We start from the raw sequence: 70,830 nt of genomic DNA, 5'->3' as shown, positions 1-70,830 counted from the left end.
AGATGCGGCCTCACCAGGGCAGAGTAGAGGGGGAGGATAACCTCCCTCGACCTGCTGGCCATACTCTTCTTGATGTACCCCAGGATGCCATTGGCCTTCTTGGCCACCAGGGCACATTGCTGGCTCATGGTCATCCTGTGGTCCACCAGGACTCTCAGGTCCCTTTCCACAGAGCTGCTCTCCAGGAGATCAGCCCCCAACCTGTACTGCTGCATGGGGTTATTCCTCCTCAGGTGCAGTACCCTACACTTGCCCTTGTTGAACTTCATAAGTTTTCTCTCCACCCAATTCTCCAGCCTGTCCAGGTTATCTAATCCACACTTCCAAAGCTTGCCTCTGAGGATGATGTGGGAGACGGTGTTGAAAGCCTTGCTGAAGTCAAGGTAGACAAACATCCACTGCCGTCCCCTCACCCACCCATCCAGACACGCCATCGTAGAAGGCTATCAGATTAGTCAGACATGACTTCCCCTTGGTGAATCCATGTTAACTACTTCTGATTACCTTCTTTTCCTCCGGATGCTTCCATTATCTTTCCAGGGATGGAGGTGAGGCTGACAGGCCTGTAGTTTCCTGGGTCACTCTTCTTGCCCTTTTTGAAGACTGGAGTGACATTGGCATTCCTCCAGTCCTCAGGCATCTCACCTGTTCTCCAGGACCTTTCAAAGATGATGGAGAGTGGCCCAGCAATGACTTCCTCCAGCTCCCTCAGCACTCATGGATGCATCCCATCGGGACCCATGGACTTACGGATATCCAGTTTACTTAACTGATCTCTAACTTGTTCCTCTTCAACCAAGGGAAAATCTTGCTTCCTCCAGACTTTCTCTGTTACCCGCAAAGTCTGGGACTCCCGAGGGCTGGCCCGAGCAGTGAAGACAGAAGCAAAGAAGGCATTCAGCAGCTCCGCCTTCTCTGCATCATCTGCACCACAGTGGGCCCACATTTTCCCTAGCTACACTGAAATAAGAAATCTCATCTGGAAGATGCAATTTGAAAGGTCACATTCTGGTTAATAAACACTGTTTTGTCCAGCCTGCTGACAAACATTTGTACAGAGGCTGTGTTCAAATGTAGACCCAAACTTCCTGCCTTAGTTTACCTTTCTTTTCATTTTAGTCTGAAGAAATAAGAAATTTTGCCTGCCCTGGATCTTTGCAAGTATAGAGACTATAATGATGAAGCCCCATCTTACGGCTTTTGTTATTCCTGTTCTTGCAGCAGGATTTGTTTTAAAAGGTGACTAGAATAAAAAAATGATATAATTAACAGACTGCTGATTGAATTCAGAGCTACCAAAATAATACAAGAAAGTTATTTTACCTCCTGTCTCCTCTGCAGCAGTAAAATCAGGTGGAGAAATGTTTCCCCAAAGGCAATTCATTACATGCTTGAGAAGCTGCTGCTAAGACTGAAGAGGTTACTGTCATGAAAACTTGCAATGAAATTCAGTATCACAGACACACTTGATTCCCAGTTATCTGCAAAAAAGCCCTTTTCACACTAAGGTGCCAACATACAGTCTTCAGGCCCCATAGATAAGTATTTTGGGACCATATTTAGCGTGAGGTTTTTATGAGGATGTTGTGGATACATCATGAGCACACAGTGCCTGCTACTCCTTTTGTGCCTCTCTGTGTAACAAAACTGACTGTAAGAACCCATTACTCCCAACTTTTCCATCAGGCCTTCTCTTTGCATACAGGTAAGATATAATGCAAGAAATACATGCAGTCAGAGATATTTCTGCTCTGAAAACATCTATTATCTGCACAGCAAGGCAGGAAGACTAGACCAGTCATTACAGCGTATTTCCAGTCTGTTGATATTATTTTGCAAATGGGACACTCTGAACTTTACACACAAGAGCAGGAAGAGCTACCACAGGAATTCCTCTCTCACACAATTTCCTTCTGACTCACCCTGTCACCATGACGTAACTCATCATGTCTAGGGCAAGTGCTCTTTTAAGCAGAGCTGGTTACTGAAGATATTTAAGAACTACAGCTCAGCACTGGAGCAAGGCACTGCAGAGAGCTAGAGACGGGAGTGAGGATGGATAAGCCACTTCTGCACAGTGACTTCTGCGTACAGTGCAACAGCAGAGAGGTCCTCAGTGTAGTCTGGTCTTTCTCTGACACAGGCTAAGTGGTTGCTTGGCTTGAATCGTGCCAACCTCCTGGCCTTACCATCCTTTCAGCTCAGCTTTTCCCCTTCTCGCATTTATTTCAGTGAATTTTTGTAAAATAATTTCATTTTTCATTCATTTCATAACAGTGTACAGAAATGCAACCTATTGCTTTCTGTGCAGCTGTTGTGTTGTATTTGTGCCCTGATACATGAACAGATATCTTTCGTACCTTAACTCAAAATAGCAAGTATTTCTAGAGCATCTCAATTTAAGGAGTAGAAAATCCTGACGTTTGCTGTTTTTACAGGCTCCGATCAGGTGGATAGTTAAATAAAACAGTCTTAGGTTCTAACCGGGAGCTCAGACTCCCAATCTTCGCATTCAGGAAGAAAACACCCGTCCTTGACAGTGCCACTTTAACTCCTTAACTTGCTTTCAATATGTTATGCTTTTACTACGACACAGTAATCAGAACAGAGCCAGCTTCCTCCGTGGTTTCACTGGAAATGATGAAACGTGAACCATTCCTGTCGCCCCAGCATTGGTCTCACTGTAGCATGCCCCTACTCCCAAAGTACTCCTACTGCAGGAAAGAAGTGTGATGAGCTGGAGATGGAGGATGAGGAAGGCTACACCGCCTTAAATTTACGACCCACGGCTTCAGTTATTACTTCTGGATATTCGAGCAGCCACAAATGTTCTACATTTAAGGCTCCGTCCAGTTGTGTCAGAGTAGACAGTAAGTACAGATGGAAATTAGCTTTTCTATCTAAATCAGGGCATAACTTGAATTTGCATGGTCATGTTGATTGCTTTATAATCCTTCCAAACTTTACAGTATATTCTTAGATAAATGTTCATAGAAACAACAGAGAATAATCATAATAGTCTTGTGTACTAGTTTATGATCACAGATGATATTTTTTCCGAAGTTTATCTTTACTCCAATTATTTTTTCCATTTACTTCAACGCAGAAGACAAATTCCACCTTTCTATAGATATTTTTTTTATTTTGTAAGGACTCATTTATTACAGGAGGGCACTACAAGAGATGAAGGTATTATATGAGATAACGAAGGCCTTAGAAAAAGAAACAGTTTCCTCAGGTATGGGGAGTAGAAAGGTGCCCTGTTTATCAGTCATAATAGTGAATGTAAGCTCTGATAGGAGTATGTGGTTTTATTTGTTTATACTCAAAGTTTTTCTATAAACAAGCTGAGTATTAACTAAGGTAGTGGATTGTGCCTGTGGAATGCCTGACACTATAAAATGATGACTTGAGTACTGTTGCTGAGGCTAAGAAATTCACCAGGGGGCTTTTGTGTGAAATAAATATCATTGCTGCTGTTTTCAGGTTGGGCAGAGTAGACAAAGACTAAATTAACATCACTGTGGTGCTGTCTGGAAAAGATCTAGGGCTATCTATTGAGAATGACCGCTTGACAAGAAGGATGGAGGAGAAGCTGTTGAGAAGCAATAGCCAGAAAACCAAGGATAAAATATGAGTGAGTGTGATCTAGGGGCAGAGCTTCCTGGAAAGAAACAGGTTGGCAAGCTCAGAGAACTCTTAAAATGGCCTTTTGATATGCTCAGAGAACAGGTAAAGTAGATAGACTTATGACCAAATCTGGTAGGGAGGGACCTCTGTAGTTCATCTTTTCCAATCTTTTGCTCAAAAGGGGCTAGACTCTCTGCAGTTAGATGACACCTCTGGTGAACTGGGAAGCTCAACACTGGACACAGTACCCCAGATGTGGCTTCATGACTGTCAAGTAGAGTGGAATAATCACTTCTCTCAAACTGCTGGCAGCAGTCTGGCCAATGCAGCCCAGTGCTGGTCAGCTTTCACTGCCACAAGGGCACACTTGAGGACTCATGTTCAACTTGTCCACCAAGACCCCGAAGCATAGCTGCTTTCTAGTCAGTCAGTCCCCTACCTATGCTGGTGCATGTAGTTGTTCTGTTACAGGTGCCAGACTTCACACTTGACTTTGTTCAGCTGTTGCACTTACAGCTCATTCCTACGATTTTTAGGTCCCTTTAAAAGGAAGCCTTACCCTCTGGCATATCAGTCACCACCCAAAAGTGGTGCCACCTGCAGTCTATTCAAATTACCTTAACTGGTGAGGGTTGGGTCATCTCCCTTAATTTTGGCTATGTAAGTTTTAGTTGTCAAGTCTATCTGGACTTCTGGAGGGTGTTCGTTCCCACCTAACAAAAGGTTAGTTCCCTGGAGGTGCTTGCTCTGATGTACTGGACTTCAGTAAAATACTTGATATGCGTAATACTTTTCAATTAACTTGAACACTCTAAAATAGATATGAAAGAGTATTGCAGAAAATTGCAGAGCACTGCTTCCCAAAAGAGAAAAATGCACATAGATATAAGAAAAGATTTAAATCAGGGGATAGTCAGCTGTAAAATTCTGGAGAACTATATTCCTGATTAGACATTGAACCACCATGGAAATTAAGAGAAAGAATCTGAAGAAAGATGCACAGACTAATGTTCAAACATTGCAATCATTTAGAAATCCCGGTCACAGGTTCTAGAAGCAATTATCCAAAACTAGATGGCAATTTTTCCTTTTCAAGGTGGAGAAGTCTTAGAGATTGCTTTATTATTTCCAGGACTGTGGGAACTGCAAAATCTAATCTGTTTACCTGTCTCATGAGAAGAAGTTTTATTTTAAAACACTAGAGCCACAGTTAATACATATTCTCAGCAGAGAAATAGATATTTCCTCAAAATTACTCAAGGAAATTCAGAACAGTCACAACAAATATTGCAGTAAGAAAAAAAAAGGCTCTGCAAAAGATATAAAGGTGAACTGGTGTTGTCAGAGAGGAGGTAATACCACTGTGTGGTGAGGAAAGCTGTTTCTTTTTGTTGCTGAATGGGTTTTTTGTTTGTCACAGGAGCCTCTCCGTCATCCTCCGTATGGCAGCCAGTGGCTTTTGCTTTCCTCGTATTGTGCCTGGTGCTGCTGACGGGGCTGGTAGCCCTGCTGGCCCTGTGTAAGTACTGTAGTGTCCGGACCTACAGCTGTGCGAGTGAATTCCAGCTGTACGACTACTTCTCATCCCAGAAAATTGTCCCTGGTATCCCTATTCCCCCAGTGGAAATAATACAGCAAGAAGCGCAACAGTACAGCTCTCCCACAGAAGTCCCCCCGCAAATGAGTGCCAGCCCAGGTCACTCGGGATCACCAAGTTTATTTATAGTAACCTTAACTCTAAGGGTTACACTAACCTTAATGTAAGACCTAAACCTAACCAACCCTAGCTCTAACCCTAAAACCTAACCCCTAGCCTTAATGACCCTAATCCTAAAACTAAAGCTAATCCCTAGCCCTATCCCAATCCCTAACCCTAAGAATAAACCTAACCCCAACCCTAATCCTAAACCATAACCCTAACACTTAATGCCTAACCCTAATCATAGTGACCCTAACCCTAATCCTAACCCTAACCCCAACCTTAACCCTAACTGCAACCCTAACTTATGTCTCTAAGCCTAACCCTAACCCTTACCCTAAAACCTAACCCTAAACCTAACCGCTGACTAACCTTAACCCTAACTCTAATCCCTAACCCTAACTCTAACCTATTTCTGAAACGTTTAGTTTTCACAGGTAGAAACTCATCTCGTCAGCCGCACTATCTGGGTAATGGTGCCCCCCTGTGACTGTTCCGGGAATACTTCACGGTTACAATTCCCTCTTTTTCTTGGATTGCAAGCTTTTTGCAGGGAGGGCAGTCCTGGCATCAGGGCATTGTCACTGGTGCATTTGCTCAACGATTACAGCGGGTTTCCCATAGAAACATTTCAATTAACGTCAAAAGACGATGACACATTACATTTGGAAGCAGAGACAGAGGGTACCCGGCTTCTTCTAGGAAGGAGGGAAGCAGCTGCAAGTGCCCAGGATGAACACTCAGGGTGGTCCATGGCATCACAGAAATGTTAGCGCAGAGGCATTTCTTCACGTTTCTAGTCTGACTCCCACCCTTTCCTCCCCACCGTTCAAAGCTGGACTACCACCAACCCCAACTAATCTGTAGTCTTGTCCAGATGACTTTTGAAAATCTTCAAGGGTGGAGATGTCCCCACCTTCTCAGGTGAACTTTTCCAGTGCTGCACAACTCTCCTGGTGAAGGAAATGCGGATGATGTGCACCCAATGGTGGACATACAAATGAAATAAACAAAAATTAAAAGAATGCCACAAGCTACAAATCAAAGCTACATTTAAAGCTAAAAATTTTTAAAAACAATCTTTCATAAGCACTTTCTTTCATGCCCTTCAGTTTTTCAGGTTTCCAAGGATCCTGAGGAAGGAAAGAAGCTGCAAGAAATGAGGGAAGCATTGTGTTTGGAAGGGAAGGAGAAAAATGGTAAATGTGGTTGTTACGTAAAGAAACAGAAATCACCCCCTTTTCAGAGCTCATTGACTAAGAGACTATAAAATCACAGGGAAAAGATCCGGTCAGTTAGTGTCTGTTTTAAACTGTGGCAGTATTTGAGTTGTGTATATCTGTACACTAACATGCAAAACAACTTGTCTCTCCCCCCTCAAGAGCTCAGCTGATTCATGGCTGCCCTTAATCTTTTCTCAATCAAGCCAGTAGCTAAAGCCCCCCCCCCATTCCTCGCAGGTCCGCATAATACTCTTTCTGATTTCTAGGAACAAAATGTGCTGTCTGTCCTGCAAGTTGGCTAAACAGTGGAGCTGACAACTGCTTCTACATTTCAAAGGAGAAGAAAACATGGAAGCAAAGCCAGGAGTTCTGTTCCTCAAGAAACTCCACTCTTGCTGTGCTAAAAGACAAAGCAAAGATGGTATAGTCTTAACCTCATGCATTCCTTTATGTCATGTTTTTTTACTTCCAGCAGTCTCGCAGGCAGAAAATAGTTTGGTCGTTTACAGCGCATGCAGTTAATTTTGTCTGGGTCAAGTAGCCTTCCTGCAAGTCACAAGATTGTCACAACTTGCATCACTTTCTAAATTGTATGCTGTGAGAAATAGTGAAATTATGTATTATGAGAAATAGAATAAGTCATTATATAAAACACCTTAATTAGCTAATGCTGGGGTTTTCACAGAGAAAATAAATTGCATATTATACCCAGCACATAGAATGCATGTTTCCATTATCCCTCTCCACAAATTTTATTACTGAGGGCTCCCAGCGTCAAACCCACATCAACATGAAAGATAAGATAGAGAGTGGCCAATTCACCATGGTACTGTCATTTGTGCACTGCAGTGCAAAGTGGCTATAAAAGATTGTTTTTTGACCTTGTGTCATACCCTCATAGAGTGGTGTTAATGATGGCACAAAGGCTAGACAGCGGAGGATTATATGACGATGACTGAAAAAAGTTGAGGGGATTAATAATTTTAAGTACTCTTATTAATTTAGGGTTTTTTTCTGAATAATGAAAAATCTGTAATTTGCTGTTAAGACACACGTATCTGGGAACCTCTCTTTCAACAGCTTACACAAAGCCCAAACATCCTTATTTCCTTTTTGCTACATAAACCTTTTCAAAGAGTAGAGTCGAAATAGAAAGTGGATAAATGGTTTATTATTGAGTCTAGTAGCATCCTGAGGTCAGAATCATGGTTCACTGTTGGGCGACACCTGAACACCACAGCTTCAATGCTGAATTCAAGAGACAATTTTGTTATGGCATATAAATCCCGGGATAGTTTGATTTCAGATGTCTGGGTGCTTGCTTTTTCTTCCATGTTTGGTACATGCAGCTGCAGCCAGACTGAGGCCAGACAAGTTTAAGCCAGATGTGGATTTTAGATTTTGGATGAGTCCCTAAACGTGCTACTAAGCAGCAGTAAAGTATCTGAAAGATCTGAACTGGCTAAGATGCTGAGGAACCTCTTAGGTAACACCTAGGGAATGATTCAGGTGCCTAAGCATGGGTTTCCAGGGCAATCTGAGATGACCAAGGGTATACACTTTGACCTCCAAATAATGCCTCAGCGAGGCACAGTTCCCCCATAGGTTCTGGGTCTTGTCTGTCAGCCATATGTGAAGACCTCAGACAGGTTGGAGAATCTTGAAAGGTGCTAGAGGCCTGTATTTAGGCAACAGGCTCTGCCCTCTAGGCTGGGATTCATCTTGCCTAACTTCAGGCATCTACGGTGTAAGCGGTCAGCAACTTCAGAGCTACTTCCTCAGGCTCCGTTACAGTCGGTGGTAGATGTGGCCAACACAGTCACTACTCAGTAGCACTCCCACTGGGTGAGATGAATCACTTCTCAGGCTCCATTGGATCCCTTGGCCAGATCTCCGCTGACGCTCATTGGGGACATATGCTCCCATATCTATATCTAAACTGCAGATATCTAAAGGCAGACCAGATAAAACTGCTTTTTTTTTTTTCCCTTTAAAAAAGCAGTGTTTTTACAGATCCAGGGTACATTTATCTTGTGGCAATTCAATAAACAATGGCATTTGAATGATGCTAGAATCAGAGCGGTCAGCACTGCCTCATGGAAAACAAGCATGGACAACATGTTACTCTCCTAAGAGCGATCTCATTTGGTTACAGAACCTTCGCAGCTGGAAGATACAGGAACTTGGGTCTTATTTTTGAAATATCGTTGTGATTATTGCTCACACCTACAGGTTTCTCTGCCACAGGATTCGCAGCTTTATTGGGTTGGATTATCATACATATCTGAAAGGAGCGGCTGGTACTGGGAGGATGGAACAGCTTTTTCAAAAGAAGTGACAAAATGGTAAGCCTTCATAACTTAGGACCAGTGTGGTTCTATCTGATAGGGCCCAGTAAATTATATGAAACTTGTGCTTAATCCTGTTTTCCCATATCTGTCACGTACAACGATGAAGGAGCAAGGAGATCATAGTATCTGCTATGCAGCTCCAAATTCATGTCCCATATAAGGAACAGTGGGTGACAAACTACAGTTCAATCACATGCACCAGACTCAAAAGGACCACCTAGCACAAATAAAATAACTCCAAGGGGGAAATACATTCCAGCAGCAAATCAGTATGATTACAATGATCCAAATATAGATTACATTATGTCATCGGGACATCATTAAGCCATATCTTCTAATTTCCTAGGGTCGTGTTTTATGACAACGTCTTCTGTGCCTCCTTATATGGACAGATTATTTATGCCAGCCACTCCTGTTCAACAGAGCAATTCTGGATCTGTGAGAAAGTGGCTGTACATTTCACCTGAAGAAGCATTGCAAGAAGGAATGTGGGATCTGCTACTGTGAGACACCACTGGAATTTTTAAATATATTTTTATTTTTGTTTGTTTATCATGCAGTTTTCTCAGAATGGTCATTCAGATGGACAGGTCATTAGAGACTAAATCTTCCTCTTTGCCTGCATTTTCCCTCCCAGGCTCACAAATGAGAGAGGAAAAAAAAAAAAAAAAAAAAACCGAACTACAAAGCTAAAAACGACAGGCCTAGGAAGCAACTTGAAAGAATTAGCTACAGTCAAGCAATGATTCTTGTGTGACTCTTTAGGTTGACAGCCACATATTCTTGCAGATCTCTATGTTTTTTGAGCTTTAGTCAGCATTTTACACTAACACCTGCCAGTCATAAACCAGCCCAACTGCATCCTTGATGATTGTCCTGACTGAATTACTTATTGTACACACTAACTACTCTCCACCCATAATCCTCTTCTAGATCAGTTTGCCTTGGCATGCCTTATTTCCTAAATCTGTTCTTCCAGCTGTTCCCCTGTTTGAGGTATAGGAATATGAAAACAACACAAGGCTCTATTCATCCATAAAATTCTTTTCACATATGCATTAATATTTATAGAAAAAAAAAAAAAAAGGACATGTATTAGAAGACTACGGGGAATGCCTGGAATAAATCTCTGTTAAAAATAGAGTCCAATGTCATGGCTGGATTAAAACATTACCTGAATAACTTCAGTGCTACTGTAACATTAATTGCTATGTGAATAGCAGGGAGGATAGTAATTATGTATTCCATTCAGAGCTACACACAATCAGTACTCAAACTGATGCAGAATCCATTGCCACAAATCTTACTTGAGCTCTTGTATTATATCCACACTGTTTGGGATCTCTGGAGCCCAAGGTGCACGCTATGCATCATGTGTTATTAAAGCACTTGTCATACTTCTTGAAAGAAAATGATGCCTCCACTTTTCTGGGTGGAGTTACATTGCATGAGTTCTTTGAAGTTCTGTATGTCAGCATCTGTTTTGTATTACATATGCACGTATTCCTTGTTATGTATCTATGTGTATATGTCTTAGTATTTGGAGACTTTCCTTAAAATAAATGAAAATATAATCATAAGTTTATAATATTTAGTATTTCCTTTGAGACTTTCCTTAAAATAAATGAAAATGCAATAATAAGTTTATAATATTTAGTATTTCCTTTGAAAAATATGCTCAAAGATTGAAGTAGTTCTTTGGTAAAAAATGAAACCCTTTTCCTAATGTGCCAAAAGGTATTTGTGAACTGAATACATTCACTATGCTCAGTAGAGCTAAGTCCTAATTTATGGGCACAAGTACCGGTTGAACTATCTAGAATTCCTTACTATTGCAGTAGGAAGTGCAAGGTACAATGCAAGGAAGGTACAGTGTTTCATCTGCTTCAACCTATTCAACTTGAAAAAAAATAATTCACAGCAGGCATCTAAGCTGCCACTTTTTTCCCCTTTTTCTTCCCATAAACTAACTCTTGATTTGTTTCTAGCAATCTGCTATACACCTTTGTTTGATGGCTGCACTATGAAAACAAATGTTAGCCTCGGTGTTTCTGGTGCACTGTCTGGTGTGACTTTTTACAGAGCATTCACTATTACTGCAGGAAGATCAGGTCAGTGGTGATAACTTGCAGGGTACATTTCTATGGCTGGATGATCTTTATAAACTATTTCCACATCTTCATATAGTAAACTCCATCTGGTCTCAGCCCAAATCTTGTCCCCAGCAGCTTGGAAAGGGCTTTATCCCTGTTAAGAATGGCATATTTGAGATGGAAGAATGTATAGTATAGTATAGTATTTTAAATTAAAGCAAATCCATTATTTCATCCAGTCTGCCTTCTACCTTAGAGGCTGTCAAAGTTCTCCTGACTACACATGTATGAAGCCCAAGACATAAGTTGCTCGGGGAGGTCCACTATTTTGGGGGATAGGGGAGGTCCACAATCTTTCCATGGCACTGGGAAGTTTGGAGAAGCTGGTTTTTCGAAGCACATTTTGTATGGAAAATAAAACTGGACCCAGTGATTGATGGGAACTGGATTCCAGATCTTCATTCAGGATCGGGATCACAGGCAGATGAACAGACAGAGTCCTTTTTGGACGTCGGCCGTTGAAGAAAGAGAGCTGACCCTTTGATCCCTCAGCTTTTATACTGAGCATGAGGCAGATGGGATGGAATACCCTGTTGGTCAGTTTTGGGTCACCCGTCCTGTCCGCTCCTCCCTGCAGGTGGGACCCCACTATGATTTTCCGCTTCCGACCCTCCAATGGGGCAAATAACAAAGTTGGTTGGCCTTGGGGGTTATAGCAATGAGTATAAGCAAGAGCCTCTCTGCATACCGTGCCTGGGCATCAGCTATAAACAATTGGTCTTATCACTCTGAGAGTGAACATTGTCTGCAAAATATGCTGTTAATTTCAGTAGTTAGAAGAGGCCCAGCTAAGAAGCAAAGTTACTAAACAAAATTGCTTCTGTTTTACCTCAAACAAGGGCACCAGTCTGTTTATCACGTTCTACATTTTACTCTCCAAGTTACAAGAAAGGGGAAAAGATGATGCTGTTTCAGGTGCTCTACTATTGTTCCCTTGGCCATTCTCCCCTAAAAATCACAGTGAGTCTTCCCTTCGTACTCATAGATCACAGAGTCATGGAAAGACTCAATTTGGAAGGGACTTCTGAAGTCCATTTAGTCCAAACTCCTGCTCAGCAGGTCTAATTTCAACGCTAGGTCAGATTAGTCCAGTCCCTGTGCAGTCAAGTTCAGCAAAGGCCGAGATGACACACCTCTCTGGGCACCTCTTCCAATGTTTGAACACCCTACCTGTAACTTATGACTGTTGCTTCTTGTTCTTTCACTGTATACCTCTAAGATTCTGGGTCCATCTTCTCCATAACTCCATAACATAGCTTTCTCTTCTCCAGGCTGAACAAATCCAATTGTCAGTCTGTCCCTGTAAATCAAGTGCTCCAGCTCCTAAGCATCTTGGTGGCTCCCTTTGACCAGTTTTAGCATTTATGTGTTTCATGGGTTTTTTATTTTTTATTTTTCACTGGGGACCCCAAAGCTGGACATAGTACTCCAGCTGCATATTCAGAAGCGATGGAGAGAAGAGAATCATCACCTCCTTCACCCTATTACCTACACTCTTGCTAGGTCTGTCCAGTATGTGGTTAGCATTTGTCACAAGGGCTCACTTCTCTTATTCGTTAAATCCTGTCTGTTCCTTTTTTTCACACACTGATTTCCCACTTCTCCTGCTGAGAAGATTACATTCAACTGTGGACAGCACTTCTGCTTCCTCTGTGCGTTTAAACAGCTTCAGCTGCTATTTGCAGCTGTGAACTTTTCTCTCAATTGAATTGAGACACCTAGATTTTTAGCCCTTAACACTGAATAACGAAAAAGGCACAGAGTTGAAGTTAGTTGGCCCCTGAGATGAATCAAAGGTGTTTGTTTTGTTTTAAAATGTGGAAAGTTCAAAGGAGACGAAAGTCATGAGAAGGTTAAATGGAAAAGAGGGGAGCTACCAGGCCATACATTTCCTGGGACTCATGTCATCCCTATGTGTCTCAGATCCAGGCTGAGATGTGATGGGTGGGAAGAGAGGAGTTCTTCCCCTGAGGGAGGAAAGGGAGGAGTCACACATAATACTTGAATATGAATGTCTTGCCTTAGGGCATTTGAAGTGTGACTCATTCTCCTATCCCCTCCCTCTTTCTGATTTTCTTTCTGCTTTTCCTTCAAAAATCATTCAGTCTGTCTTATACAAGGATCGTTACTGAACCACGAATGAGTTCTCAGGTAGTGCATATGAATACAGAGGAAGAGGATGGATACTCTCATTTAAATCCCTTGCCACAGCATCCAGCCAGACACTACATGTCCTTGAACATCAACCAAGGTACGACTGACATTTGCTCTTTGAACTTTGTGCGTTATGGTCAACAATGACAATAGGAACAGTCTCTCTTGTCCAGCTCAGTAAATAAGAAAAATATGTACCTATAGGTTTAATGTTTATTTCTATGCACTATTTGTATGGTTTTGTCTGACAAAAACCAGCATGCGTAAATGTGAAAATGCATAGAGTACTGCCATTGCTTGCCCTAAATTTCTGTAGGAAAAGACTTCAGGATCAAATTCTGTAACGTAGGAATCAGCTTTAATGTGGTTAGTTTTATTTATTGTTTATTTATTGTTACAGGAAATGGCTATAGAGACAGGACAATCTGACTTTAATAGGAAAAAACTTTCTCTGCCCTCTGGCCCTCTGGCCCTCAATTTTTCAGAAAATGCTTAAGATGCATAGCCTTTATGGCCAGAAGGGATGAAGCAGCACCTGCCCTGAATGCATAGGTCATGTCATTTCCCTTCTTCAAGTCCCATAGCTCTGGTTGGGCTAAACCACGTACTTCAAGAGGGCATCCAGTCTTGAGTTAAATATTCTTCATCTGAAAGGTCCATCATACTGTAACGCCATGACTATTTGGTGATAGTAACTCTCGGGAACTTTTGAATCCAGGGAAACCTCAGTGGATATCTCGGACTCCATAATCTTCCTGAACTGGGTTTCAGCCTTGAGCTGGTTCACAGCCAGAGCACTGTTTGCCCTGAGAGCAGAAAGGATTTGTGCAAAGTGTAAGATGGTATGCAAACACTTCCTTACTCTGTTCCAACAGAGCAGAGCAGTACACAACTGCCAAAGGAGAGCAGGAGCATCACCTACTTCTAAGTCAAAGGATCACTACTTTCATAATTTCATAATTTGTCAAAGACAAGGAATCCCCAAACTGTTCCATTTAAATCATGCCCAGTGATTCATTTCTAACAGACCTCTTTAACAGAGACACCATATCTTTTCAGCTTGCATTTGGGTCGATCTTTAAAATATAGTACAGCCTGGAAGAGGAACTCTTTAGACAGTCGTCTGATGGCAGGGTGGACGGTTGGGAGTGCTGCTGAACAGGGTGCCTGCCCTCAGATAAATTGTTGGTTTTTCCCAGGGCGCTCTCTTCCCTTTGCTGTATGGTGGCCAGCTATCTTCACTTTGTTTGCACTGTGCCTGGTCCTCACCATAGGAATGATAGTCCTAGGTAAGTGTTGAAAAATACTGGGTTCCTTTATTCATATTGACACCTTGGGAATAACTGCTTTGAAGACAGGTGGCAGGCTGACTGCGACAAGGACAGTCGTAACTCATCCTTCCCACAAATACTGTCCTTTCCTCTCCTCCTAATTGCCTGCGATGAACACTCTGCAGCTTGGTGCACGTAAGACTTGGAGGGAAGCAATTCTTTTAAGTCTGGACCTGTGCCCAGAGTTAGGATATAGAAGTCAAGATGATATATTTTGAAAAGAGTGGGAGGAATGGATTCTGCCCTCATTCATCTGTTACCCATTTATTTGCTATTTTAAATTCAATTATAAAATTCTAATGTTGACTTTCACAAATCAGTTTGCTGTTTCCTTTCTCCTCTTGTCTAGTTGTTCAAGTCTCTCCACTCTACTGGAATAGCAGTTCTTGTCTCATTCCTTTGATAAAGCTTTCCTGTTTGTAGACTAACCTGTCATGTTCGTAGACTACTGTCTTAAAGTAGTTCATACTAGTTTGTTAAAAATGGACATACATCTAGCACTCAGACTCAGGAGGAAATCTCACTGTTTCAGTAAGTCATCCCAGTTTGCCTGAGACGAGCAAGAGAACTGAAGACTCTTATATTTATATTATCTTTTGTCGTGTATGACGTGACTGTACCTATACTTTCTAACACAGAGCCTGGACATAGTCATTCTGAGCCGTTGCTACTAAAAGCCTGTATCTAAATAGTGTTGAGGAAGAGATATAAAAAACACCCCCCCCACTTTCTTTAGAGAAGCTTTACCAACCTTTAAGAATAAAAGGATTTTTCAACCTGAAGCACGTTTAGAATTTTAGGGTTTTTTGAGCTTCCTTTTTTCGAAAACTTCCTTTATGATCAACATGATTAGTTCAAGATAGTCCTTCCTAAGCATATTTTTTTTGCTTTATTTTGGTCTTTTATTAGGTTACCAAGTGGCCTGCAATAGCCCAATGATTAAGCGGCATTTAAAATTTGGAAATATCTTTGTCCATCATTTTCTCATCTCCTAACTGCCTCATAATATATGACACGCTAGCATCAGAGTTGCATGTGAGCACACTGTTGCAAAAAGTTAATTTGCAATGTATCATGAAGCGCGTATCGTGCAGTAGCGTCGTCACAGCTTTTTTGTCTCACGAAGAATATCTTTATAAACTCCAGGTCTCAGAGGTTCTAAGCCACCTGGGGAACATAATGAAAACTTGCGGGGACTAAAGGAGAGATTGTGCTTGATGGACAACGCAAACAGTAAGAATGATAGTAAGTAGAAGTACTGCTCATACAGCCTGAAATCTGTGTGTTAGGCCTTATAACAGATTAAACAAGGGTGCTATATGCTACATCAGATTAAATAATGAGTTTTTTTAAAAAAATGAGTGTAGATGTGACCCATAAAGTGCCGTATATATTTCAGCTCTGCATAATTTGACTTTCTGGGCCTATAGGTGTAGAATTTTCTACTCTTCCTTTGGCTGTTTATAAAGGACTGACAGTATCTTTCTCCTCTAGGACCCGCATGTTCACTCTGCCCTGTAAACTGGAAATGGATTGGAGGCGACACCTGTTTCTATTTTTCAGAAAAGGAGGCCACATGGCTGGAAAGTGAAGACTTTTGCTTCTCCCACAATGCCACCCTTCTTACGCTGAAAAGGAAAAGCAAGTTGGTATGGTTCCAATCATACTGCTGCTTCTTTGCACTGGTGTCAACTATTCAAAACTCACCAGTCAGCAAGTACCTCTTCATGTTATGTAGTAATAGAAGTGCTGTCCTCAAAATCTGAAGCAATGCAGACGGCAGAACATTTAACCACAAATGTGTAATGATGAGGTGGCTAGAAACACAGGATATTATTCAGCCAAACAGTGGACATGAGTGTCACGGATCCTGTGAAACTCAGAAGCAGTGAGTCTTTCATTCAGGAAATCTCTTGGAATCGTCTGAAAGATAGGGCTCTAAAAAGAATTGCTGCCCCAATATTACATTTAGTAGAGGTTCCAGACACAAAATGTTCCTGTTTGCATTTCAAATAGAGATGTTGTCTCTTGGAAACTGTCGTGAGGGCCTGATGAGGAGTTCAGAGAGTCATTGTCAAACTACCTGATTTGGTTCTTTCTTGACCACCTCCCCTTTCAACAGGAGTTGTTTAGGTACAGCAAAAAAAAAAAAAAAAAACACCCACAAGTTCCTTGGTGATAAATTTTTTGCATTTTTTCTAGATTAGCATATCTCAAATATCACAAAAACACTCTTATTGGATTGGATTATCATATGGAGTTGATGGCTGGTCTTGGATAGATGATACAAAACTTTCTACAAAAAGAATGGACTGGTAAGTTGTCTGAACTTAAACAGTTGGTGGTTTTTAATCTCTTCTTGCACAATAGCCTTCCTGTGCACTGGAGGAGGAGGAAACCAAAATCCCATTAATGGCAAAGCTACAATGCAGAATAGAGCTGCAGATATATTTGGAGTCAAAATACTGTTTTAGGTGTGGAGTCCCTGAAATAGAGGAAGAGTCTCAGAATACTGGAAGTGTGAGCAGGAGAAGGACTCTACAAACCAGTACAACCAGTGACTGCTCTCACTATTTAAACCCATTCACATTATGAAACATCCCACAACTCTATGGGAAGCAACTCACGCTTCCTTCAAGCCAGTCTACCTCCTGAAAAGCCTGCCTGCACCTGCCTCTTCTATTCAGCCACAACTGTCCCAAATTCACTTCTCTCTTCCATCAACATTTTGAAACCTTTATTATACAAAAATAGTCAACATTAGGTGGAGAGAATCTGTTTGCTTTTTCTGTAAAATCTCATCAGTTTACTTGGTGTATTTCTCCTTTACTAACCATGGGGAAAAAATTGAATTCCTATTCTGTTCTTTGTGAAGTGATCACTGTATGCAGTAATATGAGAGTCCTCTTCAGGGTCTGGAGAACCTTCAAGTAAAGATTCCCCAGAACCTCCTTGGAAACATTTGCCCACTTTGTCTTGCAAACTCTTACACTTACCGCAGTTAGTATACATCAGGCAGAATGATGTGGCTTCTGCTCAAGAGGACCACTGCCTTTCAGTTTCCAGATCTAAATTACCACTATATAAAGCAATGGTTGGAGTGACATAATCACTGGTGAGGAAGTAGTGCTGCTTTCTGTTTTGATGATGCGCCATCCACAGGCTTTCTTTTTTACAGCTTTGAGTTGAAGGCAGGGGGGAGAATGATCCTTTAAACATTAATTATATGAGCTGTTATGTTCTTCAATATTTTGTATAATCCTTTATAAACCTTAAAATGACTAAGCAACTTTTGCAATAATGTATGATTGTCCAAAAAGGCCTTATGTTTGTTTTTTTTTTCTAAACTTGTTCATGAGAGTTTTTAACAAGATGGTGTGGTTTTCTTTCTAGGATTGATTTGTCCTCTGAGAAAAACTGTGCATACCTGTTTTATCGGAAGTCAAGAGTTTACAGTGAGAATTGTAATGAGAAATATCCCTGGATCTGTGAGAAGGCAGCAGTCCAGCTGACCTAAAAAGATTATCAGCAGAAAAGGAACTGGAAGAGTATGAAGAAGATTTTGATGTTAAGATTTTTCAAAGAAGTGGTGTGAAATAATGTTTAATATAAATTCAGAGCAGGGTCCATCCTTTCTTCCTAGTGTATTCACACAAACACAAAAATGGAAAAGAGACGGAAAGCCTTTGCAGATAACAAGAACCACCAGTAACAAATATCACAAATCACAGAAGAGTTATTAGTCTCATTGTTCTAGTTCAGAAACATCTACCTTAACAATGCTGACAATCTTAAGCATCTTACAGCCAAAGAAATCAGAAGTGTAAAGGCCTGTGGGACCAATTCTTGTCACTCTGATTGGAATTTCATGTATATCCATTTCTACCAAGGCACTCTCTTTAGTCCTTTTGACCTTACTCAGATGATGAGTCGTCTCTCACTTCTATTTTTAAAGATATGTTAATCTCTGATAACTCTTAACTATTTCAAGCCCTTTCTTCAGCACACTCACTTTCAGTTACTCTATATTTCTCCAAAACTCCAAGGCAAGCGTTCCTGTCCTTTACTACTCAATGACATGTGACTTCCTTGTTCACTGCTTGGCAGTGGAGCATCACTCAGCATCCTCATCCTCTTCTTCACTGGGTATAGTATATGAATTTATATGAATATATGAACCAGGACATATGTTCAAATTTTACTTCCAGATAATGATGCTTTTCCTTTACATGCAATAATAGGATCTTCCAAGAATGTCCAGAAGTCAGTGTTAAATTAGTTTTAATAAACAGTATGCTATTACCATAATCACTATTGCAGTTATGCAGGGAGAATGGAAATAATGATTGGATTTTTTCAAAGAATGCCATCGGAGGGCCATTAGTCTTCCGCTGACATAGAACATGTCCATGCCTTTACCTAATGCATCTCATCATATGAAAGGATGGATATGTGACACAAATGGCTGCACTGATAGCTGGAATGCTGTGACAGTATTCAGAAAAGTATTAAATGCTGAATGAGGAGCTGAATTTTCCAATGTATCAGAAGCCACATATTTTATGGTATTATATATTAAATGGGGTTTTTTTTGAATGGATGATTTTCTAAATCTAAGTAACTGTATCTGGTGTATCTTGTTCAGGATCCTGAGGGGAGGGAGGCGGGTAAAAAGAAAGCTCACAACCCTGGACTTCAGGAGAGCAGACTTTGGCCTCTTCAAAGATCTGCTCAGAAGAGTCCCATGGGATAAGGCCCTGGAGAGAAGAGGGGCCCAAGAAAGTTGGTTAATATTCAAGTATTAAGTCCTCCAAGCTCAAGAGTGGTCCGTTCCAATGAGTAGGAAGTTAGACAGGAATGCCAGGAGGCTGTCGTGGTTTAGGCCAAATCCACCACTGGGGACCCGAGGGACCCCAGACGGGACCAACAGATGCTCCCCTCTACCCCTCTACAAAGAGAGAGGCAGAGGAGGAAAAAGAGACTTACGAGTTTAGAAGAAACTAAACTACTTTAATGAAATATTAATAATAAAATAAAAAGAAATAATGAAAAATATATACAAAACCGTATCAAGCTCCCGAGATGACAATCACGTCACCGGCTGGCACTGGGGCAGTCCCAGGCTGGACTCAGTGACAGACGGTAACTGGATTCCAGATCTGGATTCAGGATCGGGATCACAGGCAGACAAACAGAGTCCTCCTCAGACGTCGGCCGTTGAAGGAAGAGAGAGCTGACCCTTTGATCCCTCAGCTTTTATACTGAGCATGAGGCAGATGGGATGGAATACCCTGTTGGTCAGTTTTGGGTCACCTGTCCTGTCCGCTCCTCCCCACAGGTGGGACCCCTCTATGCTTTTCTGCTTCCGACCCTCCAACGGGGCAAATAACACAGTTGGTTGGCCTTGGGGGTTATAGCAATGAGTATAAGCAAGAGCCTCTCTGCATACCATGCCTGGGCATCAGCTATAAATAATTGGTCTTATCACTCTGAGAGAGTGAACATTGTCTGCACAATATGCAGTTAATTTCAGTAGTTAGAAGAGGCCCAGCTAAGAAGCGAAGTTACTGAACAAAATTGGTTCTGTTTTACCTCAAACCAGGACAGAGGCCTACGGGGATGAACAATCTGATCTTGGCAAAACGCAAAAACAAATAGGAAGTATACAGAGGGTGAAAGCAGGGACAGGTAACCTGGAAGGAACACAGAGACACTGTCTAAGCATGCAGGGATGAGGTTAGGAAAGCCAAAGCCCCAAAGGAAATTAATCTGGTGAGGGGTGTCAAAGGCAGTAAGTAGGGCTTCTATAATATGTAGGTGACAAAAGGAAAACTAAGGAAAATGTGGGTCCACTGCTTAATGAGACCAGGGACCTGGTGACACAGGACGTGGGAAAGGTTGAGGTACTGAATGCCACCATTACCTCAGTCTTTACTAATAAGACCGGCCTTCAGGAATCCCCAGTCATAGAATCATAGAATCATAGAATTGCTGAGGTTGGAAGGGACCTTTAAGATCATCAAGTCCAACCATTAACCTACCCGGACAAAAACCACTTCTAAACCATGTCCCCAAGTACCACATCTACCCTTTTTTTAAACACTTCCAGGGATGGCGAATCCACCACTTCCCTGGGCAGCCTATTCCAATGTTTAATAACCCTTTCAGTGGAAAAATGTTTCCTAATATACTCTTCTCCAGGCTAAACAACCCCAGTTCCCTCAGTTGTTCCTCATAAGACTTGTCCTCCAGACCCCTCACCAGCTTTGTGGCCCTTCTCTGGACACGCTCCAACACCTCAATGTCCTTCTTGTAGTGAGAGGCCCAAAACTGAACACAGTACTCGAGGTGGGGCCTCACCACTGCCGAGTACAGAGAGATGATCACTTCCCTAGTCCTGCTCACCACACTATTCCTGATACAGGCCAGGATGCTGTTGGCCTTCTTGGTCACCTGGGCACACTGCCGGCTCATATTCAGCTGGCCGTCCACCAACACCCCCAGGTCCTTTTCTGCCGGGCAGCTTTCAGGCCACTCTGCCCCAATCCTGTAGCGCTGCATGGGGTTGTTGTGACCCAGGTGCAGGACCCGGCACTTGGCCTTGTTGAACCTCATACCATTGGCCCCTGCCTATCGGTCCCTCTGCAGAGCCATCCTACCTTCAAGCAGATCAACACGCCTGCCTAGCTTAGTGTCATCTGCAAACGTACTGAGGGTGCATTCGATCCCCTCATCCAGATTGGATTTAACTCCAATTGGACACCAATTGGATTTAACTCCATTCACCACCACTCTCTGGGCACGGCCATCCAGCCAGTTTTTTACCCATCGAAGAGTCTCAGAGATCAGGGAAAAGTCTGGAACAAGCAAGTGGAAGAGGATCAGGTCAGGGAATACTTAAGCAAGTTGAACATGCCTAAGTCCACGGGTCCTCATGGGATGCACCCACTAGTGCTGAGGGAGCTTGCAAATGTCATTACAAGGCAACTCTCGATACTCTTCGATTGATCGTAGCAACTGGGAGAAGTGCCCAAGGACTGTAAGAAAGCAAATGTCACTCCTATATCTTCAATAAGGGCAGGAAGGAGGACCCAAGGAACTTCAAGCTGCTCAGCCTCACCTTGATCCCTAGGAAGCTGATGGAGCAACTAATTCTGGAAACCATTTCCAGGCACATGAAGGACAAGAAGGTGATTGGGAGTAGCCAGCATGGATTCACCAAGGGGAAGTGATACTTGACCAACCTGATAACCTTTTATGAGTATGGTAGACAGGGAGAGAACAGTGAATATTGTCTTCCTAGACTTCAGCAAAGCTTTCAACACTTTCTTCCATAAAGTACTCATAGAGGAGCTGTTGATATACAGGCTGGATGAGCAGACAGTGATACAGATTGAAAACTGGCTACATAGATGGACCCAGAGGGTGGTGATTGGTGGCATGAAGTCTACAGCTGGAGGCCAGTCACTAGTGGTGCACCCCGGGGGGTCAACACTTTCATTAATGATCTGGATGATAGGGCAGAGTTTGTTAATGACACAAAACTGGGAAGAGTGGCAGATACACCAGAGGATTTTGCTGCCATCCAGAGGGACCTCAACAGGCTGGAGAAATGGGCTGACAGGAATCTCATTACGTTCAGTAAGGAGAAGTGTAAAGTCCTACAACTGGAGAGGAACAACCCCATACACAAGTACATACTGAGGATTGATCAGCTGGAAGGCAGCTTTGCAGAAAAGGACCTGGGGTTCTGGTGGACACCAAACTGATCAAGAGCCAACAGTATGCCCTTGTGGCAAAGAAGGCTTATGGTATCCTGGGTTGTATTAGGAGTGTTGCCAGCAGATCAAGGGATGTAATCCTTCCCCTCTGCTCAGCACTGGTGCAGTCACACCTGGAGTGCTGGGTCCAGTGCTGGGTTCCCCTGTACAAAACAGCCATGGACACACTGGAGAGGGTCCAGTGAAGGGCCATGAAGATGATGAAGGGACTGAAGCGTCTCTCCTATGAGGAAAGGCTGAGACAGCTGGGGTGGTTTAGCCTGGAGGGTACAAATAGGATGAAGCCGGGCTCTTTTCAGTGGTGCCCAGTGACAGAACCAGAGGCAAAGAGCACAAACTGAAACAGATGAGCTTCCCTCTGAACATCAGGAAACACTTTTTTACTGTGAGGGTGACCAAACACAGTCACTGGTTGCCCAGAGATGTTATGGAGTGTCCCTCCACGGATATATTCAAAAGAAATCTGGATATAGACCTGGACAATTGGTTCTATGGGGCCCTACTTGAGCAGGAGGATTGTAGCAGATGACCTCCAGAGGCCATAGAATCACAGAATGGTTGGGTTGGAATGGACTTTTAAAGATCATCTAGTCCAAATCCCCTGCCATGGGCAGGGACATTTTTCACTAGACCAGGTTGCTCAAAGTCCCATTCAACCTGGCCTGGAACACTTCCAGGGATGACGCATCCACAACTTCTCTGGGCAACCTGTTCCAGAGTCTCACCATCACCATCACAAAAAAAATTCTTTCTTATGTCTAATTTAAATCTACTCTCTTTTAGTTTAAAACCATTGCCTCTTGTCCTGTCACTACAGACCTTGGTAAAAAGTCTCCCTCTCTCTTTCTTATAAGCTCCCTTTATATATTGAAAGGCCTCGATAAAGTCTCTCCAGAGCCTTCTCTTCTCCAGGCTGAATAACCCCAACTCTCTCAGCCTTTCTACACAGGAGAGCTGTTCCAGCCCTCTCATCTGAGGTCCCTTCCAACCTCAACCACTTGGTGATTCTGTGTTTTTTCAAGACCTCGAATTTTAGACACTAGTGAATAAAATCTGTGTGTGATATCAATGTGGCCATGGGGTGCTCAATTTAATAGTGCTTGCCATTTTTTAGTGGTGACACTGATTAAAAAAATCCCATTGTTATTGTTCCAAGTTTGAAAGTGACTCTGAGATCTTTACTTCATGTTGGAAAATTTAGTTGAGTGGAAAAATTGGAAAAGGTATTTTGATATATTCTTGTGATGCTTAATACATTATCTCCACTAGAAATTTGATGCATATTTCTATACACATTTTGTATTGGAATGCAACTGGAACCACCACATTCAACAATGACACATCTTGGTCTATGAATGTGTGATATTTGTGATGCAATTTTATTTATACAGCAGAATAAACTGCTCCCTTTTCTTAAGTTGTAATACTATGCTTCAAAATGCATATTTTTTAAGTGTGTAAGACCTTTGCCATCATAACACGGGCAAGTTGATGTCAGTTATTTATTTACTTTCCCCCTATAAAATAGTGCCTTCCAGCTACACAGTTCTTATTAAATACCTGCACCACAATTTGTGCTATGACAGGCCTTCAACTTAATTTGGCACTATAAATAGCAGCAAATATGACTTCAGCATAGTCATTTGACTGTCCATCTCCAGGAAATGTTTTACTCACAAAGGCCACCTGTGCATCTTGCGCATTTAAGTGTGTTCCGAGTGCTCCAATTCCATATGTCACTTGAATCTGTTTGTTTCAGATGCCCACTGTTAGTAGCTATATTCATCTGAAAAAAAGGCCAATGAATCTAAAGAATGAGAGAGTAATAAAATATAGGAAACGCTCAATAGGGAGGAAATACTGGCTTTGCTGTTGATGATTTAATCAGACTTGTGTGGTCCTTCTCTGCCAGGGAATATTTCACAACACTGAATATTTTTGCTTCAAATCAGAACAAAAGGGCAACCCTTCTGCAGAAGGACTGAGCATTTCTTCCTGCTCGGTTTCCTGGTGGGGCCCCAGAATGGTAAGGAGCAGGGAGGGTAGGTCAGTTTTCAGGATAACAGGTATATGCGTGATTGCAAAATACTGACTGAATTTCTGAAATAGAAATAGGCTTTTCTGGAAGCATTTAGACAAGCTCTGCATTTTAGTTTTCAAATCTAAGATCACAAATTTCTTTTTGCTCAATTTACAGGGTGGCAATCTTAATTTAGCAAAAGGAGAAATCCCCGCATGACTCTAACCAAAGAACTGGAAGATGAGTAAAGTTTCCTTTTTTACTTCTTTTTTTAACATTAAAACTAGTTCTTTTATCCAAGACGTAAAGGTTAGGGTTGAGATGGTGGTGGAGAGAATCAAAGATTAGAGAGAGGGCAAAAGATCAGACTAAACAAGCTTGAATGCATAGGTTCAAATGCAGGTTCCCAAAATCCTGACTGCAGAATTCCAAAGGTACAAAAAAAGAACTCTTTTGACAATCTGTCATGGCTTTGACTTTGATTTTAGGTCTAAGACATGAACATTCACTTTAAACAAAATTGAAAACCTCAGAAAACTTAAATATTGCACTCAAAGCACCCAATATGCAGCTGCATATACTGTGATATATTCAGTTAATCATTGTGCTTCTCTCCTCGCTTCCTTATTCTCTCAGCAGTCCTTAGCAGAGGTGATTTAGCAGCTTTTTCCGTTTATGATGTGGCTGTGCAATTTGAAAAATTAAAGTAGATTTTGCAAGGCCTGCTCTTTAAAGACAGCAGCTTCTCTCTCCACATGAAATCAGAGACTCATTTATTTTCTCTGCTAATTATGAGTATTGGGATCTTGATGTAAGAACATTTTTCCCCAGTTGGATTTGTTTAAGTTTTTATGATGCAGGTGGTTTACTGACTGTCTGCCACCAAGGGTGAAGAGCATGACAATGCAGAGAGGAAAACTCATTAAAAAGTAAAGCTGTGACACTCCATTCAAGGTTGCATCTCTGAGCTTTGCTGAGAAATGAGCTGCTTGTGTAGCTATATGTCAATATGAAGCATCTTAAAACAATGTAGCAAAACTAAGGGAGAAGAACACATAGGCACTATGAGGAAAAACATTCATGAGTTTGGTAGATTCATTGAGGCGAATACTCATGTTGGGAACAGTAGGGAAATTATTTGCCAAGCAGCACTGAGAGTGGTTTATGAGCTGAAGGCTTGTTTTGTAACAATGTGGCATAGGTACAATGCTTCTACTCTGATTTTAATGGACATTCTTTGCACTGAAAAGGCTAATTACAGACTCAAGATTTTTTTTATCACTGTGAAGAACATAACATTAAAAATACAGAAGTGGTTGTGCTGATAAAACCTTATGGCAACAACAGACAGCAACTAATTTCTAATCTAGTGGTGGCTATCAAAAAAAAATTCACCCTTTGTCTTTTTCAGTGTGCTACAAAACCTAAAGATTTGCCTATGAGCATTGTAGAACTTGAAATGACTCCGTTCGTTCAATTAAAGGTATGATTGCATGCTGCTTTTTGAACTTTGTCAATGTAAATGCTTTCTGCAGCCGAATGACAGCAGAGGTGACATCGCTCTTAAGACAAATTAATATTGAAGTTGCAGTAATTTTGAAGGACCAGACTTGACAGGTAGCTGTGCAAAATGCAATGGTTAGCACGACTTGCAAAGCTGAGTGGAAAGAATGTTTCTCTAACTCATTACTTACTGAGAACGTTCCCTTTGCTTAGCAGCACGGAACAGATTCCTGTGAACCAACTAGTTTAATGGACCCTGGGCAATCTGAGAAAAGATTTTTGAAGAGGACATTTCAAAGGGAGTTATAAAGAATTGCAGCAAGAACACACAGAGTGACTGAGAAGATGGACCAATGTATAGATGGCTACGGGAAAGGGGAAAGTATAGAAGATAAGTGCATGAAATTGCATAGTTCTGAATTGCTTTAAAGTACTGTATGTTTTAAACTCGTATAGCAAAAGATATGACATCTGTTAACGTAATTATTGTATTGTGACTTAGCGATCATCTTATGTATAAGGGTAAATTTTTCTCTCCTGGTTTACACCAAAAATCAAGAACTGATTTATGCTACATATCAAGGAAATTCAGGGTTAGGTATTAAACAAACACAGTAACAGGTTGTACACTGCACACCTCAGGGCAATTACTGGATGCCAGGTATGCACTCTGCTATACTGTGTAACTTGGCTCATCATGTAGCGGTTCTAATTACAAGTCACTGAGTTATGAAGGTGTGGTATAAAATGAAAAAATCCAGACAGCAATAAGGTCCAGGAATTTCTCCCTTGTTTTATAAGTTCCTGAGCTTGTAAGTATTCAGCAGCCAGGCACGGGGCCAGTGTTTCATGCCCCAGACGGGGGGACAAGACAGGCTAATGGATTCCCCTCCCAAACACAATACAGAACAGCAGACTCTCATTCGGTGTTTTCTTCCTTCATTTTCTTGGGTTTTGGGCTCCCCAGTTCAAGAGGGACAGGGAACTGCTGGAGCGAGTCCAGCGAAGGGCAACTAAGATGATTAAGGGCTTGGAGCATCTGCCTTATGAGGAAAGGCTGCGAGAGCTGGGACTCTTTAGCCTGGAGAAGAGAAGGCTGAGGGGAGACCTTATTATGGCATACAAGTGTCTAAAGGGTGGGTTGAAGGAGGATGGACCCAGGCTCTTTTCAATGGTTCCCAGTGACAGGACGAGGGGCAATGGGCACAAGTTAGAACACAGGAAGTTCCATTCAAATACATGGAAAAACTTCTTTACGGTGAGGGTGACAGAGCACTGGAACAGTCTGCCCAGGGAGGTTGTGGAGTCCCCTTCTCTGGAAATTTTCAAGACCTGCCTGGATGCAGTCCTGAGTAATGTGCTCTAGGCAATCCTGCTTTAGCAGGGGAGTTGGACTGGATGATCTCTAGAGGTCCCTTCCAACTCTGAAAATTCTGTGATTCTGTGATTTCTGCAGCATTTCACTCCTAGCAATAGTCCATAATACCAGTGCTTTTCACATGCAATGCTTTTCCCTCAGCCAGGCCCCTACAATCGAGCATTGCTCCCCTCACTGGTCCACTGACCCAATGCCCATCACACCAGTTCACTCCCATCAGTTTCGCTCACTGCTTCAGCTCTTCACCAGCTCCTCCTCATAGCGGGCCCCTCAGTGAGGGCTCTCCTGCTTCCTCGTGGTGTGATCCTTAAGAACCTCTTGCATTATCAAGGGTTGTAAGAAGGGACCTCTCACCATGCCCTGCATGTGCTAGAACAACAGCCCTGCATGGGTTACCCCTCCCAACATCCATGTTGTACCTGCATCCCCTGTAGACCAGTCAGTGCTGGGATCCCAGGTAGTATCCATGGCTGCTAAGACACCGTGCTTAGACTTAGAAGAGGCAGCATTTCCAGACTATGAGATAGCTGTGTGGCAAGACACTCTGTTATCCCTGCTCCTCTAAATTACTTCTTCATATCCATAATTAATTTAATTGTCATATTGCCAAACGCTCATTTAGTGAGGGATGCAGCACGCTTGGCTGTTGCTACTGCAGAGTTCTGATGCACAGCTTTGTGTCTGAAATAAACATAATTAGAGGCTTGCCTAAATACCTCCACCTTCCCTGACTTACACTTCAATTTTCATTGAATGGCTCAAATTAGTACCAAATACACACAGGAACAGAAATCCCAACCATAGACTTGACTGTTCTGGAGAGATTTCAAAGATCTCTATTGTTTGCTAGTGCCACAGAAGAAAGATCCTCTCTCTGATGCGGTCTTCTCTTTGAGCAGTCTCCTACACAGCAGTGAAGCAGCAGGAGGCTTTGCGTCCTTACAGGCCCTGTATTTGATGGTTGTTGAGCCTACTGTGCACAGTGACTTACTAAAAAGAGACGCTACAGAAAAGGTCAGCAGCAGCAATATTTATTTCAGTTGTGAAATTGTGCAACAGGATGGAAAATGGATTTGAGAAATCAAAGAACTGGATCATACAAAGAACATGGATAATTATCAAGACAGATGTCTTCGAGGAATGCACCTTCCCCGCTAATGCCCGTTACAGCAGAACAACCCACTACCAGCTACACTGGAGTTCCTGGGCTTTAAATTTTGCTGACTTTCCTCAATAAAGATGTGCTGTGTATTTGCCTTCTGTTTTTTGAGCCCATAGGGCATGCAATCCCATTTGAAAGCTTTTCTCTTTAACCAGGAGAACTAGAAATATTTTTATTTGTCTTTTAATTCAGGCTCTGATTCTGTCGCACTGCCTAGTTATCAGCAGATGGGGAGTGAAATTAAATCAAATACTTAGAAATTTATTGTAAATTGGGAGCTTACATCCTGTGTACGCACAATTTTGAAAACGTGACGTGTTGCTCTTACAAACGGTCATTGACTCCGGTTTCTGAGGGATAGGTATGAAACTTTAAAATAGAGTTCTGGAATCATATACTTAATTTTGTTTCATTTAGAAAGGAATTTATGAGAAATGGATAGAAGTGATTACACAAGAATGCAAGGGCTGAAAGAAAAAAGAGGGACTTAAGTTGCTGAAGAAAAAGCCCAAGAATGAGTCTGGCTGATGAGCCAGAGGGCAAAATAAGCTTATATTATCCCTGATGTTACATTACCCTGAGCTCAGACTTGTTTTCTGTATTGCAAACCCTGGGGCAGAACTTGTCCTCACAACAGCGCATGCCAAGACAGGGGTCTCTGCAGAGGTCTGCACGCTAGTGCCTGTCCAAGCAGCTCACTTCCTCGACCACCGCGGGATCCACCACTTTCTCACAAATGTAAAATTTGTACTCGCCACACCGTGCAGTGTCTATGTTTGCACCTTGAAGCCACACACAGTCCGGGAAAGGACTTGAGCTAGCTCGTTGGATCTGAAACCTGTGAAAAAATAGCAGAGATATTCATCACCCCATGGAAAAAGTCACAGGCTGATATAATAATTCTCAACTGCTGCTACCCATTTGACCCCCAATAGCATACAAGCGCGCTGATGGGGGCTCACCTAGGTCGATAAACAAGTGAGTGATGGGTAACCCATCTGCTGGCAAATAGGCAGGGGGACAGGAGATTACTGAGTGGTGGTTAAAGGCTGCTGTTTCTGGCTCATAGCAAATACGCACGGACATGGTCTGCTCCTATCTGTGCGGCAACTTACAGATCAGGGAAGAAAGCTGATCCATCCTCCCACAGCCAGGGCCCCTCAGTTCCATTGCGAGACAGCCCAATCCAGAAAGAGTAAGAACTGTAAGACTGTGCTGATCGCATTACGAAGCCCTGTACAGAAATAAGTGCAAAGCCTGTGAATCACATCCCTGCTTCACTCATAACGGCCTATGATTTGGAAAAGGAGAGAGGCTGCTCACGCCTGTGCGTAACAGACTTTATTTGGCAAGTGAATCTGGGCAGTGCCTCCTGACTCCTGGCAGTCAGTGCTGTTTTGGAGATAATGAAAATGAACCTGCTGAGAGCTTTCAGTAGCTCTCAGTAGAACCGAGATAACTGAAGTTAGCTGCATAATGGGTATAGGATAATGACTTTCTTTCAACACCCTGGTTGCATAAGTCAGGCAGGAAAAGGCCTTTGCATCATTTGCTATCATTGTACACAGGAAATTCAAAATAGAGACAATAAAACCACAGAGTGCAAGCCATAATCCCATTGTCATTAAGGGTCTGGGTAGAAATTCCTTCACAGCGAAGAGCTCTTCTGGCTGTGCTTTATCTGCTGCTTCATCTACAACATAGGAGTCAGAAAAAGATATGATCACCATGTGGGAGAAGAGGCCAGGGAACAGGCCAGGCTGGCGAGCTTTCCAGTTGTGGACAGTAAGAAACTGAAGGCCAGGCTTCTGATGATTGTTAAATAGCTTGCTCTGGCAAGACAACAAAAGAGTTGCCAACCAGTACTAGCATAGTTACATTTGCTCTGAGGTGGGATAAGGATCTAGATGTAGACCCAAGTTGGTGTGTTCCAGTTAACTCCCCCAAAGTCAATAGAGATGCCCCAGGGAGGGTGCAGCCACAGTACAGGCAGATGGGCTCCAAAGGGGCACGGACAGTTTTTGCCCCTTGGTCCAGCCCACACATGCCATAGCATACCATAGTACCAGTGAAAGGATGGAGTGGCTCTTCAGGCCACAGCAAAATGCAGAGTGTATCATTAGAGAGAGAGAAAAAAATAATCTTTACCAGCTCTTCCTTACTCTCTATCTTTAGAAGTCTGGACTCCAGAGCAGAGCATTGAGCCTTGCTTTCTTGCCAAGTTTTCCAGTCCTTTGAAAAGTAGTAGCAGTCCTCCCCATACTGTAGCCAGTTCTCAGGACAAGGAATACATTTATGTCCTTGAAAACAAAAGAGCACCTGATCAGGTTTGTCAATGACGGCAGTCTCTAGTGGTCTAGTAAATCCCTGCAGGATCACTAGAGCAGTGCACGGCCTCCCTATCACAGAGGAGCAACAATTCCTCCTTCATTGTGGACCTACATTCATGTCTTCATTGGAGACTTAATAAACCCAGTTGTCAGAAGACCAGAAAAACATTTCCAAATGAAAATAAACAAAACAAACAAACAACAACAACAACAACAAAAAAACAAATAATAAAGATGTTTTGAATCTAACCAGCAAATCTGGAGGGTGCTAGTAAAAGAAACAGAGAACATTTTGGAAGGTTGACCTACTTTCAGAGAGATGTGGATCTAGGTTGATGTAAAAGGAAGCCTAGACTTTCAGTCATATGGGTACATCTCTATTCACGTGAACTTAATTTTAACGTCTGTTAACATTAGGGCCAGCTCTTCCCTGCTATGTGCTTTACAACACAATTGTAACTGACCTGCCAATCAAAATATGTTGAGATCTCTAGGAACTGGGTCCCAACTATAGGGTGAATCATGTTCATTGCTCTATAGTTTGCAGGACCGTTTTATACTTTAACAAACCAGTGCCAGCTGGGAATGCTAGGACTTGATGCTGGGTGGCAATAGATAGCACAGCATAGTGTACTGGACTCTTACAAGTAGCTTCTGGTTTGCGCTAAATTCAAATGCAGACAATTTTCATAGATAATAACCTTGCTACCCTCTCACAAGATGCTAATTTATTATAATTCTCTTCCCTCTGCTATATGATAATCTAACATATTCAGCTCACCCATCATTAAAGTTTCACACCATTATTTTGCACAAGAAAAAAAAAAATACCCTCAGCATATAGTCAGTAAACTGCTAAAGCCAGTGATTACAATCCCATTTGATAGAGAGCAGCAGTATTTACACTGCTGCATCCACTACTGCATGACAGAATGAAGTTGTCTTGAGGAGTCAAAGCATTCCAGACAATCAAAGCCAGTAGGAATTTACTGTCAAAATTTTTTTATGATAATTCACTGAAACTGATTGTGAAAGAAGGAATGGTAGCATCAGTGAATTTACCTATTAAAACCACTTTTTTTTTTTTTTTTTAAAGTGTCATCATTATGGTATTTTCTGAATTAAAATATTTCGTTTAGGGTATAATCCAGCTCCATTACAAAAATTCAAAAACATACTTCAGAAAGAATGCTACTTAAAAAATTATCAAAATGGAATTTTTTATTTCCATTTCCTTTTGATTGACTCAGTTGAAAATTGTTTTTAAATGAAATAACTCAGGGCAATTTTAGAGATTTTGAATTTTCCTTCCAATATGGTTGATAGAAAAAAAATCAATCCGTGGTTACCACAATGCGATGGAACCGCCATCTTCCCACCACTATGTACCTCTGGAGGTGGCAAGTTGCTTTACAGTCTCTGTCAAGTTCAAATTCTGAGCTTGGAGGAGCTCCAGCTGCTGGTTGAGTCTTTCCACAATTGCCTTTTGCAGGGTGAAGTTTTCATCCCTTTCACGCACAAGGTGGCAGACCAGGTTGACTTGAATCACAGAGAAACAAGAATGAAATTGTTCCATAAATATTAAAGCTAAACTGCTCAATGCAACCTGAATAAACTTACCAAAGACACACATACCTCCCCATGACTGAATATACTTGATCTACATACAGTTTGTGCACAGCTATGAGCAAGACGTAATACATCCCAATTTCAAAGACTGGGAGATCTCTTGAGTGGCAAAACTCTTCCAGCAAGGGACAATTTTTTGCATCATTAATCCCCTAGGCTAATTCTTTTCCTTAACTAATTCCTTAGACTTTTAGTTGTTCATACGGGACTCTGAGCACCCCTTCTGTGCCCATACTTACACCTGGCAGCCAAGACTCCTGCAGCTACCACTGAACTTAGGCAGAAGACCCCAAGCACCACTGTAGCCAGTCGCCAACAGGAAGATGGACTGGGGGAATCTGAGACAAAAAGAAGGAAAAGCAGCAAGAACAGGAACCTCTCATCTTTGTATCTGCAGCTCCTACGTTGCACAAGACAACATGACTGGTAGTCTGCCCAGTGAATTGCCAAGTTTCAAACTGGTATGTGGTATTACATCATGAAAATTGTCCCATTGTTTGGCCGTGGCAAGTCCTCCTTGGTAGTTGGGGGCTGGGAAGTGAGCAAGCCATGAAGACTACCTTAGCCAGGAGCTTTTAAGGGAAAATGAATTGGACAAAAAAAGCTGAACAGCAGAGAACTTCACGTGTGGGGAAAGAATATCAAGGAAGAATTTATCAGCATGGCTGAAATTTTCATATGCAGCCAGGTGTTTTTACTTTGGGGTATTTTTACTTCTGAGTGCCTAATCTGCCAAATCAGGAATAAATTCCCCTTTTCAGAAAATAACCCCAGGAACAGTCATCAATGAAAGCCAGATCCCTGTAAAATAATCTGAAATTAGGGCACACAGATGTGAATGAGACCAGATACCTGCAGTTACACAGTCTCACACTTGGAAATGCACATACCTGTTTTTGCAATGTGGGCAGATGCAAACACCCACGTGAATTCACACAGAGCCCCAAAACACAGAGGAAAGGATTGCTTCCAATTTAAGACTTTTGTGTTCTTTTATTAGACTCCAGTATGAAATTTCCATGGGAATACTTATGTGGAAGTCACCAACAGAAATAACTGGCATACCAAACTGTGGTATTCCTGCCTTTTATCCCCTGTGATCCCTTACCCCAACCAAACGGTTGAGAATAACTCTGCTACATTACTGGTAGTTCAGCTTCAGGCTTCAAGTATGAAACTTAAGGACCCCTCAAAAAGTGAGAATGAGATAATCACTGGCTAACCAATACGGGGAAATTTCCTTCAGAAAAAGCTCTTTAATCTATTAGATTATTACCAAATTTATGAAATTCATCTCAACATTTAGCCAGGCTAGAAAATAGCATCTCTTTGCTTAGCTACTAACTTCATACAGAGCAATTCTAAAGCACTAAGGCACAGCACAAAGAATATAGTTTTGGGATCAGCCACATTCCTCCCTTCCTCTGTGAAGCTATGTAGCAAATTTTTATAATTTTTAAGTACAAAATGGTATTTGTCCATCTATTCCTTCCCTTGAGAAAAAATATATTTTTTCCCTAGCATTTACTTCATTCAGCTAGTCAGATTTAAATAAGTAAAGCTGAAAGACTTTTACAAGGCCCCTTAGGCTGATTACTTCACTAACTTCCAGGAGCTGACACTTAATGCCTAACTGGAACATGTTTATTTTTACTTAACTGCATCCCACAACCTTAATTGTATGTCTCCTCTCAAATCTAAACAGTTTTTCCACATTCTCCACCTTTCCATTCTTTTTAATCTCCTGCCTTTTTTCTTTTGTCCCTCAAATTTCATAGAAGATTTGAGTCCAAAGGGCTCCCAGAAGCCGAGTTGCTTCTTGGTAGGTGACATCCTCCTCTGAGTGTCACATAAAAAATATTCTCCAAGGTGAGAGTTTGCCTTGGAGTGAACTGCCCCCCAACACCAGCACTACCTTTCGCTCTGGCAGTCTGGAACTCCCGGTCCTGGGATTTTTCCAATGTCGTGAACTTCAGGTCTGCGTATGTCACTTCTTCACTTGCCATTTCTGGCAAGGTTACAGGAGAATTCAAAAATTTGGTTGCTCCCACAGGAGAAACAGGGACAAGTTTCTGGCTGGGATCAAACAAACGGTCAGTGTCATGGGGAGCTAACAGAGTGATTCATGTGGCAGTCAGAAGGGGGTTTTGACTCATAGCAAAGGATTTCATGACAAAGCGATGCTTGGGGTTGTTTACGTGAAGCAGAGTCCCAGAACAGTATTTAAATCTCCCGTGTGTGCAAAAATGCAATGGAACGTGGATATCTCACAGTTCTCACTTCCTGGAACAGATGCATAGAGTTACCCAATTTGGGGGTACATCATTTCTGCAGAAAGAAAAAGAAGGAAGGGGAGAGGTGAAGAGGAAATTACATTAACTTTGGATTAAGTCTAAACAATTCCTTGAAGTTTTTCAGTAGCAGGGGAGTTTGTTTCCTGGCTTTATTATACAGTGATTAATATTCAGTAAATTCAGCCAGAAGGGCTCCTTGAACTCTCAAGGAGCACAGAAGGATTGGAGGTAAAATAAAGTGAGAAACATACCGATCGCCTTTGCTTATTGCTTGTAAGAACTTCACACTTGTCCTGATTGGGTAGCACATGGACTTGTCGCACTCATTGCCCATTCCTAGGACACAAAGAAATGAGTCCAGGTTTCCCAGTCGCTGTTCCAGGTATGTCTGCACTGTAAAAGAGAATGAGCTGAAGAAATCTGTGGAACTAAAGGGGAGCCTGGGTAGAAAATTCATGCACCGGAGTATGATGCTGTGCTCCTGGACTAGCTCTGGCCTGGAAGCAGTCTAGGCAAAGTCACACGTGATAATCCCCGCCTTTTAGCAACAGAGCACAGCAGCATGCCATTGCACTGGGGCTGCCGCTGCATCCCAGGAGGGGTCACCTGTCAGCTTGAGAACCTGCACAACGCTCTCTCGAATTCTGAGCACAAGGAATAACATGGAGAAACTTATCTGGTCCTACGCTTCCTGGTATTTCTAGGTCTGCTGGTGAAATGACAGGAACGAGACCTGAACTGTCAGTTTTATTTCATATGGCTCTACCGCACACGGCCCAAGAACTGCTGGTCTCACCAGCTGTTAACTTGGGAACAAGGATGACACCAGGTAGCACAGAATGTAATCCCCCAGCACCACGTCTCACATGTTAATTTACAGGAGTGTCTTACCCTGTCTCCAATGTGTTGCTGCTTTTGAACCCCCTGTCACATTTTCTGTCCAGGGGAGGTAACTACCCTTATGTCCTCAGTGGAAAGAGCATGAAATGTGGGAGAGAAGTATTCTGCTTCTTTATGCGCAGTTTATTCAATAACGATCTCGTTCTGTTTTACAAGAAATGGAGCCCTTTTGGATTATCTTCATCCAGTATAAAATACATGAAAGCTTTGATAATGTCTTACTATACCTGCAAAAGTATCAGGGATCCTTGTGAGCCTCAAATGTGTTCCCACAGTTTACATTTCTAAACACCCATGGGGAAGTATTGGGTATGATTAATCAAGTTGGCTCTAGTGGAATACTCCTTTGAAGAGTAACAGGGAACAAGCAACAATTTCTCAACAGCTACTAAGAGCAGTACAACAGCAATTTTTTTAGCTTTTTAAGAAGCTTTACTCCCAGTTAAGATCATGCTACCTAGGAAATAAAAGCTAGAACAGGCTTGACACACATCCCTTGGTACAACCAGAACTGGGAAGCAGAGAGGACAGAAGTATTTTCTGTCCATACGATGATCTGCTTTCTCTGGCATCCAAGGAAGGTTATGTTCAAATCACATAGCTCACTGTGGAATAGACCCTTAGATTTTAAACAATCACAAAGACCGGTGAAAAGTCAATGATGAGATATCTTTGTTTGGTTTAGCAGTTCTGTAAGAGTCTGATCACATTTTTAAAACCTTTTGAAAGGCGGTGAGGGGAAAATATGAAAGAGAAAAGTCACTTCAATATAACATAAAACAAAGAAAAATAAAATATTGAGATAATAGAGGTGAAATACCAGGGGAATGTGGAGAAATTTAAACCATTGTTGGATGATAGCCTAGCGGGGCCATTACTGGCTTACTGGAAGCACAGTATTAATGGCAATGCCATAGAAATAGGAAAAGAATGATCAATAAGTTTCAGCAAGAATGACTTATGATATGCTTTTGTAGGGGTCACTGTTTCAAGTCACACTGCTGCTTTTTCTTTAGGGAAATTTTTTATCACTTTATCTGATATTTCTCCAGTTTGAGCCTTCTAGAATTTGAAATTGTCATGGGATTGAATTTCAGTTAGAAATCAAATTATAATCTAATGAATTATAGCCCCTGAAAAATATAAACATTGGTAATCTGCACTTCTTTTCCACATTGAATCCCACTGGTTTTAAAAGCCATACATACAAGAAAGGTTATTTTACAGTTCTGCTGGGTCTTTTCTTCTAAAATTCCTATAATACACAAAAGAATTTAAGGACAAAGAGACAAAAAGAATATTGGGCATTTCCCATGTAAATACAAAGCCAATAGCTCATGTTTCTATGTTTCTTATTTGTCCACCAGGACTCAGAAAGCTTCTTCCAGTAGCAGACTAGTTTAGATAGATAGATAGATAAGACATACAGACAGACAGATAAATATATAAAGAAGTGCATGCTTATACTCCATGTTTATACTGCACCACTACTTTTTATAATTAGGGAATGGTAAATGGTTTTTAGCCTGCCTTGGGAGAATACATTATGTTCATGAATCCATTGGTTCTGCTCTGCAGCCCTAATATGCATCACCAAGGCTAATGATTCACCCGTTTAATGTGAATGCATTGTGATTGCAACATGGAGCAACAAGTTTCTCTCGTTGCTATCTTGCCCTTAACATGTATTTATGCACCAGTCCCAGGTGGTTCCCAAACACAAATAGTAACACACTACTGAGTAGCATTTTTTTCTCTCTCAGCTATTCAAAAGAGAAAGAGAAGGTGAACACAATTATATGCATGTAATAATACTCTCAATAGCCATGAGCAGTAACAGAAATATAAAGCAGTTCTACAAGAGAGAGAAAATTAATGGGTCGCTGAATGGAACCTACAAATATAATCAGCTGCAGGACAAATAGTATCCAGGATAGGAGAATCAACATGTATTCCTTGTGATGCAAAGTATTTAGGGGGACTTGGCTGGCCGTGTAGGAAGTTCAGGAGTGGGACCTGTGAGTGAGCAGACTGTCAGTTGCAGGACTGACATAGCCGACTACCAGGTAAGAGGGATGGTGGCAAAGCCTTAAAATGGGAGATACAAGAGGTGTTGCATATGCTGTATATAATTATATATACATTTATACAAAATGCTGTATACAATTATTCTTTTGCAAACTCTTTCACTTCAGCAGGAACCTCTTGCTAGTAACATACACGCTAGATGTTGATCATGTGTCTAAAGTGAATAGATTGGCTCCACAGACATAGGACAACGTGAGCGCAGGGACAGAAAAGGTACTGGAGGAGGGGGAGGAATCTGAACTCCATTTAAACAGGTCAATAACATGACCTTCAACCCACCCCCCTCGGGGTAGGGGCGGGGAGAGGAATAACTGGGAATCAACAAACTCAGAGACCCTTTCTGCTCACAGAAGGGAACGGTCAGGTCTGCAGAGATCTCATGATGCCCTTCACTGAACTAGTTCAACATCTAAAGTAAGAACTTGCAGCCACCGCTTTTCTCCTGATCTGACTGGAAGGCTTTAGAGATCCCTTCAAAAGAGGGAGGGAAGCAGGCCAAGAGAATAACAAAAAGAGACAGGCAGAAACAAACAGGAATTGCCAGTGACAAAAAGTGAAAGAGAGAAAGCAAGAATCTGAAGGGCAAAGAAGACGTATAGACGCAGAGGAGGACAGAAGGGGGTAGAGTAGGAAGAAGAGATTGGATTCAACGCCAACAAGGAATCTGTGCCTTCTCTTGGTCAGTGGACTAGTGAGGATGAACTGAAACTAGAAAGGACAAGAAGACATCGAGCAGCTTGAAACACCAAGAGGCCACAGAACCACCCTGCGGGCATGCATAGCCCAGTCATGATCTGCTTTGTTTTAGGGTGTTTCTTACGGGTAAGTCACATCTCAGATTACTTTTTATGGGGTCTCTGCTCAGTTAGGGAGTTACCTTGGAAAGATGAAAGAGCATTAGCAATTAACAGTAACAATAATTTCCCTGATATTAGAAAGAACTGGACATAACAAAGGCAGACATGCAGAAGAGAAGAATATTTGCTGCTATGCCAGGGATGATAACACAGAGGTCAGGGTACCCAAGGAAAAGGAATGAGAAGGGTAGGAGTGGAGGGACAGAGCAGAATTCAAGTCAGTTTGGGTATAATATGAAGTAGGACATTTGAAGGTTCTTAATACTTGAGCATGGAGAAGGATCTACATCTGTAGCATGACATAGCTTGTGGTGGCAAAGGGAAACCTGAGGTGAGGGTGAAGGTAAGTCAGGGTCTGTGCTGGGAACAGTGCTAAGTAGGATTATAAGGACTACAGGAAGTTAAGATATGAAACAATGCAGTTGCTATCACAGAAACTTCGAATCTACAGCAGAATATATGATGGAAACAACAGAAGATAGATAACAGTAAGTGCTTACTGTAGGAGATTCAGACTGGTAGTAGTCCCGGTGACCAGAGATAAAAGTTGCACATGACAAAGACTTAATTCACTCTAGCTGTGTCTTGTTTGGTTTTCTCCTTGTAGTTCTCCCAAGTGAGAGGTGAGGAAGGCTGTCTTAACACTGAACTGTAAGTATTTGTTGATCTTGCACTCTTTTAAGAAGACAATGAAGAACAAAGGCTGTAGTAGACATCAGTGTTAAGACATGGTGGCTGACATTTTCCGGAAAAGCTTACTTTAATTGAGACTATTGAAAATTCACGTAAAATTTCCACTGCTTTGAATGTGAAGTGTATTATTTACTATCTATTTAACATATTGATCATGTGGTACTGTTCCTGCTACCTATTTGGATAACTGCAATGGTTAAGAGCTTTCTAGTGTAATTTTGATTGATTGACTGAGATTATAAATTTGGAATTGACCTTTCTTTGAAAAATTAACATGGTGCTTTGGTGAATATTCCACTTGGTGATGTCATTTGTAAGGATAACAGAAATCAAGACAAAGCAAATATGAAAAATTGGCTAGGAAGATTCTTTCTTTGACTAAGTCTTTTTTGACTTCTTTGTGTCATTAAAAATGCACAGGCAGGTCTACTAACTAAAACTAAAGGAACATACAACACAGCATGCAAAATGTACCCACAGGGACAGAAAGAAATCAAAGAGAAAGTCAGAAAAAAAAAACAAAGCAAAAGGCAACAGGGTTGGGCAGACTAAATTGTGAAAAAAAAAAATAAAAGACGGGAAGTTCAGAAATTTTAACATCAGGAGCATCAGGGGAGCTGGAAGAGGATACAGTAGGGATCTTCCCATTTATTTGGCATTCTGCGGCTAACTGTATGTTGTACCCTCTTCTCCTCAGCTGTTCAGGTACGGAGTGGGACCGTTTGTGGTATATCTGGTAAGATGGCATATGTTTACTTTAAATATCTGCATCACTGGACAATTCCAGCAACAAAGAGTGGGATTAAATGTGACCCACTCAAGTGTGATGCCATCCCCCGCTTTCCCTTGGGACACTAATGCTCTACAGTAGCAAGACAACCCCTTAGCTGTTGCATCGTCTTTAACAAATGTTGAGTTGCCAGCCTCCTTTTTTATTCCACATATTAATTTAGTCAGGTGAACAATATTAATAAAGCATTCATAGCACAATATGCCTTTTAAAAGGCCCATTTTTAAAGTAATTTCAGTCTGTTTCCTCAGTAATTCTCAACAGGATGAGACTAAAAAGGATGGTAGTTGTTTGATGTCTACAAGGCTGCATTAATAAGAGTATACCCAGCAGACTGAGAGATATGATTTTTCCTCTCTGCTTGTCACTCATGAGGCCACATCTGGAATATATAGTCCAGTCTTAGTCCAGTCGTGGTCCCTCAGTACAAGAAAGATGTTGACAAACTGGAGCAAGTCCACTGGAAAGACAATAAAATGGCCAGGTGTCCAGAGGACATGGTGTATGAGGCAGGGCTGAAAGGACCAGGTTTGTTCAGCCTGGAGGCAGCTAAGGAGGCAACCTAACTGCAGTTTTCCACTATCTAAAGTGGATCTAGAGAGAAAATGGAGCCAGAGTCTTCTCAGAGGTGCCCAGCAGAAGGACCTGAGGCAACTGGCCAAGCTACATCCAGAGAAATTCTGATTAGACAGAAGGAAAAAATGCTTCCCCCGCGGGTGGTGCAGCACCGGAATGGGTGCCCGGAGGGGACGTGGGATATCCATCTCTGGAGACTGTCCAAACTCTGCTGGACAAGGGTCCAAATGACCATGTCTAGCTTTGAGGTTATCCCTACTTCAAGCAGGGAGAGACCTTAAAATGACCCCTGAAAACAAAGGTTTTCTGTCCTAAATCTGTGTCCTCTCCCTTTCCAGGCTGGTGGTGGTGATCGGTGGGCTGTTGCTCCTGTGTGGCCTGGTTTCCCTCTGCGTGAGATGCTGTTTTCATTGCCGTCAGACAGGGGAGGAATCAGGTCCTCAGCCCTACCAGGTCACCGTCATCGCTTTTGATCATGACAGCACCCTCCAGAGCACCATTACCTGTGAGTTGACTTTGACAGAGGCTGTGGACCTCAGCACAGCCTGACGCGAGGGGCTGCACTGTAAAAAGCCCACATTGCAGCACCCCAAGGCTGGCAGAGGGAAGTTCATAGCAGGATGCAGGGAAAGCAAGATCTGTACATAGTACAAATTAATGTGCTCACCAGGCTTCATGTAGCAAATGCAGCTAGATGGTGAATCAGCTTTGAGACATGTTTGGGTAGAATTAAGGCAGCTACGAGCCTCGGTGGCATTTGAGGAAGGAGTAATTGTGGGATGTTGCTGATGGGGTTTAACACACCTCCCATTTAGGGAAGGATGAAGGGGCAGGAAAAGGCAAACATTCAGGCTGTGTGGAGAGAAAAGCCTGGTGCGCTACAGATATACTTGTCCTCCTCTAATCACATGGTGCTTTCAGGATGAGGCAAACAGCATTTTTCTCCTCCCTTTCAGCTCTCCATTCTGTGTTTGGGCCTGCTGCCAGAAGGATATTAGCAGTGGCACGCTCCCATAATACTGCGCAGGGAACGCCACCCCTCTCAGTATCAGACACTCCTCCAGTCTACGAAGAAGCTCTGCACATGAGCAGATTCACAGTTGCCAAGACGGGGCAGAAAGTGCCAGACCTGGATCCAGTGCCGGAGGAAAAACTGCATGCATCCGCTGAGGGCAAGGATGCCCATCCAGCCCTCCCAGGACACTAGTGCCTGTTTTTACTGAATGGCAAATAATACAGAATAATTAAATGCGGACACTAATTCTTCTGAACAGGGTTAGGAATATCAGATTAACCTCCTTAGTCTAATGAGAAAGGGAAAAAAAAAAAAAAAAAGAGACTAAAATAGGTTTAGATCTAGCATATTTTGATGGCTCCTTTTGACAGCTCCTTGAGATAATCAACAATTGGCCTTCCGCAAGTCCATTTATTACAAACACACGCAGCACTGGTATCACCCTTTGCACAAACAAGCAGGCAGCCGGATCGAGCTGCTGAGTCACTTTGCAGGCTAGTGACCTGCAGGGAGATTGCAGATGCTGCCTCATTCTGCTTGCCTCCAGTCTAAGTTTCCTGGGTATGGCAGAGAGGTTTTCACAAGAGGAAAAAGAATGACATGTGAGGAGGTCTTAATACCTAATAATAACAACAAACTTCTGGAAAGTGCCAACCATTTATAGTAAATTAAAAAAAAAACAAAAAAAAAAACAAAGAAGGAGCTGTGTGGTAACACAATCTGCATGTAAACAAAAGATAGCATACATTTGGTAGTATGCGCAGTATAGTGCCCTACAGGATATATAGAATGAATAAAGACTGGTTATGAATATGATATATAGCAATTCTGAAATAGTAGTCATAATCTCTTATATTTGAATTAAAAAAATAGATGTGCAATAACAGATCAAACAAAGGGGAGGAGAAGGAACACTACTCCTGAAGTAAAGTTCAATCACATTTCAGTTCCATTCATATTGTATCATTTATTAATTATTCCTAATGTTGCTGGCAAAAGCAGATCAAATTAAATAAAACCATTTAAACTATTTAAGCCATTTCTCAAAAAAAATAATTTGTGAGTCTTTCCTGATTGATACAAATGTGTTGAATCATCCAGAAATATTAATCAAACTGTTTAGATGAACACAGCTATGGACCATCTGTAAAATATTTTCTTGGACTAAGTACTCATGAGAAGGTAACTGTTGAATAACATCTGTATTGTGTCTACCCCAGGTTCAGCAACTCAAAACATTAAAGCAGAAGGACATCCCATATCAGATCATAAGCAGTCATTAATTAATTGCATGCATATGTTACTGCTGACATGAATGCACAGGTCATGGATATTACATCTTTCTGAAGTGCCTGCATTGCCCTTCCTACCGGAGTACCCAAATTCTCACTGTCCTTAATTTGCTGATCTTCACAACACTCCTGTGAAAATACAGAAAATAGGGTTATTTTGTGGATAAGGAGAACAAGGACCAGGTCCCCAGATATATTTAGGAATGTAACTGCTGTTGAGATTACAGCCATGGAGAGTTTTACAGAAGGTTGATAAGATAGCATAAAGCAGAACTGAACAAGCAAAATGCCTTTGATGGTGTCCCAAACCTCGTCCGGTCACAGGAATTTTGAATCCAAGGGAATTTAATGAGGGTCTTGATTTGCTACGTCACAAACCGCTTCCTGAATTGCCTAGTCATTACCTAACTGTACCATTAATGAGTGATAAACTGGAATTGAATAAATAAATGGCATATAAGGTTATGTCTCTTATGCTATACAGCACGCTTGAAATAATAATAACAACTGTTTGTGCAACATCTACTGGAGACCTATTTCGTCAGCTGCTCTCTGAAGTCCATTTCAAGCCTGACTTCTCCACCAAGCTGCAGAACATTTCCTGGAAGTCTCTTGTTTACTCCACAGTAAAAGCCTGAAGCAAGCAGAGACATTTGGATCTGCTGAACATGCGTCGAGCGCTATCAAACCCAGAAACTTCCTGGAAACTTTCCCAATCGTTTCCAGGGGGAACATACCATTCCTCCGCCGCCTCCCCCCCTTTCCTTCCGCCTGCGAGCCCCGAGCTCTGCGGGAACTTAACACGAGATGGCAGCCCAGATCCACAGGGCAGCAATCCTGCATAGCAAAACAGGAATGCGCAATTTTTAATAATTTGCAATAATAATTACAGCGTAAATTCTTTATAAAAGGCGCAATAAAAAGGGAAGTTTAAAAATTCTTAATTTTCCCCTTCTCTGCATCATATCACATCCTCTATCTCCTTTCTTGGTTTCAAGGGGCAAAGTTACAGGTCGCTCGTAGCCAAAGCTGGGTATTACCTGCTGATTTCAGCGTACTTCCCTTGACCAGAGCCAGTATTGTCTAAATCTTCTGTCCCTTCCCCTCTGCTCACATCCTTCTTTCCTTGTCTCACTTAGTTGTTTGGTGCTAAAGCAGGTACCCTCAAGTTGTTTTTACTGGCAAGACGTCCAAAATATTCCATGTGACCACAATGATAGCTATAACTTCACTTGCTCAGGGATTGCTTCCTAATAAACTGACTTCAGATGAGCAATTTCAGAGAATATTTATAACTCTTGCAAGGGATCAGCCACTCAGAGCCCATAACGACATGATGAAACACCAGATGAAAACAAGCAAAAACCAGAAGCAGATCTACAGACACGCTATCTAACCATACAAGGTTGTGTAGGAAAGCAAAGACCAGGTGTCAGTGACTGGAAACACTTCACTCTCACCCTCAGACCTATTATGATACAAAGATGTCCTCTCCTCACAAACAATCCAAAAATGAGGACAGGGTTAGTAAAGACCACATGTACTTTGTGAAAAAGCAGGACCACGCTCCGTAAAAATATAGCAAGTTTACTTATTTACAGAGGTAAACTGCTCCTTGGTACTGCAGTTTGCTGGTTTTCAGCTGTTTATTTTACTCCATTAGTGGTAGTTTCATCTCACTGTTGAGTCTGGACTTTGAATATATTTTGTGTGTTGTATTATATTGACCAATAAGCACTTTGAAATCTTTTATGCTTTCAGACTGAAAATTAAGTACAAATATTAAATATTATTAAACATAAAAAAACACTTTCATGGAAAATTTAAACAAATATTCAAATATCAACTGTTTTCCCCACACTTAACAGCAATAGGGACATGAACTGCTCACAAATACAGAATAACATACATTGCAAAATAAATAAAAGGTTTCTGTTAATCATTAAATAATTTTAGGGTTTGTTCAGCTGCTGTGTACAGCTACTGGTGTCAAGTAGGCTGCACTGGAGCACCCGTTTTCTGTAGAGCATGCCAATATCCTGAACAACACGGGAAAGAAAACCATCAAAAGCAATTCTCTTTAGTTATGAATAATTATCTGCATCTAAAGATTCCTATGCACTTTACAGACTTTAACCATGTTGTCAAGCTGCCTACGCATCAGACAAGCCTTAGTATTCCATTTGTAGATAGGGAAAATGATGCACAAAGTACTAAAGATAACTATTATAACCAAGTCGCTGACCCTTGGCTCGTCTTTGGCTCGCTTGTTCACTCAACCCTTGACCAAACACTGGGAAAAGGGTGGGACCCAAGCAAGCATAGGACAAGTGACATCCAAGGAAAAAGAGCAACCAGTCTCCACTGACTACCTTTAGCCTGCACACAGAGTGGGCTGCAACCACGAGGGGAACACTGACAACAGGTGCTGCAAAGCAGTTGTCCACACCACCTTTAAGTTCCCCTAGAACATGGGGTACTTGAGAAAGACTGGTCTTCAGAAACACCCCACCAGGCCCACTGTTGTGTTGCTTCTTTGTTTTCAGAGGACTGTAAGTAACAATGATGCCCGTCCCCAACAGGCCACTCCAAACAATTGGCTGGAACAAAGGGATCTCAGACTTGCATTATTCAGATCTGGGGTCTTGTCCTTTTTACTGCTGCTTTTCACCATGCAACAAGGTATGTTCATTCTTTAATCTCCTCATAACATCATTTGTATGCATTTAAGCAACTTGAGCTGAGGCTGGGCCATACAATCAACTTGGGAGGACTGAGCAGCTTTTTTGTAAAAAATAGGAATCTGTAGAAAACAGAGCAGTGAGATGGCAGTTCAGCATAGACAACACAGAGCTATTTCCTAGAGGAAAGGAAAACATCAACACAATTAGCCATTGTTTGCTGGGAGTGACTAACCCTGTGCCCTCACCCAGGGCCAATGTGCCTGTACTGGCTCTGAGGCTGCTATAGATCCAGTGCCAAGCGAAACTGGTGACCAGTCACGAGTGGTGCAGGAGGGATACCAGGCAAGAACTGTGCCATGGATAGACATCAAACGGAGCAGAATCACAAGTAACTTCAGGTACGCCCTCTGTGGTTTAATCACCATTCAGACCACAAAGTAGTCTGACAAGAGAGGCTTTGACATGCTGAATCCACACTAAAGATTAAAAAAAAAAAAAAAGTAAATAACTAAATTCAGCCTGTTGAGGCACAAATGGAATAAGTACCCAAGAGGAGGTACTAATGAAAGAAATATCCAAGGGGGTCCAGAGTTATAGGTAGCTGAACAGTAGCTCCAGGAGGCTGCCAAAAGACATCCAGCTAGATGACATCTGCAAGGAACACAGGACAAATAATGGATATTTTTCTCCTTAATTCACAGAACTGTAGCCAGTTAGCTACCTAAGCTAGCTTCACATCACAGCAGTGCACTGCAGAGCTCCTAGCAGCGACCTTGGAGCACTGTGTGATACAGCATGGGCTGCAAACCCTGCGCCCAGATTCTGTGCAAATATTTTTATCTCCTGCTTCCATGGCTACAGTATTGGCAACGCTCGGGGAATCCCTTGTAGAGTGAACCTCTGCCTACATGAGCTGCAGACACAGCAGTACACTACATGCTCAGAGCTGTTCGGACACTCTGGGTTAAGAAAGAGTACATTGTTTTGACACTCTGTGGAGGACCACTTTGTGCTGGCCGTCCAGGGTAGGAAAAATAGCCAAGCCCGTTTCTAGGTCCTGCCTCTAGCACACGGACCCAGAATGTGGGGTTTGTCACATGCCCATGGGTTGACATTTTAATAAGAACTCTAAGTCAGATGATTAGCTGTTTGTCACAGCTTCTGCATGTATCATCTTCCTGCCTGCTGTTGTGCCAGTGACGTTATTGTTATTATTGAGCTAGAGGAGAGGGCTGGGAATTCAGTGCTTGACGGGGAGGAAGCAGAGATGTGGGAGGAGCGAGGCTTGTGGCTGCGCATCCAGGGCTGCATCATGAGGGCAGGAAGAGTTCAGTAAGTAGATTTGTGATCCTCACATGGGATTTGCTGGGGGAGGAGAAGTCACCTAGCAATGCACTCACAGACCATGTATTTCCATCAGACCAGGGAAGAACCCTGAAACTCTTCTCTGATTTGTCAAGAGAAATTCAAACTAGATGGTAGCTCAGCTGCCTTATGTACAGTCCTGGAGATGGAAACAGTGATTTACAGGACAACAGGAGTTTGAGATCAGTCTGTTAAAATTGCCAGAATGTGTTGGTGGCCTGGGTGAAACAGGCTAGAAGATTTCGTCTCTTTTGTCCTTGAGGAAGAGGCATCTACATTGCTGCAAACCTTTAATACACTTTAGCAGCTGCTATGCTGCAGGCATTTAGGAAGCAAGGAGGCCAAACACAGGTATTACAGAAAGGCACAGTGCCATGAAACCAGAATTTTCTCCAGATCTAAACCATGGGATTCCTTCAGTCTAGGCTATTCGCTATGGCACTGCACAAAAATAATGCCTCCCTTCTGACTCACCCTTCTGAGATCCTCTGACACTACCTGCAGCCATGGGGTAATGTTCACATGTCCTAGGACGGACAGAAACAAGTTGATGATGCATCCTGTACAAACCTTATGCACGTGCACTAGTGAAGGCTGGGACACATTGATCTGTTACATTCCCACTGCGGGCTGCTCTATCCTGACAAGTTTCTGGCATGCACCTGTTGGAGCTGTGCAGGAGGCCACGCTACACCATACTGAGCCATAAAAACTTAGACACTAAAGCGCCTGCCAGAATTCTTGGGGGCACACTTTGGCCATCCAAAAGTAGATGTCATGATTCAGGTGAGAAAAATCCCACTCCATCATGCCTATTTATTGCCATTGACCACAAAGGCAGTTTAAAGTGACAGGCTCAGCTGTACGTGCCTACATTATAAGTGTAGGTGGGATTTCTATCCCATGCCCATTTATACTCCTATGCCAGGCAAGATTATCCAGGAGCTGCCACCATCTGCAACTAAGTAAATGTATTTCCTCCATGTGTCTCCTACTTATGTTCAAGTCGAGATATCACAGTGCACCAATGCTTGGAGAGCATTACTAAAAGACCTCCGAGTTCAAAAAGCGGTACATTATTGGATGAAAAGGTGGTTGGTGGCCAGTACATGAAAGAACTCTGTACAAGGCAGAGGGCATGAGCTAATACCCTGGATCTGCTGTGAGGATTTGTAATAGGCCCTTCCTACCATCAATGCTGATGTGAGTCCCACCCTCCAGCAACTCAAGTGCACGTATCAATATAAAGGGATAAAGCCATCAGTCCTATGAGTTTCTTGGGGCAGCCTAAAGGATTTATAGGAGTACTTCTAGAAAAAGACCAGGGCTTTATGTTCCCCTGATCCTATTTTTTTCATTACGGATCATCCAGCTTGCTCTTTCATTTCTTCGGGTTTCAAGCTGACTCTGCTGTAGCCTGGATTTTTTTCCATTTTAACCACACTGTAGAAGCAGAGCGTCAGCAAAACAGCAACGATGTCTTTTCCTACCTTTGCTCATTCAGAGTCAACGCACTGGCACAGGGTTGAATCAGATATAGGAAACCTGGTCCTCTCACCTTTGCCACTGCTGCGGCCTTAGAGTCCCCTTATGCACCCGGGGCAGTCTGCTGTCCCACTCTGCCCCTGCTAGTGCAACTAAAACTACTAGACAAATAAAAGCTTATCCTTAGAAAAATTCTGCTTCTCTGGATGACGCATGCAAAGAAAGCATTATTTGATACACTCCCATTCATCGTCCCCAGGGTAGCAGCAATTAATTTTTGTGCTGATTTGGGCATGCTGATCCATCCATTAACACCTTCCCTTTTCCTGATCAGTAAATAATTGTGAGCCCAACTCCTAGAAAAAAACCAAAAGGTTTTCCAAGTATTTATCAGCTGTGTAACTGAGCTAAAATTGGCCAGCTATTTTGGCTTGTTTGCAGACAGTTCCCTTTAACTGTCTGCTGTTTGTAATATGCATCTGGTCTGTCACATTGTGTGACACACTTTCTGCCCCTTGTTGTTTAACTGAGATGTTATAAACAGGGGAATAATCCAGATCCGACAGCGACGGTCACGAAAAGTTGCAATTTTTTGGCCTTACATCTCTTTAAGAACAGGTCAGGTTCATTCCTCCCGTTTTAGACAAGCACCTCTGCGATGCCTTTGCCTCACGCAGGGGACACCGAGCCCCGGACCCCCGCCGAGCCCCGCTCCCACGCGCGGAGCACCGCCCCACGCCGCTGCGCCGGTCGGGAGAGAGGGAGGAGCAGGAGGAGCAACGCGGCCATCCCCGCAGTGTCGGGTGGATTATGTGCCTGTTCACGCTGTATTTATAACCCCTGAGTCACCCGGGGAGGCGGGAAGGGCGGGGGGGAGGGGAGTTGCGGCGTTGCTCAATCGTGTGTTTATTTTGCTGCCTTTAAAAAAAAAAAAAAAAAAAAGAAAAATATTATTTTTAATTATTTATTGCCGCGCAATAAATCAATGTACAAACAAAAACACGTGACCCTGTGCGGCGAGGGGCGGCACCGTGACGGTGGGGGGGTGGGGTGCCTCCCCGTGACGTCACAGCGCCCAATTTGCCGTCAGCGGCTGGTGCGCTCCCGCGGCAGGGCTCGGGGTTGCGCTGCGCAGCGCTGCGCTTGCGGGGGCGTGCGGGGTGTCGCTCAGTAGCCGGCCGTAGGGGAGGGAAGGTGACAGCCCGGCAGCATGAAGTTCCAGTACAAGGAGGACCACCCGTTCGAGTACAGGAAAAAAGAAGGGGAGAAAATCAGGAAGAAATACCCCGACAGAGTCCCTGTGAGTGTGGGGTTGTGAGGGCAGCGGCGGCGACTGCCGCTTGTCTGGCGGACCTCCGCGCTCTGCCGCCTTCGTGCTCCTTTGTCGGCTGTCGTCTGCCCGCTTGCTTTATTTTTTTAGGGCAAAAAGGAAGGAGATTTGTAAAGGGGACTGGGATCTTGAGGGTCTGATTCGAATGCCGGGCTGCTTTTCTCTTCGGCGCAAAGCGGTGGCTGTTTATTTGATGATGTGCGAAGGTCTGTATCCGTGGGTGGGTGCGGGGCGCAGTGCACCCTTTTTTTCTGGGATCCGCGGTAACTCGGCAGCGAGAACGCCGCTAATCTTTTTCTGGCAGCCTGCGTGCGTGGGGCTGGGGGGTGGGGAAGGAGCTTACCATCAGCTCAGTAAAAATGGAGGAGAACAATGAGTGAGTTAACCGGGTAGTCTTCGTGAAAAACAAGATCTGTATCCGTGTCACCTGATACTTTCCTTTTATTTTTATTTTAACACACCCCCCCTCCTTTTTTTTTTTTTTGGCCTGTCTTTTCGATATAGTCTTGCTCAATTCTTTTCCTGTGCATGAGAGAAAAATGATACTTCTCAGTCTTTCTGCCCTCCCGTTTAATCATCCTGTGGAAAAAACGTCACTTGGAAACAAGGTCATCTAGCTAAACTTTGCTTCCTCATCCTTAGGTCCCTTTGGAGTGCCTGTGGAAAACTTCTAGCTCTATAATTACTAATAATAATTGGGAAAAAGAAATGACAAATCGAATTAATGGTGATTTTTTTTTTTTGTTCCTTTTTAATAAACGTTTTGCAAATGTTCTTTCTTTCCATCCCCACTGGAGAGATCTGTCCTAGATTTACTGCCCAGGGGTACTGCTTGCAAGGTAACTTAGACTTCCCCATAAACCTAAGGGCGAGGGGGAATGGTTAAGACTACATGTTCTCCCTGCAGGCTGACACCTTTTTTTATCTTGGGAGTGGCCCTCAACTGGGCTTGCAAAAGTTTTTGGAAGTCACTATGTGGGTGCGTTTGTGCTAGCTGTTTTGGGGACCCCTGACACAGCACAGCGGGTGGAGCACAGAGCGAGTCAATGGTGAAGTGTATGCGGTTCTGTGTTTTAAGATGAGGACCGCAGAGGGCTCTGTAGGTCAGGAGTGAGACAAGCTGTCAACTGAAGATTAGCATGGCAGATTGTACAGCAGATCATAATAGATGTGCCTGGAAGAGCCGTTTTGGGGAGTCCAGGACCAGACCTGGTCTGGCAAGAGGTAAAAGAGGTCAAGATAGAGGGGCATCAGCAGATCTTTATGGAGAAAGCCAGGACCAAAATAACAAGGTGTGCTGTAGTTAAGAACAAAAGAGAAAGACATGTGGCAAGGCCCAGATGTGAATTGTTGGGGGTAGCCTGTTGTCAGAGATGCGTACAGAGCAAATGAATGCAGCAGACAACTGTTCTTTACATCACTTGTGTCTCTGCCCTTCCCGACAGCAGGATCCTTGAAGATGACGTCCATTTGGCTGCCTACACTGCAGTGCCCTGATACTTCTCAGCATTTTGCTGAGATTATACTGTTGGCACAGTCCCACATTACCACAGTCCCCACCCAGCAGCAACAGACATACAGATAATCTGTATCTGCCCTCTGGATTTTCTTTGTAGGTTTGTTTGTGTGTGTGAAGGGTTTAGTGCTTCAGAAGAGATACCGGTATTGTCAGGCAAACTGACCACAGTGGATAGTCAGATTAGCAGAGCACCTCCATTCCTTCCCTGCCTCTTTGCAATCAGATCTCTCTTAAGCTCAGTGATGGTCTGATTTAAATCCTTCCTAGGGTTTTAGAAGCCCCAGCACTCTCACCTCTTCCTCATAGGCATGACTTCTTTTTCTTTATTATCTAATGACTAAGCTAAAAGTCACCCTTTTGAGTCAGGGTGGTCCCATCAGTGCTGCTAGCTAGCAGTTCTGCTTGTCGGTAGATTTTTTTAATTGGAGATAAGAACTAAAAGTTTCTCTCCACTGCAGTTTGTTGTGTTAAGTGTTGCCTCGTTGGATGTGTGGGTAAGAAAATGTGCAAAGTGCTGTTGCTGTTCGGCCTGCACGTGTTCGGTGAGATTGTGGAACTGTCCTTCCTTCACAGCACGTACCAACTGCATCTTGTACAGAAATGCATGTCTTACCACTAACTGTCTTAAAGAGCTTGAATGCCTTGTACTAATTGAGGTGCTTGAAGTTCTTGAAGTAGCAGAGATGACCAAGTTTCTATTTTGGAGACAAACTTAGAATTTTCAGTGTTTTTGGCTGTGTTGGCAGCATCCAAATGGAGCACAGTTGTCCCAGCTAGCATCTCTGTGGTGTGATGTAGATACTCACTTGTTCTAGAAGTTGGGTTAGCACGATACGTTGTCCAGGCTAAATACACCAATCTCATCATCGTAACTTTTTTTCTCTGGCATAGCGTTACACTAATGTGACAATACCATCTTGCTTCCAAAGAAGGCCTTTTCTGTTGCACAACAGATACAGTTGCTGTTTTGGGTTGCCAAAAAGTTCTGGGAGCATGGAGCCCTTACAAATTAGTCCCACGGTGTCTCAGATGGAGTATTTATAATTATAGGGTCTAGCCGAATTAAAAAGTTGAGGAAGTTCAGAAAATCCATCTTCTTGTTTAGATGGTCAAAATGGCATCTGCAGAACAGCAAGCCACGTAAATTGAGTCATGTAATGTATCTCTTACCAGTTCAAGAATATGTGTCCCAAGAAAAAAACCCACAAAACTGCCTGCAGTTTTTTTCTGAACAAACCCAATGGTTCCATGGAAACATACCTCCAACCTTTGGAAAGGTTTCCAAGGCTTTTTGTGGAAGGAGCTCAGGTCATTTTGGAATACTTTCTTCTTCTGAGGTAAACATTTTGCCTGGCTCTGGTAACAAAAATTTTCCTGTAGCAGAAGATCTCTTTGTTTGACCTTAAAGCTGCTGAGCTTCATATTTTTCTATGTCGTGATGACATCAGAATATAACAAGGATTAGTATTTTGTGTCAAAGGTCTATGTGGGTCCAGTTGCACAGATGGTAGCCTGTTTTTTAATTATTAGATATTTATATGAATAGGGAAATATCAATAGCTATATGAAGTAGGGAAAATAACCTTAAGGGTTATAAATTTCAGAGTAGCAGATGACTACTGAAGAACTGGGGATTAAAAAAAGCAGAATACTTTCCCCAATGAGCTGCAGTTTCTCTTTAATTCTTTGCTTCATTCTAGAGCACTTATTATTGGTGAATGTAGAAATTAGGATGTGGGACTACTGGGACGAGGGCTGATTTTGTGCCAGGCAGTTTGGAACTGTAACCTGGAAACAGTTCAACTTGTGATACTTCTTGTGTTCATGCATTACCCTCCTGGAATCTCCTTCATACAAAATTAACCTGCATTGGGACCATCAAGGTGACCTGATTTTTATTTTTTTTTCTCGGCTATTATGGTTTATTTTTATGTCTGTTCCAGTCTCCATTTTTTACTCACTGTGCTTACTGCTGTAGTCTTGGGATCCCAGCACAGCTATTGACAGTGATTTTAAGTCTTCTCCTCACCTATCTGTTCTTTAATGTGTATTTGCTATAGATTAAATAAATTTCTAAAGGCCTGTAGCACCATGTCTCTCAAAGGGTAATATCCTGATGCTTTTTGGTCCATGTCATTTTATGATACTCATGGGTTGTTTCGTGCTTTCTCTCACTCTCTATCTCCAGGTAATTGTGGAAAAAGCACCAAAAGCCAGAGTACCTGACCTAGACAAAAGGAAGTATCTTGTGCCTTCTGACCTCACAGGTAACAAAGTCTGCTTCCTTTCTTCCTGATTTTCAGTGAGAATGTCTCAGAAGTGCTTTTTACTGTATGATCAGCACTGAGAAAATACCCGGGGGCTCAACATCTTATTTTTACCCCAATTTACCTGGCTGTCCTTGTTATATTTATGTACCTTACAGCCTGGATTACAACATGCAGAATTTTCTGAAATCTTCTGAGGCATCTCACTGACTTAGCTAACATGCATGTGTCACTGCTGACTTCTAGCCATGATGAAAATGACTGAATTGTGTATCATAGGCAGTAGCATAACCATCAGTCAATGATGACCGAGCTGCAGAGTTGCCAGAGGCTGTATCCTTGTTGCAGGAAGAGGCAAGTTCTTGAAATAGTCCCATTGTTTTCCACCCCTGTGGTTGGAGTCATGGCTACAAAGTTCCTTTTTTGAATGGTCATGGCTGTTTTGTGTGTGATTACATTTGTTTTCATTTGAGAACATGAATGAGTTAAAGAAACAGCATTTCTTTTTCTTGCAATATATAATGATTGTGGAATACTTTCTTGTGCAACATAGCTCAAACAAACAGTGAGGAATTTATTTACAGGAATTTGTTTTCATGGATGGTATGACCATTTACACTGAGGCTAAACTCTCTAAGGTGTCTTTAATATATAGGATTTAAAGGTTAAGCCAGTTAGAGGCATTCCCACTGATCCCTGCAGCAGAGCATTTCATACCATAGTAGGCGGTGGAGTATGGATTTAGAGGGTACATGGCCTGAGAAATTGCCATCTCCAGGTGGATTGACTGATAATGTGGTAACAATCATGAAGCTCCTGCTTTCTTTCCCAAATTGTTCATTTTTCCCTACTTCTTACATATAGCATGTGACTTCCACCACCAAAATAAAACAATCGTGATTAGGGTAAAAAAAAAAAGAAAAAAAGAAAGGTTCTTTCTACACCTAAGGCGTTCTCCTCTTCTGCTCTCTTCCCCTTCAGTTGGCCAGTTCTACTTCTTAATCCGAAAGCGGATCCACCTGAGGCCAGAGGATGCCCTGTTCTTCTTTGTCAATAATACCATCCCTCCCACCAGCGCTACCATGGGCCAGCTGTATGAGGTAAGCCTGGCCCATCTCTTCCTCCTTTTGTTGGAGTGTCCAGAAGAATGCATATCCTCACTGAAGGACAACTGAGCACTACTCAACTGGCAGTGGGTGCAGCTTGGTCACAGATACCTGAACACGGATCCCCTTGACCTGGGCTGTATCCTGTCATCTGTTTAGGGAAGTTCCATCCTGCAGTCATAAAAAGGAGCCTGGGGAGTCTCATCATTTTAATTGATTGTGTGCTAGTTGAAAGGGTTGTCATGTCAGGTGGTGAATAGTTGCCCCAGCAGTGATATGTTGGTCCTGCTACTTTAACAAAGTATTGAAATAAACCACTTTATTATTTGTATTCCAGAGGAAAGATTGTGTCGGGGATGGGGGGGGGGGGGGGGGGGACACGGGGACGACGACATACACACTACTAGCTTTCCTGTTTATACAAAATAGATTTCCTTTTAGCCAGTAAAAGAACACAGTATCACTGGGAAAACAACGGTCTGCAAATACATTGTCAAGGAATACTTATTCTTTGTTCAGAGTTACTTTTTCATAGCTTGTGTGGTATATGAGAGGACCTTGTAGGACACTGCAAACATTGCCAGCCTGCATTTCTACTGAGCAGTGTTAATTGATTGACCTTAAAAGCATATTCTGTGCCCATCAGAGGAATGTTCCTCAATTATATAGCCGTTATATCACGGCTGGTTTGCAGCCTGGATTGATTTCTCCTTGATTTCTCCTTCTGCGGTGTCAGTGTGTTTTAATAGGAGAGCTCCAGTATGATGCTGTGAGCCTTATTTGACCTATCACTTTTTGATAATAACTGGACAATGTGTATGTGGACTGATGAAAATAAGATTAACACATGCAGGGAGTTTTCTAAATCTGGACATGTAGGAGGAAGGTATGTCTAACTGTCCAGAGCTGAGATCAGGACTTTGTTTCTGGCACTCTGCAGACTTTTTGTGTCAGTGTAATCACTTAACATCTCAGCTTTACTGCCCATATGTAAAACAGGACTAGCAATGCAGCCACTTGTAAAAGTGTTCTGAAAAATGACAAATATAACCACAGTTATCAAATACTGAAATATCTAGAGGTGATTTTTGACTTGTTAAGGACTTCCAAGTCTCTTTTGATCTTAAGGCCATACCAGCACTGCGATTCTGCTGCACAGTCTGCAACAGTCAGAGCTGTTTCTGTTGCATGTTTGCACATGCAACACTCTGACTGTGGCTCTTCAAGTAAATTCACTGTGTCCAGAAATGCGGCATGCCTGAATTCAGAGGTAAAGCTGTGGCCAGAGAGAGGGAGTTGCTATATGCTCTCTTTGGTATGAGGAAGTGAAGCCTTCAATGCAAAGAGGGAGAAACAGTGAAAGAGAAGTTATGCCCTCTGGTTGTTACAGTGATCTCTTGGTTGGGCTTTTTCATGTGTAGTGAGTTACAGGGCTTTGGTTTGTTACTTTCTCCCTGTCTCCCCTTGCAGGATAACCACGAGGAGGACTATTTTCTCTATGTGGCCTACAGCGATGAAAGCGTCTATGGCAAGTGAGCACCAGCCCCCCAGGCATGCAGGAGAGATGGACTGATGGAATGGATTGGGGGGGGGGGGGAGGGGGGAAGGGGCTGTTGGAGAGAAGGAAAGAGGATGCCTGAGAAGAGGGGAAGAGAACTGGAAGTGAACCACATGCACAATGCCATCACCTTCCATGCATTAATTATAACTGTTATTTTTTAAATTGAGGGAGGGAGGGTAAGGGGACAGTGTATGAAAAGGTGATCTGAAAGGCTTCTGAGGGGTTCTGTGCTGAGGGATGGGGAGACTTCACTGTTTGTAGTTCTTCTCTTGTCACAGATGGAAGTAGTTAGCCAGTACTGGAGGCTGCTGGACGAGCCAGTGTGGTGGAGCTCCGGGAGAGTGACTGGGCAGGATAGCCATTTTGTGTAACCCTTTCATTGGATGAAGAAGGCATGCCATGTATTGTACACTGACCTTGTCACGCCTTGCCCGTGTCATGGGCTGCACTCCTGTGAGCATCCAGTGAGTTGTGAAATACTTCTCTCTGCCCACACAAGGCTGTCTTGCGCTGACAGTCCTCACTCCAGCTGCTACCTGTGAAGCGTTCCAAGTCTTGCGTTTCCCGTCACTTCCATCAGTATTAGAAGGGCTAACTCTGAGGGGTGGGAACTCCTTGGCTGTGAGGTGTGAAGGTTGGGGAAAAGAAGGAAAGAATTTTTATTTTTTTTCTTTGTTGTTTTAATTGCAAATGCTGGACAGAAAAATTTGAGATGACCATTTTGTTCTTTTCAGTGAAGCCAACTGATAAACTCATAAGCATAGGGCTAGAAAGGACCTCAAGAGAATGACTAGCCCACTCCAGCTCTGAGACAGGACTGAGTATACCAAACATGTCCACCATGGCTGCTCATCTAACTTGTTCTTAGTGAACTGCACTGAGACGGACCCTGGAGGCTGCTGAGATAGTCTGTTCCAGTTCCTAGCTAGCCTACAAGTGAGAGCGCTTTTCTTGATACCTAACTTCAGTCTCCCTTGCTATGCATTAAAGCAACTAACTACTAATGGTCTTGTTATTGGTGAACACAGAAAATTATGTCAGTTTTGTCCTTGTACCAATCTTCTGCAGATTTGAAGATGACAGGAGTCCTGCGGGTTTAGCCTTCCCTTCCATGTCTCATCCCTGTACAGCTCTTGCACCAAATGCACAAGCGGAAGAAATTAGTCACTCCCACATGTGTTTTGCTGACTTTTTGTGATTGGACAACAGTGCCACTCTTCACCGCAAGAGAGGTGCTTTTAGACTTGAAGGGGAAGGGGAATAGATCCTCTGTAGATTTTTTTTTTAAATTATTTTATTTTAAGCCAGTGTTGTTCTTAGAAAGGTGTCAGATAGATGCTGTCCTGTGCAAGCCTTATGCTGTCATGCCAAAGCAGTTTCTTCCCAGTGGCACAAACAGCAGATTTTTCCCATAACTGCCATAGCTCGGATGAAGGGGTGAGGTTTGGGGAGTGAGCTGACTTTCAGGAAAATTCTGGGGTTTTATCTAAAAATTAGATAATGGGACCTGAATTACTGTAAACATTCCTACATTTAAGGGAGGGACCAAGAGGGAGGAAAAGACAGGAATGAGACAGGCAGATTCCAAAATAAGTTGAAGATGTTTGCTCTATTTACATGAAATTAGATCCCAGGTCTCTGCGTTCCTCAGGAATGAGAAATCAATATGAGCGCTCCTCTGATTGTGGGAGATGGGAAATCAGGTTTCAGCCTTCTCTGACTGTTGTTCCGCAGAGGTACATGAGGCAGAAGAGCAGGCTGGGAGTGTGAAGTGGGTGTCACTGGCAGAAGCGTGTGAAGGTCAAGGAGGCAGTGTAGTGGGGCAGGAGGGTCACTGCCTGTGTGGTATGGGAAGTAGCAGATGAATGGGAAAGAAGGGAAGGTATGTAAAGGATGTAGACAGAGGAGTCATAATGAGCAGACAGAAAATGGGGGAGCAAAGGATGAAATGAGTGGGTAGTATTCCCCAGTTTTTCATCCTGAACTTCAGGTTTGCTGTTCCATCATGTGCTCATTTGAATAAATGCGTTTGGATGAATTGTACCTACTGCCAACTTAGATAACTTCAGTTTCTGCCTGGAGTGCTCAGTCCTCTCTTTTTAGCCCACTCTCCTCCAATTACCAAGCTCTTTTCACATCCTTTGGGTGCAAATCCACATCAGTCTCTTGTTTTAGAAAGCTTTGAATGTTCTGAAGCAGAGAACAGACCCAGGAGGCTTTCTAGGGTAAAAGACAAGATGTGGGCAGGTGGTGTGCATCTCTCTGCAGCTGTCCCACTTGCTCACACGTGCGCTGCCAAGCACGTGTTTGTGTGTTGTCTCAAACAAGCCCATGCTTAGGCACGCTCAGGGGAGAAAAAGTTTGCGTCTGAGGTGCTTGGTTTTGTGTTCGGACCTCCCCTCCCCTCCCGCTGCTGGATTTATAAGTGACATGTGTGGGACTAATCTCAGCCGTTTGTTACATGTGGAGTTTACAGTTTAATTTAGTTATTTTATGGTTCTTTTAACTGGATTGTGGCATTTACTTCTGTTTTTGCGCTAGTCCGGTATTGTTAGAGGTAATGATGGTGATCCTTTTTTGTGTTGGTTAGCTGCAGGTTCTTGTAAAATAAAGTTCATACTACTTGAGCTAAATCAACCAATCAATAAAGACGCATTTGAAAATCACAGCCTTGGTCCAAAATGGGTGACTAGCATTTCTTCGCGATGTGGGCTTGTAAATAAAGGGACAGCTTTGCCAGAACTTGTTGCTGCTACTTTTTTCCAGAACCCCAGATTTCTTCTGTCCTGTCTACCAGGACAAGTCAGTTCTCTCTTTCTTTTTGGTTGTGTTGTCACACGCACACCTGGTTGTGTCTTGCTGTACCACCAACATGAACTTTAATGACATGAGAAGGTCTTAAGCATAATGAGGCGTTCTCTCCCATTTTAAGACAGCCTGAACAGCCCTAGCCAGATGATGGGGCCCCCAGGGCACCACCAGCCCTGACTGTCCCTGCCAGGTCCCCAGGGCCACCCATCACCCTGCCCACGGCCCAGGACCCCATCTCAGCCACCTCAGGGCTGTCAGCCCCTGCCATAGTGATGCCGCAGCCAGGCTGGTCTCCAGCTCCCCGCAGTCCTGCCCTGCCCGCCCATGAGCCCCACCAAGCCAGGCCCAAGCCCGTGCGCATAGCCCTGCCATCACTGGGCCTGACCCTGGTCTGCAGATGGGATTCCCATCTTGACCATGATGAGTCCTATGGTCAGGGCTCATGACTGGGCCTGGCCGCCATTTCTGGGCCAGCCCTGTTCCCCTGTTGGGTGCAGTAGGATGGGTCCCATGGTGCCTTGCTGGCCATATTCCTTGGGGAGCCACTAGCCCTCACTGTCTCATGACAGCTCAGGCTGAGGTGTGACTCCCAGCCATGGGCAGAGGGGGTGGGGGTGGCCCTGGGGAGGCCCCTCCGTGCCTCAGGGCCTTCTAAAATTAGGAAAAGCAGACATAAGGAAATCTGGGACTCCTTGAAAAGTAAGCCTGCAGTAGCGGCAGATCTAGGCTGCTTTTCCTTGCGCATATTTGTGCGCTGAGAGGGAAGGAATCCTGCTGGGAGCTGGCGAGACCAGTGGGCACCATTTGCTCAGCACCATAACTTCACATCAGGCACCAGCAGCGCATGAGGAGGAAAGGGATGCATGCTGTCATCTGGGGAAGCGGAGAGAGACGTGCTGCTTCTTCCTCCTCCTCCGTCCTCCTCGGCTTGTGTGGGTGCCGCTGGCTGGAGCAGCAGAACCAGGCGGTGCCGATGCTGCGGAGACGTGACTGTCAGCTCTCGCCCTGCTGTGCGCTGCGTGAGGGAGTCACTTGGAGCACAGAAGTCAAGAATTATGACACTGAAACTCACGTGAAGAAAACTTCTGGGCCTGATAGGTCTTCTCTTCCCCACTGCGTACAGGGTGGAGCCGCAGCATGAGCTTTTGTTGTTAGTGCTGAGGGAGAGGCAGTAATTCATCCCGCACCATGTAAACTCAGAACCTGCCCCTAGCAGCAGTTTCTGTGCTCATATCCACCATCATGACTAAAACAAGCTCCCCCTGTATGGCAGAAGGGTGCTGTGACTCCAGACAGATGGGCAGAGATCAGCTGAAAGCTTACACTATCATCTGAAATAATTTGAATTTCAGCTTCAAACATGTTTTGCTGTCTAGGTTAGGGTATTGTCTGCTGGCTCAAGTAGAAAACCGCTATGGCGTATGCCTGAGCAGGCCTCTCCCACTCCCCCTCTCACCCTGCTCCTAGGAAAATGGTGCATCAGTGGTGTTTGTACTTGCCATCCTGTTTTGCATGGTTTTGTCAGTGCCATCGCTGAGAGAAACAGCAGGCGGGCACATTTTCTGAATGTGATTTGCCTGGTCCGTATGTGAAATGTTAGCCTCTGCTTGAAGGCTGTCACCTTTATTCTGTGTGTTATGGAAAAAGGATTGGAGCAAGGCCTGGGGCAAACTAGGGGCTCAGCTGGTTAAGAGAGGTTAAGTAATTAATACTCTGCCTTGGTCACTGTCACTGCACCTGAGATCCTCTCTCCAGTCACCCTGATGTTTGCTTTGGAAGAAAGCATCCCCCTGGAGCAGAGAAAAAAGGTGGCCTGGGGTACTAGGGCCTCAAAACGTCACTGTGAAGGATATCTGGGCTAACATAACAGGTCCCAAATTATGCTAAAAACTGATGTTTTCAGTTCCATAAAACAGTCATGTCCAAGATGAAAGAAACACTGATTAAAACAGAAATAAGACTACCGGAGGGAGAAACTCCAGCTCATTCCTGTCACTCAGTCTCCAGTAAATGCTCCCCCAGGATGAGCCACAGAGTGTAACTAGAGAGCTCATTGCTGGCAGGGCACTTGCAGGACTGACGCAGGCAGAGCATGGCTGACCATGAACAGCAGCTGCCCCAGCTTGTGCTTCCAATCCTTAGGATGTTGTTTCAAGTCCCATGGTACTTGTGTTCCTGGAAGCTCGTATGAGTCCCAAAGCACAGCTCATACCTGGATATACACGTGTTACAGGAATTAGTTAATATTCTCCTGAAAAAGCTGGTTTTTGCAGTACCCTTCTGTACAGTGAGGGTCCGATTCTCCCTAATTTTGCAGTCTGGCCAATATCATCTGGATGTTGTATTGTTCTTTGGGAATTAAAAGATTGTTAATATATGGTATAAATAGTGATACGTGGAGGCAGTAGAACATGAAGATCTTCATTGTCAAGTGAGGGCATTGCTAGAACTGCATTAAGGTTGAATGTACTGGATTATTAGCTGAAGGAAAAACTGATCTGATTTATATCCTGTCTACTCCCCCCCCCCCAGACTGTAGGAGTCTTTGTCAGAGCTCAGGACCCTGTTGGGGTTGTTTTGCCACAATCCTCTTGGATCATCTGAGCAGTGTCCTGCAGTGTCCCCACACCGATCAGGAATCTAGAGAGCTTTCAGGAGGAAGCAGTCCCTGATACTTTTAGCAGAATATTCTCCCATCCTTCAGTGTACCTTACGACCCTTGAGCTGCTTCATATAACCTTTTCAGTCAGCATTCCTCCTCGTCTTTTCTAACTTGCTACTTGACCCCTTTGGAATAGTCTTCCATGTAGCAGCATGCCTTTAGGTGAGCGACTGTAAATCCTTAGTGTTTGCAGAGGATGTAACTTTTTGCTGTATATTGGGGCAAAAGCATCCCTGTTCAGTGCACAGGCAACTTGTACATGGCAAGTCTCACAACTGCCACCAAATCTGCAGCCTGTTTCCTTCCTGATGGAAATCTGTTTCTGCTGTCGCAGATATGATGTCTTCTGCCAGTGCTCAGCACTATGTATGCTGTTCCCAAAGGACTGATGGAGTTGCACAGGGGGTCTGCAAGAGGATAGCGACTGCCTGGGGAACTAGACAGTGTCTCCTCACACGTCGGGGAGATCAGGAGTTGATGGTATATATGTCCAAACAGAGTCCTCCTCCTTTACCTTCTCTTCAGCTTGTAGCTGAGACTGGCTCTGCTTCTTCTCTCTTCCAATATCCTATTATTCCTCCAGTAGCACCTGCCCTTTTTCCCCTCAGGGTGCAGCAAGCTTAGCAGGAACAGAAAGCTTTCCTTACCCTTTGATGTCATTGCCTGCCCAACCACCTTGTCTCTCACAGAGATAACAGAAGGCTGAGATGTGCTTTCATGCAGCAGCATCACCTACCTCCATTACATGGGGTTCGAAGACACTTTGCTGCCAAACATATGCTTACTAAGCAGGGCTGAAAATACATCACATCAAATAGGCAAAGTCATTGCATATCATTCCCACAACAAATACAAATCTGTGAACACACCACCTTGAACACACACACGCACACAAGTGTAGTCTACATCTTGCACCTCATGCTGGAAATACCACACAATGTTCAAACCAGTCACACCTGTACATACATGCACCTTTTCTGCCATGCCTCACACAGCATTAGACACACATACATCTTCATATGCTGCACTGGCCATATCAGAAATATTACCATGTCAAAACCCACTCTGTGCCTTCAGTTTGTACTCCACGCCACAGTGAATTTGCATGCAATCCCATGATACCCTGTCAAAAACCTTGTGCTTCTTATACTGAGCCTTGTATCACAGCAAATATGCAAAACATACCAGTCTGATGGTGTTCACCTTAAGCACATGTAATCAGAAGGGATGTAATGGAGAGAATGATATACACTGCACACTTAGAGTATAGTTTAACTCCCCACACAGATTACAAGTTTGGAAAATAGTGCAGTAAGGAAAGAGAAAGATGCATGCATACGCTGAACATGACATTTTACAGGCCTGAAGTATACCAACGCTGACAAGGGTAGTGTATAAAGGCAATCAAGAAAGAAATACAGCAAAATATATGCCTGTGCATACTGGCTTTCACCCAGCACTTAAGGATGATGGACAAACATACATTGTGTGCTAATATGTATTCAGCACAACGGGAGACAACAACCAAGTGGCAAAAATGGTCACTAAGAAGTGGAAATCAATAGGAAAATACAGGATGGAAAAAATGCAGAGGGTAATATACAGTCATGGGCTTCAGGTGGTTACAGAAAAGGGTAAAAGCAGGAGTGAAAAAGGAACCTGGAGCACTTAGAAAAGGTACTGAAGTCTACAGCCACTAAACTGCCTCATATATGGAGTACAAAGGATGCCAAAAAAGCATCACGTGATAGGAAACCTTGGAGGAAAGGAGCTCACTATCTACAGCCATATTTCAGAGGTGAAGAAAGAGCGGTCCCTCTTCCTTCTTGACTAAGGGCACGTCATGCCTGACAAATTTGTTGGCCTTCTATGAGGGGATTACAGCAGTAGTGGACAAGGGAAGAGCAACTATGTCATCTACTTGGATTTGTACAATGTGTTTGACACTGTCCCACATGATATCCTGGTCTCTAAGTTGGAGAGACATGGATTTGACAGATGGACTACTCGGTGGATAAAGAACTGGCTAAATGGTCGCATGCAAAGGGTTGTGGTGAACAGCTCGATGTCCAAGTGGAAACCAGTTACGAGTGGTGTTCTTCAGGGGTCAGTACTGGGACCGGTGCTGTTCAATATCTTTGTTGGTGACATGGACAGTGGGATAGACTGCACCCTCATCAAGTTTGCCAATGATACCAAGCTGTGTGGCAAGGTAGACACACTGGAGGGGAGGGATGCCATCCAGAGGGACCTGAACAGACATGCCAACCTCATGCAGTTCAACAAGGCCAAGTGCAAGGTACTACACCTGGGTCAGGGCAATCCCAAGCACAAATACAGGCTGGGCAGGGAATGGATCGAGAGCAGCCCTGAGGAGAAGGACCTGGGGGTATGGATTGATGAGAAGCTCAACATGAGGCCCCAATGCGTGATCACAGCCCAGAAGGCCAACCATATCCTGGTCTACATCAAAAAAAGTGTAGCCAGCAGGTCAAGAAAGGTGATTCTTCCCCTCTGCTCTGCTCTGGTGAGACTCCACCTGGACTACTGTGTCCAGCTCTGGAGCCCCCAGCACAGGAAAGACATAGACCTGTTGGAGAGGGTCCAGAGGAGGACCAAAAAGATGATCAGAGGTCTGGAGCATCTCTCCTATGAAGACAGGCTGAGAGAACTGGGGTTGTTGAGCCTGGAGAAGAGAAGACTCCGGGGAGACCTTATAGCAGCCTTCCAGTACCTAAAGGGGACCTAGTGGAAAGCTGGGGAGGGACTTTTTACTAGGCCAAGCAGTGATAGGATGAGGGGTAATGGCTTCAAACTGGAAGAGAGTAGATTTAGAATAAATATTAGGAAGAAATTTTTCACTGTGAGGGTGGCAAAGCACTGGAACAGGTAGCCCATTGAAGTTGTGGAAGCTTCATCCCTGGAAGTGTTCATGGTCAGGTTGGATGAAGCTTTGAGTAACCTGGTCTAGGGGGAGGTGTCCCTACCTATGGCAGGGGGGTTGGAAGTAGATGATCTTCAAGGCCTTTCCAACCTAAAAGATTCTATGATTTTATGATTCTATGATTCCTCTGTCCTTTGCAATTGAAGATGAAAATTAGAGTCTGGAAAAGCAGGACCCTTCTGACTAGGATTGGATTGGGTTGGGAGAACAGAGGAAGGCAAAACTGGAGTATCCGCAGTTTGTGGAGTGCAGATGGAGGTAGTAGCCTCATGGAACAAGGTGTTGGAGGAGAGTAAGAACAGACTAGTGAAAAAACTGCAGGACATGAGTTAACCTGGCGGAATTGTGTGGGAAGCCCAGCACTGGAATAACACAGTGGCTCCAAGGCAGGAGTGAAAAGATACAGACTTAAGATACAGATTAAATTAATGCCAAAGGTATTGCAGAAAAACCTCCTCCTAGATTAGGTGCCTGGTGGCTCCAGCAGGTACCTGTGCATTCATACTGCTGTCACTACCAGTAGGACTGCAGCTGCATGTAGGGCTTATTCTCAAAGCTGAGTATCTGGTGAAGCCGTGGTTATTTACCAACCTATCTCTCTGTCTAGTCCTTTTGTGCATCATCATTAGCCATCTGAGCTCCCTGTGACCGTTGTGCTACCTTAATGCTACCAATTAGCCTCTTTGACCGTGGGTGGACAATGCTACGGGACATCCTAAGTGCCTTTGCTTGACATCACACAGGAAATTTGTGGCGGGGAGAGGGAGTGAACAGTTATCACAGGGGTGGTCCTTCTTTTTCTTAAGGGATATTCTGAGCCCAAGAGCAAAATAAGCATATAATTAAAGGAGTGGTGTCACCATGCAGACACAAAGGGCAATAGAGTCAAATATTTAGGAGAAAACAACTAGAAGACAATGGGCAAAACAAACCTTTTAGAATGAGATACAAAGGAGTCAAGCTGCAATGCACTATCTAAGAATATATATATAAATGATGGAGAAGATGCTAATACAGATTAAAATCTGAAATAAGTATTTTTCCCATTTCACTGTGGTTGTCCAGATGCAACATTGGAATATTTCAGGTCTCACTCACAGTTCATTTGTTCCAAGGGGCATACAACAGAAAATGAGCAGAGACAGGTCTGATCATATTTCACTAGTTTGCATTTTATTACTTCACACTTACATAACAAGTTCTATATGACAGTCTCAGTCCTTTCAAAAATACCAATCTATTTGGCCTCATAGCAGCCGCAGGGCAGCTCTTATTGTCATCAGCCTGCTGCTGGGGAAATTGAGGCACAGAGACGTGGACTGCCTTGCCTCAAGGCCATATAACAAATTAGAAGCAGAGTTCGGAAAAAAAGCCTTGTCCCCCTAATCTCTAGCACTTCTAATAACAGGATGATACTCATTGCACCTCAAAATTTGAAATGTGGATTCTGTACATTGACATTATCTTTCATTAATGAAAGAAACCCCTCATCATGTTCGGGAACACAGCATTGTAACATTTTGATGTTCTGCCATTTGCGGACTGGAAAAGCTCTGATTTCTTTGCCAGAACCAGCAACAAGAAGGTAGTTCCTACTCTTGACATACTGCCAAGAAAACACTGCCGAATTGTTTTTGAGCAACAGCTGTCTTCAAAGCTCATTGATACATTTATCAGTGCCTTCTTTCTCTGGAACAAAAAACAAATCACAGTGCAAGCCTGGAAAAAAAAAATGTGCATTTTCTTCTTATGATTTGCATTTTGTTGGATTTTCTGGCAACTTACAAGTGTTTAGTATCTGCTCTTCTATTTTATTATGAACATGTTTCATAAAATTTGCAAAAAGATTCAAATTATTTAAAAGCCTAAATGTAATTTTGAAAGAATTTAGACATTTGGCTCTAGATCTTCAGCGCTGAAGTCCCATTCACGCTTGAAAATGCTGAAATAAATGCAACACTGTAGCCACAGACTTTCCACAATATTTTATTTTGTAGTATTTTTAAAGACATAGTCACATGACAAAACAGAAAGAAATCTTGATGTTTTTGAAACTAAATATATGCATCTGTGGTTGTCTAAACAATCAGACATAAAACACTTTTGGAAATGTTATTCTTTTGGGATAGAATTTCCTGGCTGAAAAAAAAAAAAACGGGCATTTAAAAATCTATACATTTGCTGTGGATGTCATGGAGATGAGTTTTAGAGTGTTTCACAGTTAGAGAAAAATGTCATCCGCTGTCTGGACCTCATAAGAAGAGAAAGCACTTATCTAGTGGTAGAGACTGAAGGCCCTACGGCTACCTCATAGGATGGAAAAGCAACATTAAGTTAACATTACTGCAGTAACTGAGGTATTTTTGCTTTCTATAAAAGGTTTCAGCCTATTTTGCCGCAAGGATGCCCTGTAAGAAAACTGCATTTCCCCAACACAACCACTGGGGAAAATATCTTTTGTTAAAACTTTGATTATTCCAGAAGGCAGAATCATGTGCATATTTGGACGAACTTCTGAGCTCTGGAAAAATCACAAAGCTGCTAAGGCAGATTCAAATTTTAGCATATTCTAATAGTCTATTTTAGCATATTCTTTTACTGGAATATTCTCATATTTTTCCAGAAAGCAGAAAACATATCCAAATAGTACACCCCAGGCAGCGTAAGCTGCCATTTTCTGTAGCGCACTGACACTTCTCTTGACTCAGGTGTTGCAAGTCGGTTGCTCCCACAGCATGGTCATTTTCTCCACTTTCTGCAGTTGGTATTGGGTTTTCCAGACTACAAAAATCTCCTTGAAGGTACCTCCCTGCCAAAGACTCCTGGTCAGAGCCTGCCTCCCAGAGAGGATCTGAACAGGCTGCCTGGTCTAGCAGCATATTCTTGAACAAGATAATAAAGAAACAATTTTAAAAAGATAGTAAGCTGTGCTGGGCAATTTAGGGTGAGGTAGCCACAAGAAAAGAACCCCATTAAGTGACTTAAGATCTAAGATTTATTTAGTAAGGAGACGGTATTAGTGGATGGCTGGCAATTTCTAGCTATGAAACACGCACACACAGTCTCTGCAGGACACACACCACCCAACCGAAAACTCCAGTACAGCTGTGAGTGGCACCATGGACTCAGGGCAACAACAGTGCACTGAGCATAAGTGGAAGGGTTTCTGTAACAGGGGGCTGCAGGGCTGTCGTGTGTGGGAGGAGTTAGTGAGCTGCTCCGTGCCAGTCACAGTTACTTCCAGCTAACTCTGTGTCCCTGACTACCGTTGATCATGGTCTCCACCAGAAAGAGAGCTTGTTTCAGAAAGACTGTGTCAACACAGACAGAGCAACTGCCCCGAACCGTGGCCGTTCAGGTCTCCGGCTGCAGGGAGTGTCAGAGCCTACGGCTGCCTGGTGAGGGAGACCAGGATTCCACCTGTGTGAGGTGTGAGCAGGTGCAAGATCTGCTCAGCATGGTTGTAAAGCTAAAGGAGGAGCTAGAGACACTGAGGACCATCAGAGAGTGCGAAAGGGAGATCGACTGGTGGAGCAACTCCTTGATGTGCCAAACAGAAAGGCCCCAAGGGGATACCCCCCAGAGGGTGATGGACCCCCTGCCCTCTCGGGCAGAGGTAGGGATCCAAAAAGATCATGAGGGGTGGAGGCGAGTTCCAGCTAGGTGTCATGGGCGACCCCCCTCTCTACCTGCTCAGCCTCCCCAGGTGCCCCTCCGTAATAGGTTTGAGGCCCTGGATCTTGAAGAAGACGTAGGTGAGGATGTGGTGCAAGCCCCGCCTGCAAGGTCATATAGGAAGAGGCGCTTGACTCCACGCCTCAAGACTGCCTCTGATAAAAAAGAACGAAGGGTAATTGTAGTAGGCAATTCCCTTCTGAGAGGGACAGAGGGCCCGATATGCAGAGCTGACCCTCACCACAGGGAAGTGTGTAGTCTACCCGGAGCCCGGATCAGGGACATCACCAGGGTACTTCCCACCCTGGTGCACCCGACAGACTACTATCCACTGCTGGTATTCCAGATGGATGGGCAGGAAGCTGCATCCCGTAGCCTGAGGGGAATGAAGCAAGATTTCAAGGCCTTGGGGCGGATGGTGAAGGACTCTGGGGCCCAAGTTATTTTCTCTTCTTTCCTTCCATCTTCACGTGATGATGTGGGATGGAATGGAAAAATTAAGTCAATAAATGATTGGCTTCAGGACTGGTGCTACAGGCAGGGCTTTGGTTTCTTTGATAACAGCTGGTTTTATAGGACACCGGTCTGGACAGTGACATGTGGGAAAGGTTTATCTCACAGGGGCAAAAGGATGCTGGGGCAGGAGCTAGCAGGGCTCATTTGGAGGGCTTTAAACTAGATTCGAAGGGGGGTGGGGTTGTTACTGAGCTTGCATTGGTGGGGCAGCACTCCAGAATTGATAAAGGCCAGGAGGCCTCCCACACCCATAGGGTGAAATCGGTGTGCTCAGCCCGCTCCCTGAAATGCCTGTACACCAATGCACGCAGCATGGGGAATAAGCAGGAAGAGTTAGAAACTCTTGTTCGGTCAGGAGATTATGATCTGGTGGCAATTACAGAGACATGGTGGGACAGCTCACATGACTGGAATGTGGTCATGGGTGGCTATGTCCTTTTCAGGAAAGACAGGCCAGCCAGGCGAGGTGGTGGAGTTGCCCTTTACGTGAGAAAGCAACTACAATGTACCGAGTACTGTCCACGTTCAGTTGAGGAGCAAGTTGAGAGTCTGTGGGTGAGGATTAAGGGACAGGCTGGCAGGGGTGACACTGTTGTGGGTGTCTATTACAGGCCACCAGATCAGGGGGAGGAAGTTGATGAGGCCTTCTATGGGCAGCTGAGAGTGGCCTCACAGTCACAGGCCCTGGTTGTCGTGGGGGATTTTAACTTTCCGGATGTTTGCTGGAAGGACTACACAGCCAGCCAGCCTCAGTCTAGGAGGTTCCTCCAATGCATTGATGACAACTTTCTGATGCAAATGGTGGAGGAGCCGACTAGGAGAGGTGCACTGCTGGATCTCGTCCTCACTAACAAGGAGGGTCTGGTGCAAGGAGTAAAGGTTGAAGGCTGCCTTGGCTGCAGCGACCATGAGATGGTGGAGTTCATGATCTCGGCTGGTGGAAGCAGAATAGCAAGCAGAATCGCAACCCTGGACTTCAGCAGGGCAAACTTTGGCCTTTTCAAACAATTACTAGGGGAAATCCCGTGGACAAAGCTGTTTGAAGGTAAAGGTGCCCAGGATAGCTGGTCAGCATTCAGGGACTGCTTCTACCAAGCTCAAGATCAGAGCATCCCGACACGTAGGAAGTCAAGGAAGGGAGCCAGGAGACCTGTGTGGCTAAACAGGGAACTGCTTGGCAAGCTCAAGTGGAAGAAGAGAGTTTATAGATCATGGAAGGAGGGGCTGACCACTTGGGAGGAGTACAGGGCTGCTGTCAGGGGATGTAGAGAGGCAACTAGGAAAGCTAAGGCCTCCTTAGAGTTAAACCTGGCAAGAGGGGTCAAAGACAACAGGAAGAGCTTTTTCAAATACATGGCAGATAAAACTAACACCAGAGGCAATGTAGGCCCACTACTGAATGGGGTGGGTGCCCTGGTGACAGAAGATACAGAGAAGGCAGAACTATTGAATGCCTTCTTTGTCTCTGTCTACTCTGTCGGGGGCTGTCCTGAGGAGTCCTGTTCTGCTGAGACCCCAGATGAAGTCAAGTCAATGGATGGGTTTGCCTTAGTTGATGAGGACTGGGTCAGAGACCAGTTAAGCAACCTGGACATCCATAAATCCATGGGTCCGGATGGGATGCACCCGCGGGTGCTGAAGGAGCTGTCTGAAGTCATTGCTGGACCACTCTCCACCATCTTTACCAAGTCTTGGGAAACGGGCGAGGTGCCTGAGGACTGGAGGAAAGCAAATGTCACTCCAGTCTTCAAAAAGGGCAAGAAGGAGGACCCGGGTAACTATAGACCGGTCAGCCTCACCTCCATCCCTGGGAAACTGATGGAGCAGCTTATCCTTGGTGCCCTCTCAAGGCATATCAAGGATAAGAGGGTTATTAGGGGCAGTCAACATGGCTTTTCCAAGGGGAAGTCATGCTTGACCAACCTCATAGCCTTTTATGAGGAAATAACGAGGTGGACGGATGATGGCAGAGCGGTGGATGTGGTCTACCTTGACTTCAGTAAAGCATTTGACACGGTCTCCCACAGCATCCTCATGGCTAAACTGAGGAAGTGTG

The 70,830-nt window shown here is 43.5% G+C and overlaps 4 protein-coding genes across 5 annotated transcripts; 3 read left to right on the top strand and 1 right to left on the bottom strand.

The window, feature by feature from the left end:
- Positions 1–2,743: 2,743 nt before the first annotated feature.
- On the top strand, positions 2,744–10,482 carry LOC309673054 (natural killer cells antigen CD94-like; the record flags this gene model as incomplete). The annotated part of the gene is made up of 6 exons (XM_082484752.1): positions 2,744–2,870; positions 5,051–5,149; positions 6,442–6,528; positions 6,819–6,973; positions 8,785–8,897; positions 9,250–10,482. 6 exons carry the CDS (start codon positions 2,744–2,746, stop codon positions 9,368–9,370), a joined length of 702 nt encoding a protein of 233 aa, XP_082340878.1. The 3' UTR covers positions 9,371–10,482.
- Positions 10,483–29,060: 18,578 nt separating this feature from the next.
- Positions 29,061–34,350, bottom strand: LOC309674475 (C-type lectin domain family 7 member A-like; the record flags this gene model as incomplete). Its single annotated transcript, XM_082486513.1, has 6 exons — positions 29,061–29,223; positions 29,501–29,619; positions 30,534–30,685; positions 32,105–32,254; positions 32,584–32,682; positions 34,260–34,350. 6 exons carry the CDS (start codon positions 34,348–34,350, stop codon positions 29,061–29,063), a joined length of 774 nt encoding a protein of 257 aa, XP_082342639.1.
- A 4,050-nt stretch (positions 34,351–38,400) lies between these two features.
- TMEM52B (transmembrane protein 52B) lies at positions 38,401–41,749 on the top strand (the record flags this gene model as incomplete). The annotated part of the gene is made up of 5 exons (XM_082498284.1): positions 38,401–38,448; positions 39,091–39,134; positions 39,874–39,912; positions 40,881–41,047; positions 41,499–41,749. 5 exons carry the CDS (start codon positions 38,401–38,403, stop codon positions 41,747–41,749), a joined length of 549 nt encoding a protein of 182 aa, XP_082354410.1.
- Positions 41,750–49,478: 7,729 nt separating this feature from the next.
- Positions 49,479–58,834, top strand: GABARAPL1 (GABA type A receptor associated protein like 1). Of its 2 annotated transcripts, none has more exons than XM_082490275.1 (5): positions 49,479–49,683; positions 53,421–53,499; positions 54,481–54,599; positions 56,076–56,137; positions 56,901–58,834. In XM_082490275.1, the coding sequence occupies exons 1-5, from the start codon at positions 49,594–49,596 to the stop codon at positions 56,911–56,913; spliced, it is 363 nt and encodes a 120-aa protein (XP_082346401.1). In that variant the 5' UTR covers positions 49,479–49,593; the 3' UTR covers positions 56,914–58,834. The 2 variants fall into 2 exon arrangements, with proteins under 2 accessions (XP_082346401.1, XP_082346402.1); XM_082490276.1 differs by having other exon boundaries at positions 56,445–58,834.
- Positions 58,835–70,830: the final 11,996 nt, after the last annotated feature.

The sequence above is a fragment of the Vanellus vanellus genome, assembly GCF_965231255.1.
Source record: "Vanellus vanellus genome assembly, chromosome: 1".
In the NCBI taxonomy this organism is placed as follows: Eukaryota; Metazoa; Chordata; class Aves; order Charadriiformes; family Charadriidae; genus Vanellus; species Vanellus vanellus.
Note: the sequence above shows the minus strand (reverse complement) of the source record. Positions and strands in the feature narration are given on the sequence as shown.

Bases quoted from the DNA above. Each gene is read 5' to 3' on its own strand.
- GABARAPL1 (XM_082490275.1), top strand. From the start codon at position 49,594: ATGAAGTTCCAGTACAAGGAGGACCACCCGTTCGAGTACAGGAAAAAA. The intron at 49,684-53,420 runs GTGAGTGTGGGG...CTCTATCTCCAG, and splicing joins AATACCCCGACAGAGTCCCT to GTAATTGTGGAAAAAGCACC. The intron at 54,600-56,075 runs GTAAGCCTGGCC...CTCCCCTTGCAG, and splicing joins CCATGGGCCAGCTGTATGAG to GATAACCACGAGGAGGACTA.